Genomic DNA, 72,089 nt, shown 5'->3' on the forward strand with positions numbered 1-72,089 from the left:
TAATGAGCACTGGGTGTTATATACAACTGAAGAATAACTGGACTTTACCTCTGAGACGAATAATATACTATATATTAACAGAATTTAAATGAAATAAAATAAATAAATAAAAGTAAAAAAAATAACTACAGTGACAGTGCAGACACTGAGGTACAGCTAAATGAGCCTGTCCAAGAGAAATAATTTCCTGACTCATGAGTTCAGAAAAAAAGCACTATTTTAACAATACATTATTTTATTTAATTTGTTATGTTAAATGTGTGTGTGAAATTATAAAAGTACAGTATTATAAGTAGACAATCTGATTACTTAATCTACAGGGCTACAAGTTTATTATTTAGATAGGCTCCAATCTGTGGGAGACAGAATTTTCTCTTTGGAATACTAAGGAGTTGCTTTACATTTGGGCATATGAAGTAAGGAAACATCTTGGTATATTAAGGGGAAGATATAAAGGAACACAGGACACTAGTTGAAATGAGCAGTTATTCAAGGCCTGAGTATTCTAGAAAAACAAAGACAGCATAATGTGAGGTCAAGAGCATGGACTTCAGGACAGGCTTGGTTGGACTGGAATCTCTGCTTTGTCACTTACCAGCTCTATGAGGTTGGGTATCTTACTTAATTTCTTCATGCCTCAATGTCCTCACCTGTAAAATAATAATAATAATAATAATAATAATAATAGTGTTTATCTCAAATGTTGTTGTAAGAGGGCCTGGTATATTGTAAGAACCTATGTATGTAGATAGATCAGTAGATAAATTGAGAGATAAAGCCTGTGTCTTTCCTTGATACAACTGGCCTCACCCAGGAAGAATTTGTGCTTCTGTTACCTCGTCTCTGTGTTAAAGGATATCTGTGTTTCTTTGTTGGCTTATTTGGTTCTTTGCTTTAGGACAAAAGTAACTTCTTTCGCAATAGAGAAGATTGCAGATGTGTATGCTGCTGATAACTTCGTGCAAGATGGGGCATGGGGGATAAGGAGGGGAATTGTGTTTCTGGAGTCAGACTTGAGCCCTCACAGTTCCAGTGTGCTCTCTTTAAAGGAAGCGATCTCTCAGCCATCTAGAGGCTGTGTTGCAAATCTCTGTTAGCCTCTGCTCTAGACATGCTCTTCTTTATCAGTGTGTTGTCAGAGGGTTGTCCTGTGGAAAATACTGAAAGCTGGCAAAAGTGTGGGCTGGCTGGAACACTCATATACTGCTGGGGGGAGGGTCAAATGGTACAATCACTGTAAACCTGTCTGGTAGTCTCTGCTAAAGCTGAGCAGATGCCCCTCCTGTAGGCCAGCAATCCCACTCATGGGTGTCTATGCTTCCGACAGAAATGTGTACATGGGGTCACTAAAAGTCATGAACTTGAATGTTCATGACAATACCGTTCATTATACCCAGATGCCTGGGAACTGGGAAGTGGATAAATGCCTTTTATAATATTCATACAAGGGAATACCATAGAGTGATGAGAATAAACTACAACTCGGCACCACAATATCTGCAACAAACATTATGTTGAGCAAAAGAAGCCAGACACACAAGAATACATCTGCATTATTCTGTTTAGATGAAGTATAAAAACAGGCAAGCGAATCTATCATGCTGTTAGTCAGGATAAAGGTTACCCTCAGAGGAGACTAGTGACTGACAGGAACAAAAGGAAGGGCTTCCAGAATGCTAGTAATATCCTTGTCCTTGACCTAGGTGTTGGTTCCTGGGGTGTGTTCAATTTGTGAAAATTCTTGGAGCAATATGCACACGATATGTGTACTTTTCTTTATGTATATTAGACTTCGACAAACGTTTTATTTTTTTTAAAGATTTTATTTATTCATTTGACAGACAGAGATCACAAGTAGGCAGAGGAGGCAGGCAGAGAGAGGGGGGAGCAGGCTCCCTGCTGAGCAGAGAGCCCGATGCGGGGCTCGATCCCAGGACCCTTAGATCATGACCTGAGCCGAAGGCAGAGGCTTTAACCCACTGAACCACCCAGGTGCCCTTGACAAACGTTTTAAATAAGAAACATAGGTAACTTTTCACATTCAGCAAACTGGACATTGAGTGTGTGGAATAATTAATGCAGCCACAATCTAAGCCTTATATTCTACCTTCTAAATGGGTTTAATTTTATGTGCTTATGTCTTGTTTCTCTAATTAAATTTTAAGGTCTTTGATAGGGATGACTGTGTCCCATTTTTCTCTGTATTCCTGCAGCGGAGGAATAGTGTGCATACTTATTAAATATTTGTTCACATATCAAGAGGAAACGCAGTCTTGCCTAGCTACCTCATGGAAGGGTCTGGTTTTCATGTCCAATGGTAGCAGAATCTTTTAATAATTTTGTTCCTTAATTTAAGATAGTCTTGGAATAGGGTGGCTATTTTGAGCTCTTAACCTTGTGTTTTAGACAGTCTGATGTGCCAAATGCTTTGACTAAATTCTCCTGAGGTAAAGTGCCAGTTTTGGAACAGATTTTCTGAGAAGCCAACTTTGAGCACTGGCAGAATGGAGTGGCCGACCGCCAGCTGGGAGTGGGAAAACTTGCTCTGAACTTTGGTTGACGACCTTGTTAACTTACTGTGCTATGGGTGAATTCTCCCTGGTTCTCCAGGGCTAGGAGAGAAAGGAAGACAGAGAGAGAAGGGGCAGCTTATTTGGGGATTAAGTCACTGTTGGTGAAATGAGTCAGCATGTCAGCTCAGCCATAGGACAAAGTCTCCATAAGTGAGCTATAATTGGAGAGAAAATTTACATTAAACTGAAAGCAAGCACTCATCCTCCCCCTTAAAGTAAAAACAGATCTTGGTGGAAAAATTTTATACCATAAATAATGCACATGAAGTTTTTCTTGTTAAACTGTGGGGAATCTATAGGTAGGAATTTTTTTAAAAAATTGTTATTTCCTTTTTTTTTTTCTTCAGATTTTGCTCTGAAAATAAAATGGCTGGTTCTTTTTAAAATGACATGTAGAAGAATCTTTCCAGACCCTAGGTTACTAAATATTTATGCTGAAAAAAAAATGCAGACAAACACGAATTTTTCTGACATCTGTAATTCTTTTAACTGATTCTAATTTGAGATGCTAATGTGATTCTCTAGTATAATATTTCTCCAGTTGGAAACTCAGATCTAACTGCCTGCTTTTGTACTCAGATTGTAGGAACGGCAGAAGGAAAAAGAATGGTGTTCTGAGTGACTCTGTGGAATTCTGCCCTGATTTCTTAGTTTGACTGACATTACTTTTGGGGATATGGAGCTTCCGTCACAATTTACTATTCTTTGTCTCTTTCTTGAAAACACACACACACACCCCTTGAAGGCAGAATTAGTTTCATCAAAAATTCAGTTGAAGTTAGATTTCCTTTTCTGGGATCTGGGATAAATTTGTAGAGTGCCAAAATCTTGAACTAACTTCTAGGAGCCTGGAAAGTTCCGGAAGCCATTAGAGAAGGCAGAGGAGCTCTGCAAGTGTACTGTCAATTTGCAAGTGCGCATGCCTTCTCTTTTCCTTCCAGTTCTTCCACACCCAGAAAGCTCGACCTCGATAGTTCTTAGGTCAAGGACTCAACACTGATGGAAGGCAACCGTTCCTCCATTCAGAAAAGGAAACCTGCTGCTGATTTGAAAACACTTATTAAACTCACATTTATTTATTTATTCATTTTAGGTAAAGTAGGAGAGACTTCAATTATTTTTGACTCTTTCCTGAAATTTCCAAAGCTTACCAGACTTGTGCCCCAAAATATAGCTTTGGATTTTGTTGTTAGTCACAAGCCTATATTTAAGGAGCTATAATTTTGTAAGTTGTCTTTCAAGACAGCCTATTGTCACCTCTGTAGTCCCAAATGCTAATGAATGAGGTGATTGTGTGTTCCGGAGAATACTTACTGAATACTTATAAAGCAAGAATCTGACAAATGCACCAATTTAGACAGTTCAGGGCTCTGAATGTTCACCAGTTAGTAACGAACTTCTGGTTTTGTGGGTTTCATAGTAGGTGAAAAACCTGAGGTGGTATGTGGGGGACCCAGTGTTCCTAAAATTATCAGGGTAAGGAATTGGGAGCAACAAGATATCTACACAAAGTGCACCTTACACAAAGGCCTGTAAGGAACAATCTAGAGTCTACTGGTGTCATGTTTGCCTTTAAGTCCCTACCCTGTGATGTCAGAAGGAACCCAGCCCCAGGTCCCTGGAATGCTCTCACTGTTTTTGTTTCCTGCCGTGCCTCTCTTCTACAGCCCTCTGTCTTTTTTCTCTTTAGTCCTAGTCTCTTCTCAAACTTCCTTCACCCACATTCTCTTAATAGAGTATGCAAGTATCAAGCAGCGTCAGAATCATTTAGATAGTTTCATGATCTAGGTTCCTTAATTATGAAATCAGATGCCACAGAAATGTTTCCCAAAATAATTACCAGATTAGATGGAGTTTCCGTGCTACCTTTCAGATTTAGATGAGATTGACACCCATTCCCTGCCATGAGCATGTCCTAGGAGTCCTCACATGTCCTCACAGTCCTAGGAGTTTCAGGATTGCTATGGACCGGTAAATGCCATGTATTTGTCATTCTTCCTCTTTCTGAATGAGAATGTCTATTATGGTGATCCTGTCTCATTCCACCAGTTAGGGTGTTAATTCCTACATAGTCAGAGATCAGCAAACTTTTCTGCAAAAGGTCAGATAGTGAATATTGAAGTTTTGTGGGCTGTGTGGTTTCTGTAGCAACTACTCAATATGCCATGATAGCATGAAAGCAACCATAGACCACATGTAATGTGTGTGGCTATTTGCCAATAAAACTTTATTTTATTTTATTTTATTTTTTAAAAGATTTTATTTATTTATTTGTCAGAGAGAGTGAGCACAGGCAGACAGAGAGGCAGGCAGAGGCAGAGGGAGAAGCAGGCTCCCTGCTGAGCAAGGAGCCCGATGCGGGACTTGATCCCAGGACGCTGGGATCATGACCTGAGCTGAAGGCAGCCGCTTAACCAACTGAGCCACCCAGGCGTCCCAAAACTTTATTTTAAAAACTGGCTCAATTTTTCCTGCAAGCTGTAGTTTGCTGCCTCCACACACATTTTGCTTTCCATCCTGAGACTCCTGTTATCAGGATTCTGTCGCTTTAAGTCTCAATATCACTTGACTTTTATTTCACAATTTCTTTTTCCTTGTCCTTTCCTGTTGTTTTATGGCAAAGTACTCTAATCTGATTTCTAGCTTAGTAATTTGGTCTTTGGCTGGGTCCATCCTGTTACATATCCTAGCTATTAAGATCTTTATTGCTATGATTATGTTTTTGACACTTAACATTTTCACTTGGTTCTTTTTAAAGTCTTCTTTTATTGCTTCATAATTCAAATAACCTTCCTTATCTATTCGAAGATATTTAATAAGCTGTCTGTTCCAGTAGTCCTGGTTCATGTGGTATACATTGTTTAATTTGCTCTTTCTTTTGTAAATGTTGTATTACTCAGAGATAAAATTATTTTGACCAATGTGCTCATGTTCCTTTGGTACCAGCTACTGTGTCTAGTAATGTATATTTGGAATAGATGAAGCCCAGGCTCGAGTTGCTTATGTCCCTTATGATCACCACAAAGAGAGAAAAGTAGATGAGCCCAAGTCTGGAAAACCTCAGAAACCACAGAACTAATGCTGATCACCTCCATTTGCTACCACTCGACAAGGCAACTCTTTTAATCCTCCTAAATCCTTTAAGAAATACTTAAGGAAGCCACACTAGGAGGTGATGGTCTCCTAAACTACCGGGCCTGGGAATTTAGGGCGGAAGAGGAGAGGAGTAACTGCCTGTGTGGCCCTGGCCAATCCATACCTGTTTATCAACTCCTGATTGCAAGAATGCTTTTGGGCTACCTCATTGACATTGGCATTCTAGGCTGTTTCTACCTTTTCTGTGTAAAGGGACATGATCATATTGGGAAAATGTGGAAAAAGGTTAGGATAATTTAAAGGCTCTTCCTCAATCTAATTCCTGCTGTCCACTGACCTAGGTTGCCACCACTCCTGAGGCACAGATTCACGACTGTTTCTAGCCTCCCAAAGCAGTCCAAAGAGGATTTTGTTGTTGTTAAGTCCTTAGTTCCATCCTTTCCTATTGTTTGTGAGGTTTCTCAGTGGTTGACTCTCAGGGCATGGGGCCAGCAGCCTGTTAGCTGTTCACCTTGTCAATGACCAAAACCTCTCTGAAGCTAACTTTTATACCCACTTAAAGACCTGCTTGGCTAAATAATTAATTAAGGGATGTGTAATAGCTACATTAGTCCCTCCTCCAGAAGAAAACTTGACCTATCATTGGTAACTGGGAAGGAAAAAATGGGGAAAAGGAAAGAAAGGTTGTAGAGGGATAACATAAGATATGATAGCAGAAGTAAGTCTTAATACAAGAGTAATTGTAATCAATGTCAATGTTCTACAGTCACTATTAAAAGCTAAAGAACATTGTTTTTTTCAAAACAACATTTTCATTTTTTTTTCCCAGAAAGAATGAGATCTTGCCATTTGCAAAACGTGGATGGAGCTGGAGGATATTATGCTAAGTGAAATAAGCAAAGAAAGACAAATTCCATATGATTTCACTTACATGTGGAATCTAAAACAAAACAAAACGAAACAAATCAGAAACAGACTCATAAATCCAGAGAACAAACTGGTGGTTGACAGAGGGGAGGGGGTAGGGGATGGGCAAAATAGATGAAGGGGATTAAGAGTTACAAACTTTCAGTTACAAAATAATAAGTCACAGAGATGAAAACTGTAGTCAATAATATTGTAATAACATTGTATTGACAGATGGTGACTACACTTACCATGGTGAGTGCTGAGACATGTAGGGATTTGTTGAATCACTCTGTTGTACACCTGAAACTAATGTAACACTGAGTGTCAACTATACTTCAATTAAAAAAACCCAGGGAACTAAATTGAATTTAAAAATAAGATTAAACAATACAGGACCTACCTAAAACAAATAGAACAAAAGGGTACAGAAAGACTGAAAATTTAAAAAATGGGAAGATATACCAAGTAGCTATGAGCCAACAGAATCTGGGACAGCATTCTCAATATCTTATAAAACAGAATTAAGCAAAAAGTCTAAGGGATAAAAAGTCTTTGTATAGATGCAAAAATTAAAACAGAATCAGAAGGAAAAAGGAATCATGAATATATTTGTATCTAAGAACATAGCCACAAACTACTCATAACATTATGGTGGAAAATAACTTATTCAGCAATAATTTGTTTAAATACACCCCTTTCTAAAATTTACAGACCAAGCAATAAAAACAACCTGAGACATGGGAGGTCTAAATATACAAACTAATAATCTTCAGCCATTAGATATTAATTAAATTCAACTCGACACATTCTTTTTAGCACATTTTCAAAAACTGACATTGTAATAGGCCACAAAATAAGCTTCAATAAATTTCAAAGTATCAATATTAAAAACCTATGTTCACCTACAATAATATAATAAAATGAGAATATAAAATAAAATAATTGCTTAAAATTCCTGTGAGACTAGAAACTGAATAGCATACTAAAACCCCCTTGGTTAATAAGTAAAGGATTGAAATGAAATTCAAATGAATTACAATGAAAACACTACTTGTCAAATTTTGTGGGACACAGAGCAATGTCCTTACTTAGAGGGAAATTTATAACTTTCAAAGCATTTATCAAGAAACAAGAAATGTTGAAATGAAATGAGCTACACTGTTAAGTCAAGAAGGTTTAAAACTATGGATAAAATAGAGGCTAAAAATAAAAAAGCATAATGAATAACTCTTAGCAATTAAATTTGAAAACCTAAATGACTAGATTATTTTCTGAAAAAAAATTTTAAAATGCTAAAATTCACCTAAGAGATTGGTGAAAAAGAACAGGAAGCATTAAAAAACCTTATGGTAGGGGCACCTGGGTGGCTCAGAGGGTTAAGCTTCTGCCTTCTGCTCAGGTCATGATCTCAGGGTCCTGGGATCGAGCCCCACATTGGGCTCTCTCCTTGGTGGGGAGCCTGCTTCTCCCTCTCTCTGCCTGCTTCTCTGTCTACTTGTGATCTCTGTCAAACAAATAAATAAAATCTTAAAAAAAAAACTTATGGCAATTAAAAACTCCCTATACCTTTCCAGGACTATATGTTTTTATAGGTAATTTCTGCCAAAGTCTTAAAGGAATAGTTCATTTTTATTTAGATAAGTTGTTCTCGAAGGTAAAAAATATGTCCATTTTATATTATGAGGCTAATGAACCTTGGTTTCCAAAACTGGACATGGGCAGCACAGGAAAATAAAAATTGTTTACAGGCTCACTTATGAATGTCGATGCCAACATTCTAATGGAGGAAAATAATACTCTTTTCTCAATTGATGCAGAAAATGCATTTGATAATTCAGAAATCTTTTACAAGTCCCCACAAACCAGGAATAAAAAAGAATTTTCCCTATCATGGGAAAGGTTATATGCCAAATCCCTAAAGCAAATACTATATTTAATTGAGAAGTCTTGGAGAAACCTTAAAAATCAGGAACAAGGCAAAGATGCCTCCATCCAACAATTTTGGACTGACAAAGTTGTAAGAAAGAAAAAATCAGTTTATCAGAATTGGAAGGTAAGCCATGAAGCTACCAGTATCTGCAGATGATATAAACATCTACCTAGAAAATCCAATAGAATCAGGAAACAAGCTTGCTAAACACAAGGTCAACTTGCGAAATCAATAGTGTTTCTCTACAGTAGCAATAACTGTCTCAAAATAACTTTCATAAAAAGATACCACTTAGAACAGCAAAACCAAAGCAAACTCAAAAACAAAATACCAAAAATGCACAACACAACAAAACAAGAACCCAAAAAATATCTCTAAAGCTGGGGATGACAAACTATGGCTTATGGGCTACTCCAGCCAACCACCTGTTTTTATAAATAAAATTTTATTAGAACAGGGACACACACATTAAATATTCTCTATGGTTGCTTTCATGCAACGGTGGGAGAGTTGTGTGGTTTTCAACAGAACTATATGGCCCACAAAGCCTGAAGTATTTGCTATCTGGCCCTTTACAAATTTGCTGACCCCTGCTTCAGTGTATCCAGGAATTAAAATAACCAAAGGTATACAACACCTGTATGGGAAAAAAGTTTAAGCTCTATTAAAGGTCAGAAAAGATCATAATAAACAGAGAAACATTCTGTGCTCTTAAAATAGATGACTAAATTTTATTAAAATGTCATTACCTCTAAGTTAGTTTAAATCAATCATTTAATTGATGTGAGACAATTATTTAAAATAATTACAAAATGTAACCCAAGTCCAAAATCAATTTGGATTTCTTTTTGATTATTTTTATTTTTATTATATTATGTTAGTCACCATACAGTATGTCATTAGTTTTTGATGCAGTGTTCCAAGATTCATTGTTTACCTGTAACACCCACTGCTCCATGCAATTCTTGCCCCCCCTTAATACCCATCACCTGGCTCACCCATCCCCCCAGGCCCCTCCTCTCTGAAACCCTCAATTTGTTTCTCAGAGTCCACAGTCTCTCATGGTTCATCTCCACCTCTGATTTCCCTCCCTTCTTTTTTCCCTTCCTTCTTATAATGTCCTCCATGCTATTCCTTATGTTTCACAAATAAGTGAAACCATATGATGATTGACTTTCTCTGCTACCTTACACCAGTTAGAATGGCAAAAAAACAAGGCAAGAAACAACAAATGTTGGAGAGGATGTGGAGAAAGGGGAACCCTCTTGCACTGTTGGTGGGAATGCAGGTTGGTGTAGCCACCTTGGAAAACAGTGTGGAGGTTCCTCAGAAAGTTGAAAATAGAACTACCCTATGACCCAGGAATTGTACTACTGGGTATTTACCCTAAAGATACAGATGTAGGGAAAAGAAAGGCCTTATGTATCCCAATGTTCATAGCAGCAATGTCCACAATCGCCAAACTGTGGAAAGAGCCAAGATGGCTTTCAACAGATGAATGGATAAAGATGTGTCCATATATACAATTTGGATTTTTTGAGATACTCAATAATTTTACTCTAAAATTAATAAGGAAGAAATTTCTGCAAATATCTAAATTTTGAGAAGGAGGAACAAAGAGGAGAGTTACCCATTTAGATAATAAGGCAGATTACAAAGTCATTGCAAGAAAAATATATGTGATACTGGTGTAAGAACAAATCAATGGAATGGAACAGAGAATTCAGGGACAGACATTGTGTATAAGGGAATTTAATACATGATCATAGTGGCCCCAGAAATCAATGGGAAAAGGAGACGGTACTGGGAAAACAAACTCACTGTATGGAGAAAAAGAGAACCCTACATAGTACCATGTTCAAAAGTGGACTGCAGGTACATAAAATAACTAAAGGTGAAAGATAAATCTATAAAATTAAACTACGATAATGTTGGAGATTTGTGTCCACAGGGAATGGGACTTCTTAAATAAATCTCCAAATCAAAAACAAAAGCAGAAGGGGAGAAAAGGTGGGGGGGGGAGAGAGAGAAATTTGATTTTATAAAAGTTAAGGATTTCTGTCCAATGAAGAAAATATGGACAAAGTAAACCGTCAGATGACAAACCGGGAGAAAATATTTGCAGTGTCAAACTACAAGAAACTCCTGCAAATAAGAAAATGATACTCGAGTAGAAACAAAAAAAAGTTGGGGGGGGGTGGTGTGGAGAACTAGCAATTCACAGAAAAAAGCAAATGAGTATAAGGGATATGAACATATGTTCTAAATCATTAGTAATTAGAGAAATGCATATTAAAACAAGAACTATCATTTTGCACCTCTCAGTTTGGCAAACATCAGAAGAGTGGATAACAGCCTATGGGAAAATAAGAACCATTATACATCGCTGGAGGGAGTATGGGGTATAGATTGCCGCAGCTCTTCTAGGGAGAAATATGGCAGCTCTTAACCAAATTAGAAATCTGTATACCTTACAACCAGAAGTTCCGCTTTTTTGGCTTCATGTCCCAGAGGGTTCTCATAGAGGTCTGTAAGATGGTTGCATTGAGACGTGCTCATCACAGTGTTATTTGTGGGAGTGGGGAGTCAGGCGTCATCCAGATGCACACCACTGGAAAGCCCTTAATCACACGTCAAAGGTGCAGCTCATGGAACGCCGTGCAGTAATCAGAAGCATCTGACCAGTTGTACACAGGCACACGGATAACTTAAAAACATAGCGCTGAGTGAGGAAAAACACTGAGGGCATGTAAATGAGAATGAGGGACGGGACTGAAAGACTCAATCAATAAAATACAACAAGAGCAAGACCTTGCATGGACCAATGAAGACAACGTGTCACAAAGAGGATAATTAACTCAATCTTCTGCCACCCAGCGTCCTTTGCTGAATGCCCACTGCCATCTTCTCTCAGCCTCACTGACGTTGCAATGCTGAGCTTTTGCTGGGTAAAGTCTCTTTGAAATGTCCTTGCTTTTGCCTGTATTGTGAAAGGGTAGGATTTCCTTCACTTCTCAGCTCTTTTGGGTGTCACTATCAGGCTGATCCGATTGAATTTATAGCTACCAGATATTTCTTTCTTTTCTGGTCTATTGCTGACACTGATCACAGACTCCCAATAGACTGTGGAATGATTATTTTTACACATTTTCTTCAATGGTTTTTGTAAGAAGGAGAGGTAAATGTCTGTGTTCACTCAATTATTTTGAATCATAAGTCTGAAAGATTTATTATTTACTTTTTAATTTTGTGCTTCACCACTCCTAATCTAAATTTCAAACCCACGGTTGTTGGAATAGCTATCTTAAATATTTTAAGTTGGGCTTCTGAGAAAATTGCTTTAAACTCAGAACCCCAACAAGTTTAGACAGATCTACTGTTTGTGGGTTTTTAATATGCCCTCACGCTCAACATCCTGAGTACAAATCTGAGAACACTAAGCTATCTTTAAATTGCTTTAGTACTTGAAGTGAAATTAAATTCATAAATCAATAAAGAAAAGAAAGCAAAAATGCATAAAAGTGGTGATTTATTTATGCATTAACTGCTAATATTGACACATCTACTTTTCTAAATTCTGAGAATTTTCTAAACTTGTTGATTATTTTAATGTTATTGCTACTGTGCTTATAAATGTAGTTTTTTAGAATTAATTTTTAATGAAAGTATAACATTTTTAAAAGTGCACAATTCATAAGCACACAGCTTGATGAATTTTCAGAGTAAGTAGATCCATGAGTAATCACCCAGTAGATCATGAAATAGGCTTTACTAACACCATAAAAGGGCCCCCCACATGACAACACCCACCCCCCCCACCCCCCGTTCACTTAGTCCTCTTGTCAAGGTGGCCAGTATCCCAACCAACTTTTTAAACCTTGGATTCGTTTTGCCTATTTCTGAACTTCAAATAAATGGGACCAAATAATATAGACTCTTCTTTTCTGTCTGGTTTCTTTCATTAGACGTTATGTTTGTGAGATTTATCTATGTCACTTGGGTAGATGTAGTTCACTAATTTCCTATTACTGTATTGGATTCCACTGTATGAGCACAGTACAGTTTATCCTTCTAATGTTGATGAATATTTGGGTTATTTCCAATTTTTGGTGATTAAAAAACAGTGTTATTGTAAATATTCTTGAGATGTCTTTTGATGCACATACATGCACACTTCCGTTGGTTATATACCTAAAGGTGAGAGCTCTGGGTTATAGGAATACATATGCTTAGCAACAGTAGATACCAAATAGTTTCCCAAAGTCGCTGTACCAATTGATATTTTTGCCAGCAATGTATGAGAGTTTCAGTTACTCACATTTTTGCCAATACTTGATATTGTTAGTCTTTTAAACTTCAGCCCTTTTATTAGGCATGTAGCTGTATCCCACTGGGGTTTTAACTTATATTTTCCTGGTGACCAGTACAACTGAGTACATTTTTATGTTTATTGCCTATTTGAATATCTACTTCTTAGAAATGCTAATTTAAATCTTGTGGCCCATTTTTCATTGGATCATTTTTCTCTATTTCTCTTTCTTTCTTTCTCCCCTCCACCCTTCCTTGGAGTTTCTTCTTCCTTTAACAATATACTCTGGGTATAAATCCTTCCCGTTTATACATGTTGAAAATATTTTCTCCTGTTATGTGGGATTTCTCTTCTCTTTTTTAATGCCATACAAGCTCTTCATTGTAACGGAGCCCAATTTATGCAGAGTGTAGTATATAGTTTCTTTTCTCTAGTTTCCAGTTTTCTGCCCAAATTTTCCATTTGTAATTTGATTTCTTAAACATATTATCTGGGCCATTTCAAAATCTGTGTCTTAGAACTCTGGATTCCCTGTGGGTCTTTTTCTGTCTTTGTTAAAAATCATGGTTTTCAGTTATATCTTATCTCCTTAAATGTCTGATTATTTTTTTCAAATTTTCTTTTTTTAATGATTTTATTTATTTATTTGAGAAAGAACAAGAGTGAGAGGGATCACAGAGGGAGAGGGAGAAGCAGACTCCCTGCCAAGGAGAGAACCCAACACGGGGCTCGATCCCAGGACCCCGGGATCATGACCTGAGCCAAAGGCAGACACGCAATGGACAGAGCCACCTAGACACCCCTGTCCGATTATTTCTGACTGAGAGCCACATATCTGCACTAAAAATGTTCTAGATGTTTTGATGCTGTACATCATACAAACTCGCTCCAGAGAGGATTTATTTTCACATTTGTTAGGTAACTAGGTTTGAGGATGATCACTTTTCCCAGTTAGGAATCAAAGTGACTTAAAGCGGTGTTTTAATCTTTTCGAGCACTGTTTTATTTCCAGCTTATCCTTCCTCCTACAGTGTAGGCCTTTGTGGTCCTGACTGACAGTTGAGATATTTGCTGGGCCCCTTTTTCTGGGCCAAATTCTGCCCCCTTCTGCTCTGGTATGCTTGGCGTTTCAGCTTCTCGGTTGCTGCTTTCAGGATTGTAATTGGCAATCGCCTGGGGTGGGGGTGGGGGACGTATTCCCAAAGGCCCTTCTCAAGTCTCTTGGCTTCCACCATCTTCTGGATCCTGACTCTGCAGATCCTCACTGCCTTCGTAGTCCTTTTGACTCGTTCAAGCTTAGGTTGGTTTGTTCGTCTGTTTGTTTTTCAAATCATTCCCCACCGCCCACCCGCCAAGCTTTTCTAATTGTTTTCAGCGGGATTGTTGGTGCGAAACGATCTAGTCAGCTATTGCTCCAGAGGAAACTTTAAAGAGTAGAAGCCTGATTGTACCTTGTCTCTCCCCAGAAACCTTTATTATATCCTAATCTCTACCCACTCCCCACTCCTACCTTTATTTTCGCTTTTTCTCCCTGAACCTGTCTTGTGCTTCCATGAGTTTCCTATATTTGGCCCCGTGCCTGCTGTTCTCTTCTGCCTCCTTCGCCACCCTCCCACCTCAAAAACAGTCTCTTTCCTTCATAACCTGAGTTCTATTTTATCTCCTTCCTCAGACTCTCTTTGTGTTTGTTTGGCCTCTTATTTCATACACAGTATTTTAACTGTAACTCTCATGCAACCTTATAATTATTTGTTCCTATGTCTGTTTGCTTTGCTAGAATGCAAGACTTTTTTGGGCCCAGACCGTGTATCATTCATCTTTTTTATTTCCAGGTGCCTACTGCAGTATTTAGCACCAAAGAGGCATCAGAGAAATGTTTCTTGGGCCAAAATGAGTTGGGGCTATAAGAACAAGGGTGACTGAAAGTCTGATTTGCTGCTGAGGTTCCTGTCTGGTCTGTCTCAGCTCAGGAGACTCAGTGAGGCCCTTATGTATGAATGGCCACTTGAAATGTCTCAGGTTTCTGTGTGTTTGGTTGCCTCCTTTTATACAACTGGCTAATAACTATCCCTCACTGTCAGTCGTGTAATGACATTACAGACTGGTCAGTGCCTCCTACCCGACCTGATGTTGAAACTCTGGAGATCTCTCAGCTCCTGGCTGAATTGCTCAAAGTCCAAACTTTAAGGGACAGAATCCTTGATTTTGTTTCAAGCATTTGTTCTTATTAGATCTCCATGGTTCTCCCCAAATATTTGTCAACCTATCCTGCTTTGCAGCAGAAAATGGACATCTTCTGGGTTGAGTGTTATCTGAAAAAGTCTTTCAGAAGTAGAAGTCATTTTCTCCGTGCTTAGCCCCAGGATTTTGAACAGCAAATGGTCCCCTCTGCAGGTGTGTAGGGGTTTGCTAGTTCATCGTTGCACAGCATTTGGCAAGCATGTCTCCTGAAACCCCTGGATGTTCATCAGGACAGTAATAAATACTAAAGGTAGAATGTGGCTCAACGTATTATTTATGGATTCATGTTCATTCTTCCAAGTTTCAAAACTGCTTTGAGGCAGGGCAGGTGATATTATAAAACAAGGACCACAAAAAACAAATAATTTTCAAATGGAGAAACACTCAAGCCAGAGCTCCTTGCTCTAAGAAGCCACAGATTCTACCTACTTGGTGGCTAGTGGGGGGAAACAAGATTGAGAGAAACTGGACAGTCTTTGTAACTTGCATTTTCTTAAGTTATAATCGACTCCGCTTCTCTAGAGAAACTAACAACATCTTTATGAGGACACCCTAGAGAAACTGTTGACTGAGTTCTTTGTGTTAGGGGTTTTTAGTAACATTGGAAACATTTGTTTAAGTGCTTTACCAGAAAAAGTACTAGGATTTCTGGGGTTCTCTCTTCTCGGCCCTCAGTGAAAGACAATGTTTAGTGTTAAAATACTGTTTGGTAAAGACAGTTCTCGAGTGAGGGGAAAGTAGGCTAAGCCCGTAGGTTTTCTGATGAGTTAGCTTAACCGAAGGACGGAACTGGAAGAGCTTGAGAAAGGCCTGTTAACATCTTGGAATCTATCAGTTTCTAATCCCAGCTAAATCATCTGACTTTTGAAGAATAAAAGATGTTACAAATCTCCAGTTTATTTAGAAATATTTACATAGGTGATTAAAGAAAACAGCTTAATTGATTCGAGTAATAATAGTTCAATTCCTTCTTTTGTCATGAAAATGAATGATGTCAGATATGGTTTGAATTACTGTTATGCTTTCTGTGGGATTTAAATTATCATTAATAACCACTACAAACAACAGGCACTGTGACGGACGCTGAAGATGTGGAAGCGAACATAACACGTACCATACTTAAACATATCAGCATATGTAGATGTTTAAAGGGTGTACAATATATCAGCTCTGTATTGCTGCTGTAAAAAGTTACTACAGATTTGACGGCTTCAAACACACAGTTCTGGATGTCAGAAGTCTAGAATGGGTCTCAGTGAATAATATTAAGTTGTTGGCAGGGTTGCATTCTTTCTGGAAGCTCTAGGGGAGAATCTGTTTCCTTGCCTTTTCCAGATTCTAGATGTTTCCTGCCTTCTTTGGCTGTGGCCCCCTTTTGGCCATTATATCACTGCAATCTTTCCTCCCATCATCACATCTCTTACTCTGATGGTCTTCCCTGCCTCTCTCTTATATAAGGCCCTTGGGATTATACTGGACTCACTTGGATAGTCTAGAATATTCTTTAATCAGTCACATCTGGAAAGTCTCTTTTACCATTTAAGCAACACATTCAGAGGTTCCAGGGATTAAGATGTGGGCATTTTAAGGGGGTCATTATTCTGCCTGCCACATATTATAAGCACACAACAATTGCCATGGTCTTTATTTTTACTTATTTGTCTATCTATCGCTTGCCATGGCCCTTACAAACATGGTCAAGTTAAAGTCTAATTCACAAACTTTCCATTTCTAAAATGGGACAGTCTCTCACTGGGATGATGGTTATGAAGATTAACTAATGAGTGAGTGTGCAAGCATTTACCACTCTACCTGGCACATAGTAGGTACTTCATAAATGTCAGCTGAATGAAAATTTATAGTGTGTCAACTTGGATTGATCAATTTTAACTTTAACCAGTATACCTTGCTCATGCAACATGTTAACAATAGGGGAAACAGGGAGGAGGGCCATGTTGGGGTGGAAGGAAGAAGTACTTGGGAACTCCATCCTATTTGCTCTTCACTTTCTATGTAAACCTAAAACTTCTCTAAAAAATAAATCTGGTATTAAAGAAAACTTAAATCTAATATCTGAAACCTGTACACTGAAGAGAGCTTGAATCCAATGTGTCAGACTCTGGACAAAAGGAAATTAAAAAAAAATTAACATATAATGCATTATTTGTTTCAGGGGTACAGGTCTGTGACTCATCAGTCTTACACAATTCACAGCACTCACCATAGCACATACCCTCCCCAATGCCCATCACCCAGCCACCCCATCCCTCCCACCCCCTCCCATCCAGCAACCCTCAGTTTGTTTCCTGAGATTAAGAGTCTCTTATGGTTTGTCTCCTTCTCTGGTTTTGTCTTGTTTCATTTTCCCCTCCCTTCCCCTATGATCCTCTCTTGTTTCTCAAATTCCAGAGGGTAAGTTTTTAATTCTTCTTTTAGGCTGGTGCATATTTTTAAGAGAAAATAGGAAATGTGGCTTCAGCTAATACTAGCTTTGTGTCCCTTATTTGAGAACTAATCATATGGTGAAATATCACATGCTTTGGCATTATCTTCGGTAAAACATAAGGGTGAAGACTTAAAAATAGAAAAATAGAAAATCTCAACAATAATTCTGGTAGAAACGACTTGTAACTATTTAACACCTTATTTTTATTTCTGGAACACTTTCCATTTGAAAAGCTCAAATTACTTGGGACATGTTAGCTAATTCTTAATGGTAGCAGATGTATCTGGCATGGTGAGGGAATAGGTAGTAGCAAGGAAGGGAAAAGGGGGAAATGGGGCAGGTGTGACAAGCTAAGGTTTGTGTTTGGAAGCAGTTCTTGGCAAAGGTGAAAATATTTTTAGGTAATCTTTTTTTCCCTGTGAAAGTCTGTAATACTCTAAAATTTGCTCTATTCTTACAGCTTAGAAATAGAAACCTGGAAATAGAATGACTGTACTTTGGTAGTTATTGTGGGCTGGAAAGTGAAAGCCAAGAGTGGTGGTTCTGAAACTTTTACTTTGTGATTTCCATGCCTCACCCCCTCTGGCTTCCTTGAGCCCCAGAGGCACATAACAACAATTTTCTGCTTCCTTCCACTTCCCCTCCCAGATCCCCTCCCCACACCAAAACAGTTGTATTTAAACTTTTATTTGCATCACCACTGCATAACAGCGATTTAGAATTCTATTGTGCTATTTTCCCTGATCAAATCTCAGCAGATTTCAAACCTTGGTCAGAAGATGGTACTGGTGGAAGATTCAGGTGGCAAAGGAGACACATTTCTTCCTTTAAATCATTCATTTAACAATTTTTTTTAACTGAGGACCATTTCAGTAAGCTATTGGTGCTAGACATTAAAGATAGAGCAATGAACAACCAAGATATAGCTTCTGCCTTCTGAATCTTATGGTTTAGTGAAAGAGACAAATAATAAATAAGGAAACTAATATGTAAATTAGATAATTAAGTTAACTATAAGTACTAAGAATGAAATAAACAGGATACCAAGGCAGAATGTAATAAGAGCTAGTTTAGAAGAGGTGGGGACTTGGTGTGGTTGAGGAATACAAGAAGGCTAGTGTGACAGGAACATGGCAAGGTGGGGCAGGGTTTTATTAAATGAGTTTACGGAGGTAGACACTTTTCAGTGATACTTAGGACTTTAGATTTTAAGAACAATGGGAAATCATGAGAGGGTTTTTAATGATGGCAATACATTATTTGATTTATGGTTTAAAGATTACTCTGACTTCTGAATTTTTAGAAGAGGCCCAGAATGTTAGAAGGGAGATCTTTTAGGAAATGTTCATCGTGAGAGGTGATGATGGCATGGACCATGGGGAACAATGCTGACGGACAGATTTGGGATGTTTTAGAGGTAGGGTTGGAAGGAGATGTTGTCAGATTGGCTGGGGGGTTGAAGGAGAGAAAAGAAACTTAGGTGATCCTAAGGTTTGGCTTGACCAGCGGCGTGACTGATGGTGCCATCTACCAAAATGAGAAAGACAGATGGAGAAATGGATTTTGTAGAGGGAGAATAATAGGGATTTTTGGTCTAAGTCAGTAATTTAGAGGACCTTTTAGAGCAGCCTATCTGATTTCCAAGGGGATATGTCATGTTAGCAGGAGATACACTTTAGGAGTATTAGAATATCAATGGTATTTAAAGCTATTGGACCGAATGAGCCCACTGATGTAAGACAGAGAAGAGGATTCTGGGGCTTATAAACTTCCAGAGATCAGTTGGTGAAGGAGGAACCAGTTAGGTCACCGAAACCACAAAAAAATTATTCAAAAAGGAGGGAGTGATCAACTGTGTTGAGTGCAGCTGGGAGGACATTAGATTTGAGGACAGAGAGGGGACCATTGGCTCTGGTAAGATGGAGCTGGTTGGTGAATTTGGCTGGTGATGTGGTGGGGAGAGAAACCACTTTGTAAAAGAGTGAATGGGAGAGGAAGAAATGAAGTAAACAGATAGAGACACCAGTTTTGGCTTTTGCAGCCTTAGTGTCTTTATCTACTTGAAGTTTGTTGGATTGCCTTGGAGCAGTCCTGAGGATGGGCAACAGTATGGAGGAATGGAAGAATCTGTATTCTCCATTTGAGCAGTATTTTTCATAAAACACTAATTCAAGTGTCTTAGTCAATATATTTGTATTAGGTGGTCTCTTGACTTTGTTTTTAGGGTGACAGGTGAATCTTGTCTTTAACCCTTGTCTCCCTTCTCTCCTAATTTTTCCCACTTCTCCCTCGAATGAAATATTTGTTTGCATGTTCACTCTGTATGTGCTCCATACACATCTAGCATATTGCCTTTTAGTTCTTCCATTTTCCTCTCCTTTCATAAACCTAAATGACATTCTCTTTCTTGTAGTTATATCCCATGTGCCCATTACTTTTTCTTTTCCTGCCTTTTTTTCTCTTGGGTTTTGTGCATAGTTACTTTGGCTAGGTAATTTTTGTATGTCCATTATATTGCTAAAATGGTAACATTTTCCCCAAATGAGAACACAGTCCTGGAAGAAGGTAGATATTCATGGAACAGATTGTAGGTGGTTGCTAACTCTAGAGTGAGTATTATGTTTGATTGGTTTCCTTTCAGTTAACTCTTATTATTATGGTCAGTGATAAATGACATCTAAGACTAGACCAGACTGTAAGAAGTGAATAGAGCATTCTGTGGGACATGGAGGAAAGTCCAGTTTGCATAATGCAGTTGAGATTGCCACGCCTTCTCATCTTCCCAGGAACACTTCTGGATTACATAACTAAATCTCCCTTCCAGCTGTATGTGGCCATGGCATTGAATTTAGGCCAGCAGAATAAGAGTCGAAGTGATGAACGGATAAAGAAGATGTCTCTCTCTCTCTCTCTCACACACACACACACACACACACACACACACACACACACACTGGAATATTACTTAGCCATAAAAAAGAATGAAATCTTGCCATTTGCATGGATGGAACTAGAGAGTATTATCCTAAGCAAAATAAGTCAGTCAGAGAAAGGCAAATACCATAAGATTTCACTTATATGTGGAATTTAGGAAATAAAGCAAATTATCAAAGGGGAAAAAAAGAGAGGCAAACCAAGAAACAGACTCTTAACCCTAGAGAACAAACTGACGGTTACCAGAGGGGAGGGGTAGGGGATGGGTTAAATAGATGATGGGGATTAAGGAGGACACTTATGAGGAGTGGGTGTTGTATGGCAATGTTGAAGTACCAAATTATACACCTGAAACTAATATTACACTGTCTGTTACCTAACTAGAATTAAAATAAAAACTTAAAAAAAGGGGTGCCTGGGTGGCTCAGTGGGTTAAGCCTCTGCTTTCAGCTCAGGTCATGATCTCAGGGTCCTGGGATCGAGCCCCACATTGGGCTCTCTGCTCAGCGGGGAGCCTGCTTCTCCCCTCCCCCCGCCTGCCTCTGCCTACTTGTGATCTCTGTCAAGTAAATAAATAAAATCTTTAAAAAAAAAAAACTTAAAAAAAATAGAAGTCAAATGAGCAACTTCCAGGCTTGACCTCTAAAAACTTCTAGAATGCTTCTCTATGTTCTCTTTTTCCTTGCATTCCAGAAAGGTGCTCAGGATCCAATAGTACCTGCCAAGATTTTGGAGCTGGTACACCCATGAGATGAAAGGAGTCTGGGTTTCTGAAGAAAATGTGGAAGGAAATCTTATTCCTAAAAATGCATTCTTTGGACTTCACATGAGCAAGAAATCAACTTAATAAGCCACTGAGCTTTTGGGGTCTGTTTGTTACAGTTGCTGATGTTACTGACTCTAACTAATACATATTTATTGTGTGATTTTTCATTCTGCCTCACTCACTCTCTTGGAGTGTCCTCTTCTCACTTTATCAAGTTTGACAGGTACTTTGATGACCTGTTTTCTATTTTTTTCTGACCATCTGAGCTTGAGGCAATCTCTGTCTCCAAATTTCTGAAGTGACTATTAGCTTTATGGTCTACTGGGTGAATAATGAAAAGACCCTAAGCTCTTAATACCCGTGTTACTTTGGATAGATTACTTAGCCTCCCTGAGGTCACTTTGCTTTTCCCGAAAAAAGGGCATAACAATAGCCTATGCCTCATAAAACTGTCGTGAGATTTAGATGGAACAAGAAATGCAGAGGACTTAGAACTTTATCTGGCATATAGTGAACACTTAGTAGGGTCAGTCTCCTACCAGTTTGGCTTAATTCTGTACACTGAATTCCTAACTGTGTCAAGCACTGGGCTAGTGCAGTAGGTATCACAGGGAAGGATATGCTATTCTCACAGTTTCCTTAAAGGTAACATTTGTTAATGCATGCATGCATTAACAAGTTGCATGAATGCAGCTTGTCTTCAGTGGCATTTATTGAGCATCTAATGTATACCACAGATTTGGCAATTTACTTTTGGGTATGTGAATATGCCCCCAAAGAAGTCAATTACTTTCCATGCCCCTATAAGTCAGCAGATCAAATCATTTAACACCAGTTTGAAGAATTGTTTAAGAATGTGTTGGTTTCTTCTCTAAGGCTGAATTCCCATAAGTTTCAAGGGTTAAAAAAATCCCTTACCTCACAGGGCTACTGTGCAGATCAAATGCAGCATGTAGAATTGGTAGGTACATTTGAAAGTATAGAGCAAATGTTCATGAAGATGTCAACTTTCAAATCTCAAAGTTCTTAAATGAAGTTTTTAAGTTTGTATGATTTTCTCTTCTCTCCAAATTGAGTATAAGGTTTTTGTAGCTGAGGTGTGCGTTATTTACCATAAACTTTTATGGTTTAAATTTTTGCATGATGTTTACCATGAAAACTGTTGACCCTTTCCCTCTCTGCTGTTTTTCTGCAAAGTAGTAACCATATATGCCGTGGGGGATTTGGCTACTTTGGTTTCAAGAGGAGAAACCTGTTTAAGGCATATTGCTAAGTGTAACATATACTTTAAAAACATATACTTAATTATCTGAGCAAAACTATCTTAAATTTTAAGCACCAGTTTTCAATGAAGAATCTGACAGGCAGGGAATGATTACTGAGCTCTTGGTCTGCTCTGTGCATCTGTACACACAGTGTTGAATAAGCTGTTAATCCTTCCATTTTTACATGATATTTTAGGGATGCTCATGGTGAGGTCATACATATCCATTTCTGTAGTGTTCTCCCACTCTACCCACTCACCATGTGTTCTGGTGCTGTGATATTTTTGTCCACTCTCATAGTACTCTCTCCTTCTTACCTTATCTCCCTCCCCCAAACCCTCAAAAAAGAAAGTCGATTCTTCATTTTTTTTTTCACAAATTGAAAATGTGACTGAGATTAGGAAGGAGGGCATTGCTATTTTTTCTTCTCCACTTCAGGTTGGTGTCAAAATGACTCAGAGTAAACAGCCTGATATTCTGTAAAAATAATTCCTCAATTGAAGAAAAAACTTTATCAATGATAAGAAACAATGTTTGTTTTTCTGGAAGAGATTTTTTTTTTTATTCCCAACTTTCACTTTCTGCTGTTACTGGCTTTTATGCAATTTAGATCTGTAGGATTTTCTACAGGAAAAAAATGATCAATTCATGCTTTTCACAATGATGTAAGGTGTGATTTAAACTAAGATATATTTGGGGCGCCTGGGTGGCTCAGTTGGTTGAGCGACTGCCTTCGGCTCAGGTCATGATCCCAGACTTCCAGGATCGAGTCCCCTGCATCGGGCTCCCAGCTCCTTGGGGAGTCTGCTTCTCCCTCTGACCTTCTCCTCTCTCATGCTCTCTTTCACTCATTCTCTCTCAAATAAATAAAATCTTTAAAAAAAACCCCAAAAAACCCTAAGATATATTTGTATTGGATTGAAATAAAGTTTTCTTTATTGTTAATTTAGCACCATGGACAGAGAAATACTTCTTTCTCTCTCTCTCCCCACTTTCTCAATTAGCTAGCAGTGGCACATTCACCTGTAAATAACAGTTTCTTAAGCCCACAGTTCATCTTACCCTTATGTTAAATAATTTCATGTCAGGTCTTACCCTGGGACTACTGTCTCTTTGTATTTACTCTTTAAAAAAAATATTCTAGGTATCATTTCTTTTTCAGCTATAGGTAGTTTGAGATGATGTAGATTTCCATTTCATGAATTAACTATTTCTCAAACTCTATTCTCTAAATTAAAAAAATTTGAAATTTTTATAGATTCACAGGAGTTGCAAAAGTGGTGCAGAGAAATCCTGCATATCCTTTACCCAGTTTCCCCCAATGTTGGTAGGGTTGCAAGATAAATAAACAGGATGTCCAGTTACATTGGAAATTCAGAAAAACAATGATTATTTATATTAGTATAAGTATTTTTAGTGTATGTATGTCCAATCCAATATTTGGGACAGACTTATACTACAAATGATATGTTGCTTATCTGAAATTTGAATTTAACTAGGTTTTTTTGGGGGGGCCATTAAATTCTATCTAGCTAGGGATGTAGAATCAGATTATTGTGCCTTAAATTTACTTGAAATTGTTCTTTTTTGTTCAGTTACAATACCAATTGGGTACATAGTTATGTTCATTTTACTTTTGAAAATTTTAGGAATTGCTTTTAAATTTAATTTTGTTTTATAGAATATATACATGGTTCTAAAGTCAAACTTTTTAAAAAAGATTTTATTTATTTATTTGTTAGAGAGAGAGAGCACAAACAGGGGGAATGACAGGCAGAGGGAGAAGCATACTCTCTGCTGAGCAAGGAGCCTGATGTGGGAGTTGATCCCAGGACCCTGGGACCATGACCTGAGCCAAAGGCAGATGTTTAACTGACTGAGCCACCTAGGTGTCCCCCTAAAGTCAAACTTAAGCGAATATAATTTCAATGCATTTGTTCTCCAAACTAATTGAAATGAGTTTGCTCATTCCATATTTTTAAAAACAGATGCAATATTGTTTCCCTAGATACCACCCTTTTATGATTATTTTATAAAATATCTTTTGGAAATAGAATGAAAGAAATATAGGACAGAATGTCTGATAAAGACAGCCTGCATAATACTGGATGACCTTCTTTTGAATTGTTTTAGAACAAGTCACCTTGTGTTCAACCTAGAGACAAACTGGAATTTCATGCTAATGACCCTCCTAGTTCTTTTCATTTTGTACATGACTAAAAATATTTTCACAAAGTTCTTAAATGGAAAACTAACAAGGGAGTTTTGCAAATGTAAACCTAATTAAGGTGTCTGGATTTTATTTTATTCTTTTCCATACAGGTGTTTTAAAATTAAAATCTTACGAGACCCTGGCTGCTGCTGAGATGACAGGAGAATCTCCCTGGTGACTTTGGCAAAAGCCAGAAAAACAACATGGGCAGATCTGAGGAGCAGCTTCTCAAGCACATCCTACTGGGCTGCTGTTATCTTCAACAACTTTATGTAGTTTTTATGTTTTAGAATTGTGAAAACAATCAGTGAATTGATATTTATTAAAAACAACTATTGGGGTGGTGGGAATGAACTGTTTTTTCACTGTTAATTCAATTAAAATTTAAACATGAGTTGTTAACACAAGTCCTTTAGATATTCATGAATTTTTGAATTTTAATAAGACAAAGAGGACAGTTTAGGTCTAGCCAGTACTTATTATTATTATTTCAGGGGTACTTTTGTGTCTGTCTATCCTCTTGCCTTCCATATGTGTCACTCTATCCTTTCTGAAAAGATAAACCTTAACTTTTGAAATGCAAGTATCATTAAAATAATATATGCTCACTGTAGATTGTTCTTTACAGGAATTATCGAACTGTGACAGGGACGGTTCTTTACACAATTTATATAGAAAGGAAGTGAGGGAAGCAGGCTAGGAAAAAGGGGAAAAAACAACTAAGCAAGGATTGAGTGTGTATATATATTCTGTCTTCACAGACATTTTCATGGGAGCCTAGAGAATGCTGTCTCTAGAGAGGATTGTTAGCTAGTTGTCATTTTTAAAAATGGGTAGCTCAAATAGCTCTTAAAATAATTTTAATTTATTATTAAAGCACATAAAAGAATGAATTCTGGCAGGTAGGCAGAAATGGCTGTAAAATTATATTCTTTTGACTTATCACAAACAAATCTTCAAGGAGCTTAATTCACCACAGAATAATTGTGGTTAAATTGCTTGGACCTGGGTTCACCTGAAGCTTTTGTAGGACTGTAACAAAATATTTTGGAAGTATGGTCTAAAAAGTCTATGATTATATAATAACACCAAAAGGTGGGGAGTATATGAACATTATTTTGCTGTACCTTTACTCAGACTTTTAATTGACAGCACCTTGTAGCTTGAGTCATTCTTACACGGTCCCTATCCTGGCTTGTTCTTCAGTTTTTTGCAATTGCTGTGGGCATGGCTGTGCAGGTAGCCAATATGGATTTATTGAAAACCTATAGGGTAGTCAATACTGTGCATAGAGGCTGACCAAAACAGGAAGTGTAAGCTTTTTGAAGGTGATGATTTGCCAGAAATATAACCCCATAATTCCTGTGTGGACATGTGACAGAATGTTTCCAGTTTGGGTGCCTCCCATGGTTCTATTCCTATCATTTATTTAGTCATACCACTAAGTTAACTGCATGGTTGTCAGGAATGAGGCTGCCAAAAATAATTATAAATATGTATTCATTTACTAGGGCTGCTATAACAATGTACCACAAACTGGGTGGCTTCAACAACAGGAATTTATTGTCTGGAGACTGGAAGTCTAAGATCAAGGTGTTGGCAAAGCCATGCTCCCTGTGACAGTGCTAGGGAAGGATTTGTTCTAGGGCTTCTCTCCTAGCTTCTGGTAGTTCCTTAGCTTCTGGCAGCATAACTCTAATTTTTTTGAGGTATAATTGCCACGTAACAGGGAAGATGACAGAGTAGGATCACCCTAAGTTTGCCTCATCCCATAGATACAACTAGATAACACTCATACCAGCATAAATAAACCAAGAATGGTCCCAAAACTGGCAGAACAAACTTCACAACTAAAGACAGGGAAGAGGCCACACTGAAGAAGGTAGGAAGGGTGAAGATGGAGCCTGGGAGCAGAACAGACTATGGCTATCCATGGTGGGGTGGGAGACTGTGGTGTAGAAAAGGTGGAAAACAGAATTTCATACTGGGTAGCCCATGAATGAGGAGGATGATTCTCTATAATATTTGCCTTTGAAAGTGAGAGGGGCTGATTCCATGAGTTCTTAAAACCAGGAGGACTAAAAACCTGGAATTTTAAAAATCAGTTGGCTCTGCTCTGGGAGAGCCTGGAAGGCCTTAGGAAGCAGAGTCCATACCCTTAAGAGACAACATGAAAAACAGCCCATGTAGATACAGTGTAGAACTAGTAGTTTGGAAAACACCAGGGGGCAGACAGGAGGGAGAGTGATTTGCTCATCCCAGAACCTGGCCAGGAGAGTCAGGGATCATGGGAAGACTCCTCCAGGAACAAAGGAGCTGACAGGCACCATTTCCCTCCCTGTTTAAGCGTAAGAAAAGGCCACCTGTGGGAACCAGTAGGGCAGCCACACTCCTTTCTTAACTTGCTTATACCAAGCCCTGTCCCTGTGATTCGGTGAATCTGCCCTTCCTAGTCATGCTGTCCTGAGTCTCAGCTCTTTGGGTCCCTTCCCCAGAAGGCTGGTGCAAACCTTGCCAACACCACATCTCCTGACTTGTGCATTTTGTGAGACCTCAGTTCCAAAAGCGATGGGGGCAGGTCTCCATTCACAAGCTGACCACCCTACACCTTGCTGCCCACAATAGGCAAAGAGAGACTCTGCAAACAACCGAACTGAAGGACAAAGAGGCCAAGACTCAACAGTAGAGCACATGCAACACACTCTCTAGAAGACACTCCCTGAAGCAACAGATCCTGGGAAATAAGGGACACTGTAATGCGGGGCACTACAGGAGCTCTTCTTCATAAGCCTATTAATCTTAAGAGCAAGAGAAGTAGCTGACTTTTCTAACACACAGAAACAGATATACAAGGTCAGACAAAATGAAGAGACAGAGAAACATTTCCCGAATGAAGGAATAGGACCAAACCACAGCAAGAGACCAAAGCAAAACAGGTATAAGTAATATGTCTGATGGAGAATTTAAAGCAATGATCATAAAGATACTCACTGGACTGGATAAAAGAGTGGAGGACACCAGTGAAACTTTTAAAACAGAGATAAAAAAGAACTAATCAGAGATCAAGAACACAATAAATGAAATAAAAAATACACTTGATGGAATAAATAGTATGCCAGACGAAGAAGAGGAATGAATTAATGACCTGGAAGACAGAGTAATGGAAAGTAACCAAGCTGAGAAAAGGAGAGGAAAGAAAATTATGCAGATTTGGAATAGTCTTAGGGAACTCAGTGACTTCATCAAATATATTAACATCCACATTATAGGGATCTCAGAAGAAGGAGAGATAAACGGGCAAAAAATTTATTTGAAGAAATAATAGCTCAAAATTTCTCTAACCTAGGGAAAGAAACAAATATCTAGATCCAGGAGGCAAAGAGAACCCCCACCCCCCGCCCTGACCAATTCAGCCCAAGGATATCCACACCACGTCACATAATAATTAAAATGGCAAAAAGTAGCAACAAAGAAAATTTCAAAAGTAGCAAAAGTAAATAAGATAGGCACATACAAGGGAAATCCCACTCCCCCATAAGGCTATTAGTTGATTTTTCAGCAGAAACTTTGCAGGCCACAAGAGAATGGCATGACATATTCAAAGTGCTGAGAGGGAAGAATCTACAGGCAAAATTATTCTGTCCAGCAAGGCTATTGTTCATTCAGAATAGGAGGAAAGATAAAAAATTTCTCAGAAATTTAAAAGCTAAAGGAATTCATGGCCATTAAATCAGCCTCAGAAGAAATATTAAAGGGGACTGGAAAGGGAGGCCATAAGGGAGAGTATGAAAAGTAAAAAACACAAAAGCAAAATTAAAGGATCAGAGACAATCTATAGAAACAACCACAAAACAAGTAACAAAATGGGGCGGGGGAGTGCCTGGGTGGCTCAGTTGGTAAAGTGTCTGCCTTCAGCTCTGGTCATGATCCCAGGGTCCTGGGATGGAGTCCCACATCAGGGTCTTTGCTCAGAGGGGAGTCTGCTTCTCCCCTGCCTGCTGTTCCCCCTGCTTGTGTTTGCTTTCTCCCTCTTTCTCTCTCTCTCTCTCTCTCTCTCTCTCTGTGTCAAATAAATAAATAAAATCTTAAAAAAAGGAGACAATGTGGGAATAAATACATACCTATCAATAATTAATTTGAATGTAAGTGGATTAATTGTTTCACTCAAAAGACAAAAGTGACAGAGTGGATAAAAAATAAGACCTATCTATATGCTGCCTACAAGAGGTTTATTTCAGACCAAAAGACACCTACAGATTGAAAGTGAGGGGTTGGAGAAGCATTTATCATGTAAATGGATGCCAAAAGAAAGCCAGGGTAACAATACCATTGAACAAAATGCACCTTAAAACAAAGACTGTAACAAGGGAAAAGAAGGGCACTAAATAATAATAAATGGGACAATCCAACAAGAGGATACAACAGTTGTAAATATTTGTGCACCCTGCATGGGAGCACCCAAATACATAGAACAGTTAATAACAAACATAAATAATCCATAGGAATACAATAATAGTAGGGGACTTTATCACCCCACTTACATTGATGGACAGAGCATCCAAACAGAAAGTCAACAAGGAAACAGTGGCTTTGAATGACACACTGGACCAGATGGATTTAACAGACGTAATCAGAACTTTCCATCCTAAAACAGCAGAACACACATTCCTTTCAAGTGCACATGGAACAATTTCCAGAATAGATCACGTTAGGACACAAAACAAGTCTCAACAAATTAAAAAACCAAAGTCAGGGGCACCTGGGTGGCTCAGTGGGTTAAAGCCTCTGCCTTCGGCTCAGGTCATGATCCCAGGGTTCTGGGATCGAGCCCCGCATCGGGGGGGGGGGGTGTCTCTGCTCAGCAGGGAGCCTGCTTCCTCCTCTCTCTCTGCCTGCCTCTCTGCCTACTTGCAATCTCTATCTGTCAAATAAATAAAATCTTAAAAAAAAAAAAACCAAAGTCATACCATGTGCCTTTTTCTGACCACAACGCTATGAAACTAGGACTTAGCCACAAGAAAAAATCTGGAAAGAGCACAAATACATGGAAGCTAAATAACATGGTATTAAACGATGAATGGGTCAACCAAGAAATTAAAGAAGAAATAAAAAGTTACTTGGAAACAAATGAAAATGAAAACACAACTGTCCAAAATCTTTGGGAAGAAGCAAATGCAGTTCTAAGACAGAAGTTTAGAACAGCACATGCCTACCTCAAGAAACAAGAAAAATTTCAAATAAGCAACTTAACCTTATACCTAAGAAGCTAAAAAAAGAAGAACAAAACCCAAAACCCAAACCTAGCAAAAGGAATGAAATAATAAAGATTAGAACAGAAATAAATGATAGAGAAACTAAAAACCAATGGAACAGATCAATGAAACCTGGAGCTGGTTCTTTGAAAAGCTCAAGAACATTGATAAACCTCTATCAAGACTCATAAAAAAGAAAGAGGGCTCAAACAAAATTACTAATGAAAGAGGAGAAATAACAGCAAATACCGCAGAAATACAAATGATTGTCACAGAATATTATGAAAACCTATATGCCAACAAACTGGACAACCTAGAAGAAATGGATAAATTCCTAGAACCATATAACCTACCAAAATTAAAGCAGGAAGAGACAGAGAAGTTGAACAGACCAATCACTAGCAATGAAATTGAATCAGTAAATAAAAATTCCTAGAAAACAAAAGTCCAAGACCAGATGGTTTCACAAGTGAATTCTACCAGACATTTGAAGAAGAGTTAATACATAGTCTTCTCAAAGGATTCCAAAAATTAGAAGAGGAAGGAAAACTTCCAAATTCATTCTGTGAGGCCAGTATAACCTTGAGACCAAAAGCAGATAAAGATACGACAACAAAAAAAAGAACTACAGGCCAATATCTCTCATGAATATAGATGCACTGTTGGTGGGAATGCAAACTGGTACAGCCCACTGTGGAAAACAGTATAGAGGTCCCTCAATAAGTTAAAAATAGAGCTACCCTACGATACGGCAATCTTACTACTGAGTATTTATCCAAAGGATACAAAAACACTTATTCAAAGGGATACGTGCTCTGCTATGTTTACTGCAGCATTATTGATAATAGTCCAACTATGGAAGCAGCCCTAGTGTCCATCAATAGGTGAATGGATGAATAAGAAGTGGCTTATATACAATTAGAGTATTATTCAGCCATAAAAAAGAAGGAAATCTTGCCATTTGCAACAACTTGGATAGAGGTAAGGAATATAATGCTGTGTGAAATAAGTCAGTCATAAGTAGACAAATACCACAGGGTCTCATTTACATGAGGAATTTAAGAAACAAAACAAATGAGCAAAGAAAAAAAAAGAGACAAACTGAAAGAGAGATTCTTAACTGTAGAAAACAAACTGAGGATGGGTATTAAAAAGTACACTTACGGGTGCCTGGGTGGCTCAGTGGGTTAAAGACTCTGCCTTCAGCTCAGAGCATAATCCCAGAGTCCTGGGATCAAGCCCCGCATCAGGCTCTCTGCTCAGTAGGGAGCCTGCTTCCTCCTCTCTCTCTGCCTGCCTCTCTGGCTACTTGTGATCTCTGTCTGTCAAATAAATATATAAAATCTTCAAAAAAAAAGAGTGAATACATTTTAAAAAAAGTACACTTACCATGATGAAAAAATTAAATATAAAAAATTTTCATACATTTTATTAGTTTCAGGAATACAATGTAATGATTTGATATTTGTGTACACTGTGAAATGATCACTACAATAAATCTAGTTACCATCCCTTACCATACAATTTTTTTCCTGTGATGAGATCTTTAAAGATTTACTCTCTTGGCAAGTCTGAACATGCACAACGATATTATTGACAGTAGTCACCTTGCGGTATATTACATCCCCATTACTTAGGTATTTTATGATGGGAACTTTGCACCTCTTAACCCCTTTGCCCACTTAGCTCACCCCTCAATAACCCTCCCCTCTGGCAACTATTGTTCTATTCTCTGTATCCATGAGTTTCATTTTGTTTGTTTATTCATTTTGTTTTTTTAGATCCCAGATATAAGGAAAATCATATGTTATTTGTCTTTCTCTGCCTATTTCTCTAAGCGTAATGCCCTCTAGGTCCATCCATGTTGTCACAAAAGGAAAGATTTCTTTTTTATGGCTGACTGTGTGTGTGTGTGTATTATATATATTTCTAGAAGGGAAGAAACAGGGGATTTCTGGGTAGAGCCAATAAGACAGTTTTTTGTCTCTATCTACTGAAGGGGCATGAAGCAATAATGTGCAGGGACACAGGTTCATGTCATACCCATGTGGCTGCTCAAGGAAAAGCACTTTAATTTTTAATTGTGAATTTAATTAACATACTTATGAGGCCAATATTTTATGGGAAGAAAGAGAAGAGAGGGAGGGAGAGGAAGAGGGAGGAAGGGAGGGAGGGAGGGGGTGGAGAAAGAGAGACCTTGAAACAGGCCCTGCTTCTTAACCTACATATCCCTAGTCAGCAGCTTTTAAAACTGACTATCAGAGACAACTGGGGAGCTTTTTTTTTTTTTAAAGATTTTATTTATTTACTTGACAGACAGCAATCACAAGTAGGCAGAGAGGCAGGCGGAGAGAGAGGGGGAAGCAGGCTCCCCGTGGAGCAGAGAGCCCGATGTGGGGCTGGATCCTAGGACCTGGGAGAATGACCTAAGTCAAAGGCAGAGGCTTTAACCCACTGAGCCACCCAGGCCCCCCAATTGGGGAGCTTTTTAAAACACAAGGTGGAGGCATGGCTCCATGGCTCCATGGCTCCATGGTTCCATTCCCAAAGGCTGCTTTAATTAGTTTAGGGTGGGGCCTAGATAGCTACACGTTTGAGAACCTCCCTAGGTAATTCAAATGCACCGCTGGAAGTGATATTCACTGTTCTAGATCTGTGTTTCTTTCTTCCTTCCTTTCTTTTTTTTTTTTTTTTTTTTTTAGATCTGTGTTTCTTAAACATCCATGAGCATATGAATCACCTAGGGACTTTGGTAAAATGCAGATTCTGATTCAGCGGGTAGGGCCTAGAGTGTACATTGCTAATGAGCTCCCTAGGGATGCCCACGCTAATATAAAATGATTGCATTATTGTGTTGCTATAAAAATTCATAGTAACTGCTGAGTACCTAGGTGATGGGGCTAGTCAGAAGTATTGCTTTCTCAGATATGTTTAAATTGATGGGTTATCAGTGGTAGCTCCAGTGTGGTGTCTACTCCCCCTTGGATTCTTCCATACACAAAGCTGATTTTGCTCTTGATCCTTGTGAAACTCACCGCCCACGCTGCTGGGATTCAGTACGCTGGCCTCCTGTTTGACTAATTGTCTCAGAGGCAGTCTTTTCCTCTTGGCTATTACTGAGATACTTAAGAACCTGGAATGAATTGTGTTAACTATCCTGTGATGGGATCTTGGGTATAACAATTGGTATACTTGGCCCAGAAGGAGGCCTCTGCAGAAGACCAAACGGGGTGTATCCAGTTGTTTAGACATCTCCTTCCCAGCTCCTGGTTCTGTAGAGGACTTTGGCTACCCCTTGCTCCTTTATGGGGTCTTTTAGACAAAAGCTACTGGGGGGTGATTCAGAGCAGTCCTCTTCATTTTCACCCCTCACCAGTCCATATGGGTAATGGGCTGTAATTCTGAATGAGTCCAAACAGAGAGGGAGTGAATGGGACTGCATTATAATGGAGGTGCAGCTTAGACGTTTGGGAACCCTTCAACTCTGACTGCTCAGCCCGAAACAAAGGAATTACATTAAATAATGTTTAATCATTATTTAAGTAAGGTCACTACCATTTTCTGCTTTGGTTCTTGTTTTAGCATCCTTTGTAGTATTTAGTGTTAGAAGCGTTTGCTGGGGCACCTGGGTGGCTCAGTGGGTTAAAGCCTCTGCCTGCGGCTCAGGTCATGATCCCAGGGTCCTGGGATCGAGCCCCACATCAGGCTCTCCGCTCAGTAGGGAGCCTGCTTCCCTTCCTCTCTCTCTGCCTGCCTCTCTGCCTGCTTGTGATCTCTGTCTGTCAAATAAATAAATAAAATCTTTAAAAAAAGAAAAAAAAAAGAAGCGATTGCTAACTTGCCCACTGATACACATAAAATTTCAAATTTGGGTTAATTTCCATCTCTATAATGCTATTTCTTTGTGTCACACCCCCTACCAACTCCTCGCACTCATACTCTTTGCTTTCCATGGGGCACAGGGCCCATTCTCCTCAAATCTTTCTTTCTTTCTTTTTAAAATAACAGTGCTCCTGGATAACTTTCATATCAGTTCCAGTTCCTGAACTCTGCCAGCCATTTCCAGGAAGCACACAGACCAGCGACAACCCTCCACAGTGTCTATTTTCCCCTTGGCTGATTCATAGCCAGATGTATATCTGCAGCTGACATTTAATAATACCAGAATGTTCTTATGAGGAGGAGGAGTAGGTATCTGCTTCTGGGGACATGACTCAGAGGACTGGGGAAACCCTCCTTTCACCAAAATGCTTTTCTACCTTTTGTCTGATGCCTGAAATTCTTGCAGGAGAATTCTTTTGGTTAAGAGTCTAGTTTCTTGTGAAATGCTCTGGGAGGGGGTAACACTCCAAACCAGAGCTTCTCAAACTTTAACATGTGCATGAATTACCTGGGATCTTGTGAAACTGCAGATTTGGTTTCAAGAGGCCTAGGGTGGGGCCCATGTGTCTGAATTCTTTAAAATTTTTTTTTTAGTAGAGGGAGAGAGAGAGAGAAAGAGCAAGCTTGAGCAGGGGAAGGAGCAGAGGGAGAGGGACAAGCATGGAGCCCAATGCAGGGCTGGATCCTACAACCCTGAGACCATGACCTGAGCCAAAATCAAGAGTCAGAGGCTCAGCTGACCGAGCCACCCAGGCACCCCAACATGGGCCAACATTCTAGTTAGATTCCAGGTAGAGTGGCTGGTCGGTAGTCCACACTTAGAGTGGCAAGGCCAGATCAGTGGTTCTCAAACTTGGCTGCACATTAGATCTCCTGGAGAGTTTTTGTTTTGTTTTGTTTTGTTTTACCAATCCAGAAGTCCATACCATGCCCAAGACCAGTTAAATAAGAGTCTCTGGGGGTGGGACCCAGATACAGCTTTTAACCCTTCCCAGGTGATTCCAATGTACAGCCACATTTGAGAACACCTGTTTCAAACCAGTGGTTCTGGACCCTAGCTGCTGATTAGAGTCATCAAGGGAATTTAAAAAATATACCAATGCCTGGGGGCACCTGGGTGGCTCAGTGGGTTAAGCCTCTGCCTTCAGCTCAGGTCATGATCTCAGAGTCCTGGGATTGAGCCCCACATCGGGCTCTCTGCTCAGCGGGGAACCTGCTTCCTCCTCTCTCTCTGCCTGCCTCTCTGCCTACTTGTGATCTCTTTCTGTCAAATAAATAAATAAAATCTTTAAAAAAAAATACCAATGCCTGGATCTGCCCAAGATCAATTAAATCTGTATTTTACTTGGTAGGATTCAGGCATTAGTGCTTTCAAAAAACACCCTGAATGTTTTTAACCTGTGGTGAGGTTTGAGAACCACTGCTCTGTTAATCAGTCTTTGTAACTTCATGTGGATGAAATCTCTTGTGGGCAAGATTGGTGGTAGCAGGGGGCAAGGAAGCAGCAGGTGGAAGGCTCAGAGAGCTGGGGGCCACTTGAAGGGCAGCAATGTGAGGAAAGCTATAAAATGGGGATGGTGGGGAGGCTGAATATTTTATACACCATACCGTTTTTTCCAGGGCTACCCTGGATGGTGTTGGCATTAGAGGACTGAGGAAGTCTTATCATGGTATTGTCTTTTTGGATAGTTGGCCTGAGTAGTGGGGAGAGTATGATGTGAAAGTTGTGCCTACTAACTGTGATTGTTCTCTGACTTAGATGCCTCAGCTAAGGTGACCAACTATCCTGGTTTACCCGGAACTGTCCAGTTTTAGCACTAAAAGGCCTGCATTCCAGGAAAGTGCTCATGCCTGGGCAGACTGGAGTGGTTAGTCACCCTAGCCTCACCAATGCAGCCATGATTCAGATATTGGTGTGTGTGGTCACGACACAGGAGCTGGCTATTTCTTCTGGCTGGTCAGTTGGAAGATAATTTGCCTCATTGACTTCTTAAGTGTATTTCATTCATTGTTGATGATGAGGGCTGGGCACTGTGAAGATGGTAGGGAATTCGGAGCAATTTGAGCCTGAATGCATGCCTTAACGACAGTTTGGATAGTTTATCTTCATTCTTTTTCTTTCCTTTTTTAAGACTTGTAGTGCCAACACACACACACACCACTGTTTGGTTGGCATAGCATTGACCTACATATAGGCAGGAAGACCAAATAAATTCCAAGGAGATGAGACAAAATCATGGTCTGTGCCCATGAGCTCTAGCCTGACAGATGGATGTAACCTACTCAGAGAGATTTTCAAAGCATGTGGCTTGCATGAAGAATAATGCCATGCAAAACAGATATGCAAATCTTAAAAGGAGATCAAGTAAGAGTAAAATGTCACATCAAAGCAGAATGGGGTTAATCAGGAAAGACCTTTTTGAAGATGTGAATGTCACTTTATGAAATGAGAATAATGTCACTTTTCTAAAATACAAAAAAAGGCCCCAAAAAACAGCAAAACTCAAAACAAAACAACTTGAAGTGCTTGCTAAAGGGAGTAGGTAAAAAGTGGATGACTCAATGTCCATGTTCTAGTTCACAGACTTTAATATATAATCTCGGAGATAATCTACCCTCTCCACAATGGAAGTCTGGTTTTGTATGATCAAGCTGCTGGTACCTGTTTTCCTTGACTTAGAAGTTATGGAATTCCTAACTGGAATTAGGATTTGGGGGTAGACTCTAAAGCAGTGGTTCTCACACTTGAGTGTGTCTTAGAATCATCTGGAAGACTTGTTAAAGAGAGGCTGAGCCTCACTGCCAGAGCTTCCAAATTTGTAGGTCTGGGGTGGGACCTGCGGATCTCCCTCCAGGTGATGCTGATGCTGCTGGTCCAGATACCACAGTTGGAGAAAGAATGAACTAGAAGACCATTGTCCTCCAGTAATTTTATAGATGCAGTAATGAAGCTCTTCCCAGACAACTTGCCATTTAGAACATCTCGACTAAACCTGAAGATTGTGAAAGGGATGAAAACTGGAAGTTGACAAAAGTAGATGTTTTCTGGGGAAACAAACTGAAAGCATCCTTATTTTTGTTGTGGCTACAACTATAGCTATCCCCTAAAAACATGGTGTTTCTGGATTTTACATAGGTGCAATTTAAGTGAACCTACCACTGTGGCTCAAAAATAAAGAACAACCTACTGTTTAGAATGAGTAAATAAATCTTTTCTCTTGAGGGATGGCAGGGTCACTGAATTCCATTCTGAACATATAAAATAGAATATTTCATAAAGTCCACTCTCTTCCTTGACAGCGTCCTCTCACCGGGTAATGATTGGGACAAATGAATTCCCTTACAGTTTTATGCCAATGAGGTAATTTAATCAGTTGCTCAGGCAACACTGGAAGATGCATGTCAATTAAAACTGTATTTTGAATTAATGCAAGATGGTTCTGTTTGCTTTCTTATGATAGCTCAACTATAATGCCTAAAGTAAATGCTTCTAACACCTGCAGGAGAAATTTAAGTAAGGCTTAGTGGGTTCTGTTGGTGATGGATCCATCATCTATTTTCTCTTTTCTTCCTCCCCAGTAGCATTCCAATTTTGTTCAGGTATCTGTGAATCATTTATTTAGAAGGCAATTTCAGAAAACAGTGTTAGAGAGTGGAGAAATTAGAAGAGGGAAGGAAGCCAATCAAGAGAACATTATCAAGCTCCACTATGGAGCTCAGTCCTGCTGGGGAAGTGTGATGATCTAGAGCATGCTGTTGGGAGACAATTCTCCATGATTTTCTACACATCTTGTAACAACTTTTGTCCTGTTCTAGGTCTTCAAGGATGCTTGCATTGCAAACAGCCTTGGAATATAGAGATAATGGCTTAGTCCAGGGATACAGGACACTTTTTTTTCCTGATTGGATAACAAAGAAAATGTATTTCTCTTGGACAAAGTTGGGCAGGCTTGCTAGCAACCCCTTACAAGATTGGGGGTTCCTAAGCTTGGGGTCCTTCAGCTACAACACAGACCCATTTTGTGCATAGCATCTACCTGGACCACTCCACATCACCCCCATGGGATTTGGGTATCAAGGGAAACCAATGAAAACATGAAGCTCAAGCTGCCTGCTGTGTTGTCATAAAGTCATTTGTCTCTGGCCCAACAGACTCACATCTTCTGTTAGCATCCAGGAATCTGTGGCAGGCTAACCTGCTAGCTTGCGGGCAGGGTAAAATCTCAGACCCTTCATAGTCCTTGACAAATGTCTCAGACTAGTTGCTACTAAGGGATGATGAAGCTGGGGTATTTAACAACCTTCAGTCACTGGTTAAAGACTGCTCCAAGGAGGCAATAAATCTTCATTTCCAGCTTTTTGCATGAATGGACTGAGTGACCTGCAGCTTTGGAGAGAGTACCCAAAGAGAGGTAGACACTGCCTTTTAGAATTGGCTAGTGTACACTAAAGTAGTAAGGTCTGAAGGATATAGGTAGGCAACAAAAATGGCCTATTATATCTCCCCTGGTGTATGTGTACCTTCCTTTGGAGACCACTGGTAAAGAGTAAAAAAGGGACTTGTTATAAGATAAAGCCATCAGATATAAGAGGCACCATATCATGAAAGGTCTTTGGAGCCATGCTAATTAATTTGAGTGCAATGGGGAGCCATGGTTTTGTTCAAGCAGGGAAGCTACTATTTATTGAGCATCTACTATGTTTTAGGCATCATGCCAGAAACTTTAAATATGTTAACATAAATATTAATCTTAATAGATTTTACATATAAAAAATTTAAAGACAATATAAAGAAACTTGCTCAAAATTAAATACAAGATTAATTTGTCCATTTATTTAACAAATGAACATGCCAGCCCTCAAGTCCAGCTATGTTTGCTCTGAAGCCAATGATCTTTTCACTATGCCACAGCTACCACTTTTCTTCAAACATTCTCTACATATGAAAAAATAAGATATAATTTACCCAATGTGAAATGATTCACCTTATGTACTGGATTGGTTTGTGACTTTTCATTTTATTTTTGAATAAAAGGAGACTTATATCTTTATCAAACTGGTATATATAATGTGATGATAAAACAGGAATTTATTCCTTATTTAATATAAACATTCTTAAGCTAAAGCCAAAATCAGTTTGTAGTTGATCAATAAGTTCCTTTCATTCAAGTACAAATATTTAGCTATTATATTTTTGAGAATCATTCTAATCCAAGTTACCTTCTTATATTAAAAGTCTAGGGGCGCCTGGGTGGCTCACTGGGTTAAGCCTCTGCCTTCGGCTCAGGTCATGATCCCAGCCAGGGTCCTGGGATTGAGCCCTGCATTGGGCTCTCTGCTCTGTGAGAAGCCTGCTTCCCCCCCCCCTCTCTGCCTGCCTCTCTGCCTACTTGTGCTCTCTCTCTGTGTCAAATAAATAAATAAAATCTTTAATAAATAAATAAATAAATAAATAAATGTCTAGAAATTAATGTAATGTATACTTGTATAGAAAAACTCCAAATATGTTGAAGTTTTCATGTTTATCTAAGTGAATCCTGTGTAGATGATTGTATCCCAAGAGCAATCTCCATTTATGTTGATAATGATTCATAAATAAGTCTCCTCACCACTTCTAAATGCCAGAAGAACCCTTTGAGATTAAATCTGCCTTGATTTATCTTAGCTCCTATGTGAGAGTATTGAGAAATGTTGGCAAAAAATAATCCAGTTATTTTAGAGCTAAGTATGGAGATGAAAGTAAATAATGTCTACCATTTGAAAGCTAGCTAGGTGTTGAATTTTTAAAAATATTTTCTCTAGATGTTTAAAAACAATGTAGAAATTCAAATGGAAAAATTCTTTATATAAATATGCTTAGTGAGAGGATTTTGGATTTTTAAATGAAAGCCTTCTACATTACAAAGCATTTCTTAGAGTATTTTTCCCTTTATGCTTTTCTTTGGTCGACTAAATGTTAGTGCTACACTGAAAAGGAGCATTAAGGATAAAACTCAAGATATACAGTGAAACCATTATTGAACTTATCTAGTCACCTACATACTTTTGCAAACTCACATTTTTATTCTGTCTAAGAAATGATAATGTGTCTGGACTCTATTAGTTTAGGAAAATTGATCAATTTCATACATAAGTGTAACAGCATCAATTTATGACAGGTTCCAGAAGTCTTTTGATGAATATATTTAGAGTAAGCAGGCACTAAAGCTTGCCTTAAAAATCCATTCTCAAAATGTCTGTGTTTGGTTTATAATTTCTTATTCTGTTGAGGTAGGGGCCTGGAGGTGATAGACCGGACAGGAATTAACCGTATTAGTATGCTACTTCATTTGAAAATGACTTGAAATGTCTATGGAATTTGGTTGAAATCTACATCTGTGAACAAATGTTAATAACCCGTTGTGAACTGAAGGAAGTTGGTAAAAGTCAAAGCTTCCTCAGGAAACTGAAAGGTCATGGTCAGCCTCCAAGAGTACCATTTTCCTTAGAGTCCCTAGGTCCTAGAAAGGAAACAGCTTAGGTACTTGGGAGATGGAGGTTAATGCTCCAGACAGTGGAATTATCATACCCCTCACTTGAAGAAGGGAAACTAAAGTTGCCTCCCTCTGTTGCGCTAGGTGTGAAAATTCACCTGAGCGGGGCGAGAGTTGAAAAATAAATGTGTGACTCCATGACCCAAGCTTGTGTTTGGGGAAGGAGGGTCATCAACTAAGGAGACAAGCTGGGCCACATGAATAGCATTTCAGGTGACATCTTAAGACCCTTGGCTTGAAGTCCTGACAGAGAGAGAGAGAGAGAGAAATCCAGAAGAGGTGGAATCACCTAGGGCCTGCTGGCCAGAGCAGCCCTGCTTTCAGAGGAGGTGTCTTTCTACTCGAGGCATAAGGCATTATGAGCGTGGGTAAAAACTGACAGAATAGGGGCTGAGCAACAGAGACTGCCTCATCTAGGAGCAGAGAATAGATTTGGCCAGCAGCGCCTAGACAGGGCTCACTTAAGTGACTGCAGCTGTGGAGATTCCCAGATCTGTCTGGGCCTCATGCCGATGCTCCACATCCATATATATGAATGCCTAATCTCTCAGAATTCTGAAATTCAACATTTCCAGAAATGAACTTGTTGCCCAAATTAACTTTTCTTTCTGTATTCTCCAGCTCTGTCGGAGGCTAGCTCAGCCATCTGCCCAGTCAACCTGTCTATCAATTCTTGCATCCAGTCGGACCAACTCCTTAATCTTTCCATTCCCCATACTCCATGTCTGCTACTGCTGCCTAGGGTCAGGCCCTTTTCTTTCTCTGAAGTCTACAGAGCTATACAAATCTGACTATATTACTCAACCCTTAAAGAGTCAGTGGCCTCCCTGTTACTGCCTGTGGAGTAAAAAGCAGTCTCCTTTGCATAGTAAAGTAGTGTGTTGGTAAACCAGTTCTATTTAAAAACAAACAAACAAACAAACAAAAACACCCTGGTACCTCGATGGCTCAGTCAGTTAAGCATCTGCCTCTTGATTTTGGCTCAGGGTCATGAGCTCAAGCCCTGCGTTGAGCTCTGTGGTGGGTGTGGAGCCTGATTAAGATTCTTTCTCTCCCTCTTGCTCCCCCCTTCCTCCTCTAAAATAAATAAATAAACAAATAAATAAACAAGCCATGATTCATAGTGATTGCAATTTCTCTAGTGTGAATACTCTTTTCATGGACACTTTCAAGTTATCAGAGTTTAACACCCTGATCAGAAAATTTGTGAATATTTGACAAGTGGTTGCTAGTTGGCTCACCACCCCAAGGGCATCAGACCCTTGAATATGTGACGCTTGCCCACTTGCTACTGCCCTGTTCTTTGCTAAAACTTTATGCTCTGGGTTGTGGTTGTAGTTCCCTGTGTCTTCCAGGCTGTTTTCCATGTGCATTCTTTCATTCATGTTGTCTTCAAAGTCTTTCCATGGCGCCACCTTTTTATCCTCTCTTGGGGTGAAACTCTTATCTCTTTCATTTTGCTAAATTCTTCCATTCCTTCAGGACCTGGTTTACATGGACCCTCAAGGAGGACTTCTCTACTCTTTCTGTCTTAATCTAGGTATCCCAGTTTTAGGCCAAGAGATGAAGTGTCATGATCATTTATTAGTAGGTTCCCAGGAAAAACTAATATAGGGATAGGGAAGGGGGACTGGGAAGGGAAGGAGGACAAACAAGTCTGCAAAATCACCATGGAGATTAACTTTGGCTCCATCCCACAGGGGACTTTTGGAGACAAGTTAGGGTACACATCAGAGTTATCTTGATCAGGCACAAGGGGCTGGTATACTTGTATCCCCACTCCTGCTGGTCACAGGGCTGCCTCTGGGGAATTAAATTCCCAGACAGTTCAGCTCTCTGTGCATGCACACAGGCAATATGGGCTCCTACAGCCCGAGAACTGTCCTTCAACAAAGAGACACAGTGCTGGCTGCTGGGAGTGAAAGCAGCCTGAAACTGATGTGCACAAAAATGGCAAAGGTGTTCCAGGAGATATGGGTGGGGGCACTGGCAGTGCCTGTCATCTCCCCCACAGTGCAGAACACACATACACATATATAAGGGGATACATGCATGTGCGTGTGCGCATATACATATGCACAAACACATCACAAAACACACATCCCTCATGCTGGTTTGGGTTCCCCTCTTCAGATTTCTATATGGGCTTTATCACCATCAGTGCTGTTACCCCAGGTTTTAGAATCATTTCTTCACATATCAGTGTCCTTCCTTTTGCTGTGATCACCTTGAGGATAGGAATCATTTGTCCTTGCAGTACAGTTCCAGGCACACAACAGATGCTCAATAAATATGTATAGGTTAAAAGCTTAAGAGAGGAGACGGGTGAGGGTGACACAAAGGGAAGTAGTTGGGATTGGGAAGGGGAGTGGCTGAAACGGAGTCTCAGAAAGGCTGGATGGAAAGCTGAGGTGCATGGATTTTTGAGGATAGCTTAGGTTTTGTCTAAGTTTTGTCTAACTGCACACCCCCCACCCCGCCATGTTTGGTGTGGCCTGCACAGACACCAGTAACATAAAATAAACTTGGCAATACTGGAAAATGGTTTTCCAGACCTCCTGTGGATTAGCTTTCTGCTATTTTTCTTTCAAAGAAGCATTCTAAACTATCAGGGGCAATTAGAAATTATGGGTAAAATGTTGGCATTATAAAAGCACCTATGTCTGGCATCCAAGCTGGAGGCTAGAGGAGGCTTGAATGCATGGTTCGTAGGGATTCCCTGAAGTCTGATTAGCATCTAAGTACACTTCAAACTACAACTCAGCTGCTTGCAATATGTAATTATGGATGTTACTAGCATGTTTAATTTGACAACTAACGTAGAGGGCACACATGAAACGGGAGTTGTACAATTTGGCCAATACGTCCCCTGCTGCAGAGTTCAGTTTCGCACTGCCACCAAGACCATCTGTGTGTGCCAAACAAAACCTTATGAAGATGACAGATTTTCAGAAAATAATGAGAGTGTAGTATTTCTCGCCTCCTCCCATCAAATTAATAGTTCGGTATAATTGGTTAAAGTACAGCATCCACAAGGAGAATGGAATTCTAATTACCATTGTTTAAAAAAAACAACCTTCACCCTCTGATCTCAAATATTGGGGATGTCTGTTTCTGGCCAATTCTGTTGTCTTGGAATTCAAGGCATTTGAACCAACTGCGGGTAACTGGTGGGCATCTGAATGGCATGAATTTCAAGGAGAATGAAAGGAGGTGTGATAATTATCCGGGAAAATTATAAATATCTTAATAAGGAAAGACTAAGACGTTTGAAAGAGAAATAGACTAGACCTAAAATAAATTAAAATATTATTTAAGAATTTTGATAAAACAACACTACATTTAATAAAAATCCATTATCTCCTTTGCCCCCAGTCTATTAGTGACCTTGTCCATTTCTCAAGAACTCAGGGTTGAAATTTTGAAGTTATCCATCTCTTTTAGACCCTCTATCTAGTTATGGAGGTCCTCTTTCTTATTCCTTCAAAATGTCATGTACACAGATCTGGCCTTTGGACAGATATCTATTAACATGGCTTTAAGGAGTTCAGGGGACAGAATTTTGGGTTTGGGAGGTGGTTTGATCTTCACTAATGCACAATTCAATCTCCTTGAAAGAGGATGCCAAATCTATTGCTTGACACCTCCAGGCTTAAAGGGATTGCTTGGACAGATACTAAAACAGAAGTTCGAATGTAGGTTGGTGGAGGGAACAGGAAGAAGAAAGGTAGGAGAAGAGATAGGATATTGGTAGCAAAATATCTATTTCACTATTTTGATGAGGTCTAGTTCTTTGTGTAACCTTCCACCCTGACTTGTCCTTTTCAAGATCACATCCTTCTATCCTTTCAAATAAGTCCATCAACCTGTCTAGAGACGTTGGACTGGTTTATCTCCATACTTCTTTCAAACCTTTTCATCAGTTCATTCCCATGTTAAATGTGATGCTCCCCCCGGTTCTTTAGCTGGGCCCACCTATATGGCACTGGCTAATGAAAACAATAATAGTGGCTTTAATCTAGAGCAGACACCCCCCCACCCCACTCTTAGATTCTTTTTTTTTTTAAGATTTTATTTATTCATTTCACAGACAGAGATCACAAGTAGGCAGAGAGGCAGGCAGAGAGAGAGAGAGAGGAGGAAGCAGGCTCCCTGCTGAGCAGAGAGCCTGATGCGGGGCTTGATCCCAGGACCCTGGGATCATGACCCAAGCCGAAGGCAGAGGCTTTAACCCACTGAGCCACCCAGGCGCCCCTGACTCTTAGATTCTTATCAAGTCCCCACCACTTCTTGCCTCTCTGGTCCCAGATAGCTGGCAATGCATCACTGTCCTCCCCCTCTTATAGTTTCGTGCCTTTGTGTTCCCAGTGGCATTGATTTCCTGCACCCCTTTTCCAGTTTCAGTTTTGCTTACTATTGCCCTCCAAAGTGCTTCCTGTTGCCTGCTCTAGCCCCCAACTCTGCATCTCGAAGGAAAGAAAGGAGAAGATGTTCTTGTCTAGTTCCCACTGCAAATCTGGGAGCTAATTCTGCCAAAAGAGCCATGTGGCATTTTAGTGAAAGATTGGCAGCATGAGAGGAAGGGGGTAGTGTGTATGACTGGCCATGTTGAAATACCCAGCTTCATAATTCGAGCCACTCTCCTGTAACACCTGCCTTTTGACCTCTCAGCGCAGGGTCGATTAGCTTTTATAAACTGGCATTGCTGGCTTGCTTTCAATATTGGCTAAAAACTTTTTTTTGCCTTGTTAGTATTTGTAGCTCTGCTGAACATTTACTTCTCAACCTGTTTCCTATTAGGACCTGGTGAATATTACCTCAAGAGAGAACCTTGAGTAGTGCTTCTCACATTTAGCAACCCACATAGAGCTCCTGAGGGTGTTGTTAAAATGCAGATTCTGGGCACCTGGGTGGCTCAGTGGGTTAAGCCTCTGCCTTCAGCTCAGGTCATGATCCCAGGGTCCTGGGATCGAGTCCCACATCGGACTCTGCTTAGCAGGGAGCCTGCTTTCTCCTCTCTGTCTCTCTGCCTGCGTCTCTGCCTACTTGTGATCTCTGTCAAATAAATAAATAAATAATTTAAAAAAAATGCAGATTCTGATTTAGTAGGTCTGGGGTGGGGCCCGAGATGGCATTTCCATTTAGACCCTGGATGCTGCTGCTGCTGGTTCAGGAACCAGGGTCTACGTATCTTTTGATGTCAGACTTTGCCGCCATAATTAATGAACAATAATTCAGTTTACAATGGTTGCATTTAACACCCAGCATTTTCCACAAGCGCGGATACCCTACATACCTCATTTCGGAAGGTATCTGGTAGATCTTTGGATCTGCAAGCAGATAATGGTCAAGTGGCAAATTTCCTTGCGTATCTTCTCAGAGATCTCTTCTGATGACTTTGAGAATGAGGAAAGATGGTCACAATCTTGATCCAGAACTATTTTTGTCTGCACGGGCACTTTAGGTTGATGTTGCCTGGAGAGTTAGAGCTGAACTAGCAGCTTTCTCACGGGAGGCATTCAGGTGTTCTGGATCTGAGACCCTGTGAGATACAGAAGTAATTAATACCAGTTGAAACTTCTGAAATGCAGCATTCTTTCAAACCATAAAAGTGCCTGTGTAATTAACACTGGTGGCAAACAAGGCAGTGACTATTTCTCATCTCCTATTTTTGATCACTCATTTCCCCCCACCTGGAGATACTTCTTTTGATTTCAGCTGTTTTTGCTGTATCACAGATATTTTCAAAGTCACAGCAGAGAACCTAGTAAATCCTACCTTTTTCTAGCAGGAAAATTAGCCTTAGGCGTAACTGTCTTTGCAACCCTCTACCTGCTGAATATCCAGGATAAAGCAATGGAAATATCAGGAGAAGGCAGGAAATGACCCAGAGATGGCCACAGGGCCCATCTGTCATGACGTTGTATTATAAGCAATTGTCTCAACATTGATCTGCCTCCTCCCACTTTCCTCATTCCGTTCCCAACTTCCAGAAACATTTCTCTTTCATCTTGAGCCTTAGAAGATAGCTTTTCCTCCCAACTCACTGATGAAGGAGACTAGGATGTTCTGAAGTGAAAGTGTATTTTGCAGCCCCAAAGTGGAACGTCCTCCCTGTTTTTTCTGCATTATCTACTCCTGTTAAGAGGTGCCTTGGAATGGTGTAAACATTTTTGTTCTCATATTTAGATTCATACCTATCATTTAATGAACTAGTGCTCCCTGCTGAAGCTTGAACTCACAGAAAGCAATAGGTACACGGAATGAAGAGAGAAAAATCTCTCTAGGTTGTGGAAAGCTAAAGCACAAGTTCAGAAACTTGGAGTTTCAGGGAGTTTTGCTGACCCAGCTTTCAAAATCCTAGGGGTGATTTAATTCTTTACCTTCTCTCCCTCCAGGCTGCTTTCTGTTTTTCTTTTTCTCCCCATGCTTTAAGCAGGAGACTGGGGCAATCTGGACACACAAACATTTGGTTTATTATTTTCTATCACCATGGTTAAGCCAGTGGGAGGTACCACAGGACTGCAGTACCCAATAAATTCCCAAGTGAGCAGACCCAGCTCAAGCCCAGTTCTTCTCCTCATGAGCTCATCTTTTATCTGATGCATGAAACTAATGCTGGGATCACTGTTCCCTGCCTAGTTGCTGTTTAATTCATTTTCATGTGGCAATTCTATTATAATATCAGTACCATGAAGATTAACTCCCAGGGCAATCAGGAGTGGTTCAGTCTTTGATAAGGTCTCAGGTTTACTTGCTTAATCTCCAGTGAAGTTCTTGGCTCATCTTATTGTAAAAGCCGTAAGAGTGCAATCTTTCTGTTGCTTTTTCTAGATCCCTCTGACCTACACATTCCCCACCCCTCCCCCATGGCTACTTTACTTACACCAATTAACCTTGATTCGTTTTTCTCCTTGAATACATTAAAACTCCTACTCAGATCTGCATTCAATAACATACATTTGGAATCCATCTTGGACTTTGGGGAGAAACGCCACTTTCTACAAGAGGGTCCAGCCCTGATGTCTATTGTGGGGCCACCCAGCTGCATATCTCTGCGACTCAGAAAGAAAATTCATGAGTCAGACTACTGAGTTTGTGAGCTTCCCAAAGAAAGGGCCTGTATTCTCCTCAATTTCTCTCCTTTGCTATGTTAGCACTGTGAATCCTTGTTTTTGTTCCCCCAAATGAAAATGGCTTTATTATTTATGTCAGTATAAAAATAATTCATGCTTAGTGTAAAACATTCAAATAATACAGATTAGTATACTGAAGGAAAAGAGTACCTTGAATTCTACCATTTGGAGATTAATATAGTTCACAATTTTCCAGACCTTTTTCTACATATGGACACAATTTTATGCAACTAGAATGTGCTCTTTTGGCCAGATAATACATTGTTATCATTTCAAAAAGTACCGATATTGAAATAGGTATTTATTTGCATTGGATTGAATTGCAATATGAACAGAAGCTAAAGGCTATTTGTAATTCCTTTACTTTCACCTTATTTTTCAAGGCACTCTCCCCTATTTCTTTCCTCTTCATTCCTCTCCTTCCTCTCTAACCAGGCCTCCCAGCAGCCCCTGGGGGGCAGCTTTGGCTGGGGCAGTTGCCAGGGAGAGGAAGAGAAGGAAGGAGGTGCAGGTGGTCAGGCAGCAGGAGACGCGTTCCATGCTGTCACTTCCAGGAGAATTGGCCCTCTCTACTCCTGCCAGGTGGGAGTTGAAATGACGTCAATTTCCCTTTTTATACCATCTCCTTATTTTCTATACTCTCTCCACCCTTTGCCTCCTTCCTAGGCAGCAGAAGGGAGGTATTTGCAGAGAGGTATCTGCACAATCATCAAGCTCCTCAGGCCATTCTGATTTAGGGGGTGCACAGCTCCTCTTTGAGACATGCTGCTCTACTCATTGCAGACCAGGTGCAGCTTATGGCTGAATAGGAATCACCTGGGGAGATGGTTAATAATACAAACTCCTGTACCTCATTCCCAGAGATTCTGATTTTGTAGAGCCGGATGTGGCCCAAGACTTTGGGTTTGTTTTATGTTTTTAAACAAGATCCCTAAATGAGCCTGAGGAGCAACCAGCTTAGCCCATGCTCTACTTCCTGGATACTCAACGTGTGGTTCATGGACCAGCATCAGTATCATCATCATTGCTTAAAAATACAGAATCTCAGGCCTCACTCTGGATGTACTGAATCAGAACCTGCATTTTTAGCAAGATCCCTGGATGAGTTATATTGCACATTATAGTTTGAGAAGCACTGCTCAACTCCAGTGCCGTAGAATGGGAAAATTCTTTGTGGAGTTAAAGTGAAAACACTGACTTACTTGATTCCCACTGAGTGATTGGCTGGTGGGATTTCAAAAAAGAGACCTACAACTTTCACCACTGTTTTCCTAAAAGAGCTGTAGTAAATAGTACAGATAATTCCAAGTTAAAGGAAACTGTCCAACATTTTGAACCTTGGCTTGTCTTTAATTTTATGGATGAAATCCTCATGAAAGTAGTCAAGATTGCTTGAGTATTTTAGGTTAAAGATTAAAACTGGACCATATTCTTCTCTTTAGAGTGATTTGATGTCTTAGCTCTTAAATAACAAAGCTCTTGGCAAAAAATTTAAGTGGTCCGAGGTAAAGTTTCTACCAACTTATGCACTGCCAATATCCAGCCAATAACAACTGCATTTCAGGAGAAGAAAAATAGCAATACAACATCATTTTTATTAGTGAACTCATTCCTTGCACCAGTTCGTGTGGAGACACCATTCAGGGAAAATTTTGACCTTCTATGTTGTTTATGAAAGCCCCTTGACTAGAATTGTGATTCACCTTAATTTGTCCCAGAAAACTCATTCTTAAGCATAAGCATGTTGAGCATTCAGGTTATTGTTTCATAAAGATACTATAAAGAAATACTTTCTTTTCTCCCACTAATAGAAGATCATGGAATTATCTCTCCATTTAGTTTTGTTGCAGGGTAAAACCCAAGTTTTTCATGATAAGGTGATCTTCAGGGCTCTATACATTCCACTTCCATGGTTTTCTCCTTCAAGGACACCTTTTCAGTTTTTAGAGCTGAAAACTTCTCTGTGCCTTCTTGCTTATTTCAAAACTCGCTCCCTGGGGTGCCTGGGTGGCTCAGTGGGTTAAAGCCTCTGCCTTCAGCTCAGGTCATGGTCCCAGGGTCCTTGGATCGAGTCCCGCATTGGGCTCTCTGCTCAGCGGCGAGCCTGCTTCCCTTCCTCTCTCTCTGCCTGCCTCTCTGCCTACCTGTGATCTCTGTCAAATTAAATAAAATCTTTTAAAAAAATTAAAAAAAAAGAAAAACTCACTCCCTGTATGATTTCCTAAACCTTTGTAACATTGCATCCATTAGAGAAAGAAACCTATCTCTAGAGCCATAACCCAAAAGGGTGCCCCCCATCTGGGATGGGGTAGGTTGACTACAGCACCAGTATGGTGGCTTTGTAATGCCCTCAACAAATAAGGCTCCTATCTTCTTCCTCTGCCATTTGTAATGTATAGATCTTGTATTTGGGTTTACAATATGGCTGCTGTGCCTCCACTAATTGTGTTTATCTTTTATGAAGGAAGAATGGAAAAGGGAAAGAGCCAGTTTTTAAATAAGTCTTCCTTTTTTAGCAAGTTATGTGGGTGGCCCCTCCCAGTGATTTCCACTTATAACTCAGAAACCAGGGATGGGTCACATGACCACCCCTAGATGAAATGGAATGTGGGCACACTGCTACCCCTGACCTCCAAATTGGAATTCTGTAACTAGGAAAGAAGGGGAAAATGGATATTAGGTGGGCAGTTAGCAGGGCCTACTACTATCACTGAGTTGTAAGTAACTCATAAGATATCTGCATTTTAAAAAGGAACAAAGCCTTAAGTCAAAAAAAATAAACCTTGGATAGGAGAATTTCAGGTCTTAGATACTGTGTACTTAGTCCCTGTGTCTAGGGATGAGAAATTCTATTGCCTCTTAGCTCTCGCTATATAGAATACATGCCTGCTCTGTCTGTGTTTAAGTTGGAGCCTGCTTAGATAAGAAACCACACACTCCCAATGTGAAGCTTAAATCCACCTGGCTCAGCCCCAGCTGTGCTTGGGAAAGTGATGTTCCTAATCAGAGTCTCTGAAACAGAAAGATCCTCCCAAATCCTTGCTTTTATTTTGGGAAAGTGTTAGAATAGTTATCTTGAATTGTGTTTTCTATGGCCAATTAATTGTTTTGATCTGATCGAGATTCTAGTGCAATCCATACACACTTCATTTCAAAAAATGACTTGTATTTAATGTAAGGGCTTAATAAAATCAAAATTTTACTAACCTCAGTAATTACTAAGGATGGTCTGCTTTTATTCTCTGGACAAACCCTTGCTCTGGCACTTATGCTTTCTTTAGGGAAGAAGACCCTAGAGGAGAGAAGATGGATGCCTTCCTGGCCTCGTGCTGAGTGTTGAGAGAATGGGAGGCAGACCTCCAAGGTGAGTAGGCTTAGATGTATGTAGAAAATAGTGATTTCAAATGAAGTAGGGTTGGTAATCTGGTCTTGAGACTGACAGCAAGAGAAACTAGGGGGGATACCCTGCTTTAAAGGACACAGAAGGAGAAATGTGAAGAACATAGAAGTCTCAGTCCTAGGAAGGGTCAGAGGGAAAGAAGATGCTTTCTGTGACCAAGACAAAGTACCAGGTAGAAAAAGACACTAGAAAAGTCTAAGAAGGAGTGAGGGAGAAATTGCTGGGCCAGAGTTTTAGAAACAAAACCCAGATCAGAGTTCGGCTGCAAACCTTGCTTTCTGTTCCCCAATAGCTTAGAGGGATCTGGGTGGCAGTCATGGCTTTTCCATGAGTTTGTGAGACTCTACGGGGTTGTGTGTCATTATAAGGACACTGAATATTTAAAGTTTGGGGAAATGTTTCTGTTACAGTTAGTATTGCGGCTTAACAAACCATCCCAAATTAGTGGTGTAAATAACAACCACTATTTTATTATGCTCACAGCTTCTGGGGTTCAGGAATTCCAACAAGGCACGGGAGGGATGGCTTGTCTCTGATACATGATGTGTGGGTCCTCAGCTAGTTTGGGGTAACTTGAGTGGCTGGGGGCTGGAATCATCTGGAAGTTTCTTCCCTTATATGTCTGGGATTTGGGCTAGGGCGACTCAATGACTCAGTTCAGCGGGATTGTTGACCAGAGGACCAACACATGGCTCTCCATGTGGCTTGGGCTTCTCACAATATAATAGCTGAGTCCTGAGAGGGAAAGTCCCAAGAGGGAGCCTCTGAATGATACAAGTGCTCCCAGAGAGCCAGGGCAAGCTGCATTTATGATCTAGCCTCAGAAATAATAACACAACATCATTTTCCTCTTTCTCCTATGGTCAAAGCAATTATAAATCTGCCTTGATTCAAGGCAAGGAGTTTTAGAGCAGCCCCCTCTTGATGGAAGGAGTGTAAAAGAACTTAAGGTCTTAACAAACAAATGAACACTCACTCTCTGAACTTGCAGTTGAAATCTTGGCTGTACATTTTCTAGCTATGTGACCTTGAGTAAAAGACTAAACTTCTCTGACCTCTAATATTCTCATCTACCAAACAGTAGGTTTAGGTGAGGGCTAAACGTGATAAACTTATACTGAAGCATCTAGCACATTGCCTAGAACATGATATGTTCAATATTGCTTGAATCTAAATCTGAAGAAATCTTGGAGAATACCAAGTCTAAAGTAAGGGTTATTTTCTCAGATGTAGAATCAGGGATAATATTGTACTTTTAACAAATACACACCTGTTAAATATCTACTTCATGCCAGATATTTCCCCCTAACCAGGAACGTTCCTTATTCAAGATTTAGACTTGCATCTAAAAATATCAGACATGATATTTTAGATGGTTATGGACACAAATATTTTCTAAGCATCTTCTCCTTCCTCCAACCATAAATACTGTCCAGAAATGAACTTTTGAAGATTTCTTTGTGCATTCTTGAGTTCTCCCTCTCTCTGCACCTTTTGCAGGTATTTTATTTTTTCCATTTTTGCATCTATTAAGCTTCTTGTATCCTTAAAATATGGGATTGATTTAGTTAAAATTTTCTGGAAAAGTTATGAACTCTCTATGCTCAGGTGACGTCCTCATTTGGAGATGTTTTTCTCTGAGCAAGTAACAGTGGTTTCTGGATACCGTACCATTTTGGTGGGTTGGTGCAACACTTTTAATTAATAAAAGAGAAGGATGAGTCTTCTGAGGAGGCTCTCAAGAGACTCAGATATGACAGAAAACACTTCATGGTGTAATATCACACATATCTTGCCCCAAGGAACAACAACCCTGGGTAATATCTTTACATATATACTGAAGATTACCAGGAGGAAGAGACAGTGTGGATGAAGGAGAATTCTCACAATTCAACAAGTGACATTGCTGATGAAAATGTGGATTGAGAACTGCGAACTTTCTGTCCATGGAATGACTGTATTCTTTTTAGTTATGGGTTCTGTGTGGCATATTGTAGATCACATCCTTCTAGCAAAGTTCATTTTACATAATGAAAAGTGAAAAGTTAGTAATATAATATGTAGAGATAATTTGACCTTGAAATACTAAAGCTGTTCTTAAAACCAAATGTAGTTGATGCTTTTGTGTTCCCAAACCCATTCCCTCTGCCTTCCTGTGATTTCAGCAGTAGCAGTCGTGGCCATTTCCTGTGGATGTTGAAGGATTATCTCAAGTTACTGTTAAATTTTGCTCAGTCCACACATATGGCAACCTGAGATAATGGCACAGAGTGGGGCATGGAAGTTAACATCTCTGGATGTTACTCTGAAACAAAGAGGTACAGGAGTGGACCCATAAATACTTCTTGTCTAATGGAGGAATAATTCCAAGGCACATTCTATACTGGTTCCCAGTGGGACTTAGGCAGGAGTCAATTCCAGTGCCTACAGTAGTAATCAGTTCAGTAATATACCCTTCATTAGCTTCCCTTCTTCTCTGTCTTAATCTCCCTGCTCCTTCATTCCTGATCCCTGGGATCACCTCCCAAGTGAGGCCATATCTTTTTTTTTCAGGTTCTGCTTTGAGGGAGCCCCAAATTAAAACACCAAGTGTCCTGGCTGAGTTAAACCTGAAATTCACATGTCCTCCAGGGAAGGAGTCCGCTCATTCCAACCCTAGTATCTATTGCCTTGCATTAGTTGTCATGGGAGGTGAGGACCCACCTGAACAAAGAATCAAATTGTGTCCTCAAGGTAGGATGGTCTTACTGCAATGACACCTGATGGACTGGAATAGGGAATAAGGCTTCTGAGAGAAAATTTACCTTAAAAGAAGGAGTCTGGTCTAATTAATTTATTTATTCAGCGGATATTTGTTGAGAGTCTTTTATTTTGCAGGTACAGTTCTTTATGCTAGGGATACATCAATAAATAAAAGGAATAGGACTATTTGCACCCATAAATTTATACTCTAGTAGGAAAAGATAGACAATAAACAAATAAAATAATAAAAAGTGAATTTTAGATTATTTTAGGAGCTCTTAAGGGCTAAGGTAGAATAAATAAGAGAGATAAACAGTATAAGCAAACGGTGATGGTGTTAACATATGGGTGGGGTGGTAGCTTGGTCTGCTTGGGCTGCCATAACAAAATACCACACACTGGGTGGCTTAAACAACAGATATTTATTTTCTCACAGTTATGGAAGCCAAAAATCCATGATCAAGGTGCTGGAACATTTGGTTTCTAATGAGAACTCTTTTCCTGTTGAATAAATGGCTATCTTTTTGCTATGTCCTCATATGACTTTTCCTCTTTGCACATGGGTGGTGAGAGAGAGAGGAGAGAGCACGAGCAAGAGCACATGAGTGAGCTGTGCTCTCTTCCTCTTTTTTTTTTTAAAGATTTTATTTATTTATTTGACAGATAGATCACAAGTAGGCAGAGAGAGAGAGAGAGAGAGAGGGGAGGAAGCAGGCTCCCTGCTGAGCAGAGAGCCCGATGTGGGGCTTGATCCCAGGACCCTGAGATCATGACCTGAGCTGAAGGCAGAGGCTTAACCCACTGAGCCACCCAGGCACCTCTCTCTTCCTTTTCTTGTAAGGAACACAAGCCTTATCACATTAAAGTCCCACCCTTATGACCTCCTTTAACCTTTATTACTTTCTTATAGTCCCTATCTCCAAATATAGTCACATTGGGGGTTAAGGCTTCAACAGATGAATTTAGGTGCTCATAATTCAGTCCATAACAGGTAGTTTGAGTGTACATCTTTTATAAGGTGACATGTCAGCAAAAATATGAAGGAAGTGAGCAAGTTATCTATGTGGATAACTGAGGGAAGACAATTCCAGGGGGAAGGAACAACTACGACAAATGTCCTGACAGGACCTGACTGCCCTGACAGGAGCACTGAAGAAATAGTGAGGACGTCAGTGTGAGTGAAGTGGGGATTGTCAAGGGAGCTGTAGGAAATGAGATTAAATAGAAAAAGGTGGGCCAGGTCATGTATGGCCTTCTAGGCCTCTTTTGGCATTGTAAGAACATTGCTTTCTACAACAAGAGACATGGAAAATCAGACTCTACAACATCTAAAGTTTGGGTGAGGAGCAGTGAGTTTAGGTATAGATGGCATGGTAGCCCTTACTTGACAATGTCCTGATCCAAGTATCCTTGTGGTCTTTTGTTGAATGAATGAATATAGTCTATTCTAGAAAGAACAGAGGACTGTGATAATTGGCCAAAACAAAAACAGAAACAGTCTTTAAACTATAATTTATAGTGGCTCAAGTAACCTGTCTGTGAGTGCCATGTAACAGAGCACAAATCATAGAGAGAGAAATCATTTTTTTTTTCTTCACTTCAGGGAAGACTGGAAGTGTCAGAGGGGACTGCAGGGACACTGCTCAGCTGAGGAGAGGCCCCGTGTTGGTAGAGGACCAGCCCAGTAAATGCATGGATTTTGTTGCATAAAGAATCAGATAACCCTGGGGCACCTGGGTGCCTCAGTGGGCTAAGTGTCTGCCTTCGGCTCAGGTCATGGTCTCAGGGTCTTGGGATTGAGCCCCACGTTGGGCTCTCTGCTCAGCAGGGAGCCTGCTTCCCCCTCTCCCTCTGCCTGCCTCTCTGCCTACTTGTGATCTCTCTCTCTCTCTCTCTCAAATAAATAAATAAAATCTTTTTTTTTTTTTTAAATAATCAGATAACCCAGGGGAGAAATCAGAGTGGAGAAACAGACTGCTGTGTTTATAGGAATTGGAATATATGAGAAAAATGGCATCTCAAATTTGCGTGAAAGAAGAAATAATTAAATGATGCTAAGATACTTGGTTAATGATGTGGAAAAATTCATTTGGAGCTCTATTTAAATCTAGATAGATTAAATATTTGAATATTTGAAGTAAAAAGTATTGGAGAAACTATAGGTACATGTCTTAGGCTAGAAAGGACTTTCTAAGCATTACCTCAGGAGAAACCAGAAGGAAAAAGACTAAAAAAATTTGACCATAAAGAGGGCTAGAAGTTTTCTATGGCAAAAGGACTGTAAAGATATCTGTGAAATTGGAAAAATATATTTGTAATATCCACGGTGGAGAAAAGATTAATATTCTTAGCATTTAAAGAGCTTTCTTATAAAAAAATAAGAAAAATAATAATAAAAATGGATTAAGGTTGTGAATCGTAAACTTACTAATGAAGAGACAGATGAAACATTAAAACATGTGAAACAAATAAATGCAAATTAAAATAATAATGAGATATCCTTTCTTAGAATAGCAAGGATAAAAAGATTGCAGACACATGGTCTTGACTGAGATGTGGGAAAGCAGGCACTTTTTCACATACTGAAGGTTGTTACTGGTAGAACTATCCTGCTGAGAAATTTGGCCATATACGTCATATCCATGTATATATTATTTAGCTCAAAAATTCCACTTCTAATCATTACCCCAAGGCAATGATTCAATATACATGTAAAGATGGGTAGACAAGAATGTTATTTTTATACTGTTTATGCTGAATAGAAACAGGGAATAATCTAAATGTCTAGCAATAAAATGACACAAAAATTAAGGTGCCTCTAAAATGGTATACTATGCAGCAATTAAGAATATGATGAAGCTGTATATTATATGAAAAGTTTTCTTTATATAATGTGAGTAGAAGATACAACTCACAAATCTCCAATTTGTGGAGTGGGATTGTGGAGCGGATTGCAGTACAATCCCATGTGTTCGCGTGTATATACTTGCATAGAAAAAGTGATAAAATGGGAACAATATTCTTCCTGAGTTATGTAACTATGTATGATTTTTTAAAAAAAGACTTTATTTATTTCAGAGGGAAGGAGAGAGAGAGAGTACACATGAGCAGGGGGAGGGGCAAAGGGAGAAGCAGACTCCGCACTGAGCAGGGAGCCCGACATGGGGCTGATCCCAGGACCGAGAGATCACGATGTGAGCTGAAGGCAGATGCTTAACCAACTGAGCCACCCAGGCGCCCCTTAAAAAGTTTTCTTTTTGTTTATCTGTATTACCTATTTAGTGTACAATGAAGTTGTGTAACTTGAATAATAAAGGAATATTTTCAAAAATTTTAAGTTATATGTTTCAATTACTAAGTTCTTATATATCTAATGTTGAAATGCTTGTGGTATTTCTCAAGTTGAGGTTTTTCTCAAGTCCAGCTGATTTGATTTTTTAAAATTGACATAAATATTGTGTCAAGAAAGTCTTATGTTTTACATAGACTTAGTATTTCCTCTGGCTGTCAGTTTTACCTCTATCTCATTCTTATGACCAATATATTTATCTCTCTGACATTTGACATTTTAATAATATTGGAAGGAACAAGAGTAGCAATTAGAACAGAGGTCAGGATTTACTTCCTCAGAGGCTGACTGAAGCTGAAAAAGTCATCTGTGGGAACATGCACTCTTTTTTTTGTAATAACTTAATTGAGATGTAATTCACATACCATGCAATTCACCCATTTAAAGCAAATAATTCAAGATATCTTAGTATAGCCAGAGAATTGTACAACCACCACCATAATCAATTTTAGAACATTTTAATCACTTTAAATATAAACCCCATACTCTTAACAATCAACCTCCATTTCCCCCAATTCTTCCACCTCTATGTCAACACTCTATAGATTTGCCTATTCTGGAAATATCATATGAATGGAACCATAAAATATGTGGTCCTTTGTGACTGGCTTCTTTCATTTAGCATAATGTTTTCAAGGCTCATCTATGATGTAGAATGTATGAGGGCTACAGGCACTTTTATTGCTGAATATCATTATTCATTTTATTCACTAGTATATTAATATTAATACTGCTGAATAATATTACACTGAATAGATATCCACATTTTATTTATCCATTCACTGTTTCATGGACATTTGTATTGTTTGTACTTTTGGCTATTATGAATAATGTTGCTATGAAAATTTGTGTATAAGTTCTTGTGTGGAATGTAGGTAGTATTTTGATTACTAACTCAATCTCTTTTCTTGTTATATGTCTGTTCAGATTTTCTTTCCTGAGTTTTTATAGGAGTTTGTCTATTTTATTTATCTAATTTCTGGGAACATAGACTTCTGGAAAATATCTGGAGTATAAAGGGGAGGGCAGGTGAATAGTGGAAGATTGTGTAGCAGCCCTGAGATTCCTTCTTATAATTCCTGAAGTCTTTAATAAGTCTTTAATAAGGTGACTGAACTCACAAAATCTTGAGTGTGACCTGATTTTTGGGGGGAATAGGAATAACAACAATAACCAAAAGCAGAAAAAAGGCAACAACAAAACAGGCATCAAAGTAATTTTAACTTGAGCTGAATTAATTAACAAGAATGACTGCCATATAGTCGGGATTCAAGCAGCTGGGTCTGTTTGCTCAGTTGTTTGACCAAAATTTGTTCTTAACAGCAGCCTATATGAATTGAAGTTGGGATGCCAGACATACCTAGGCATAATGTGAAGTAAGGAATTCAAAGGCTTAGAGAAATAAGAACGTTGGAGAGGATTTATCATGTGTGACTGGCTTACCCAACTCACAAGTATGTCCTCTGAGGAGGCCTAGAAAATATTCTGTTCATCATGGCAATAAAAAATAAATTGGTGAAGGTGAAAATAGCATCCTTGAAAAGCACTGTATTACTTTTCTGTAGGTTCTCTATAGGCAGGGGACAAAGACAGGAGATACAACCATTGAAATGGAGTGGTTGAGGCAGAGTGGTGAGTGATAATAGCACTTTGCTGCTAGATGCCACTGGGTGTGGCTACCAAAATAGGCAACAAACCCAATGCTTGTCAGAATGGCTTAACCCACAGAGATCTTTGGTGGAGGATAATTGATGATGGTGTCTCTGGGACTGAAATAAACAACAGTTCACTAAAATTGTTCCTGATCTATATCATCTGGAATCTTTTTTGTCTGGTGAACAGAGACTGAGTCACAATGTTAGAGAGTATGGGATTCTCTTTCAATTCCTAGCCTTTAAACAATTCACACATCTAGAGGCTCTTTAACACTGTAGTTGGAATGGTCCATTTGAAATCGAGCCTGGGCTCTGATTGGTGGATGAAGGTATTTAAGAGAAAACACTCTTCATCTAGTGCTGGAAACTCCAGCATAGGAATAGGCAGTAAAAAGGAATTTGTGGACCACGGTTACTGCAGGGTCCTGAAGACATGCCAATCCCACTGGATTATAGGCAGTTTATAATAGCCTGCCAGTGGGGGTGTTGAATCTGCTCTGATGGGTAAAGCTTGCCTCTAAGATAGCTCGTGCTTATAATGACCATAGATTAGTACATCTGCAGTTTTCCCTGGTTGTTCTGATTGACCTGACACAATCTGTAAACTAATGGTAGAGACAGTTTTAAGTTAGTTGGTCTTTGGAGACTTATCTGTTACAAGTTTATGATTTTAAGATCCTTTCAATTAGCCCACCTCAACATTTGACACATGGCAGGTGATAAATAACCGCTTGTTAATTTATTATCTCTTTAAGACAGGACCATGTTTTAATCTTCTTAGACAACAAAGAACTTGTCCGAGTTTCAAAGAAATATGCATTTTTTTCTTATAACAAAAGGTACACATTCTTATTGTTGAGAATTTGGGAAATAAGAGGACAACTAAAGAAGAAAATAATAATGGTTTTAATATATACTTCCTTTTAGTCTCTGTTACTTGCCTCACCCAAATACAAAACCAGACAGATCACACTGTTTATTTAGGTCTATATCCATGATTTCTGACAACAGGGATCAGGTTCTATGAAATGATAGTTCATTACATGGATATACTTTAATTTCTCAACTATATCATTCTATTGTTTATTAGACATTTGTCCTGATTTTTAAAAAATTATAGATAAATGTCTTTAGGTAAAAATCTTGTTCATAGTTTTAATCTTTTCTGGAGGGTAAAACTCTAGAAGGAGAATCAAAGAAAATATACATACAGATTCCAATTTATGCTCCAGTATTATATTTTGCTAACTGTTCCTTCATTAGTAATTAGTGTCTCCCTTTTACTTTTAATTCTTTGCTAATTTGGTAGATAAAAATGAATACTTGTTTTATCAGTAAACTACTCCAAAGTATAGTAAGTTAAAACAATGACTTATTTTGTCTTTTGATTCTATGGGCCAGCAATCCAAGGCTATGTGTTTCTTCTCCTCGTCTTAGATCATTTATGCATCTGCAGTTCTGTGACAGCTCAACTTGGGCTGAAGAGGCTAGGACGGCTTTACTTAAATATGTGGAAGTTATTTCTAGCTGTTGGCTGAATCACCTTTTTTCTTCCCATCATGGTTTCTAGTTCTAAAATACATGTTAGATTGAGCTTCTTCACAGTCTCAGCACTCCAAATCAATGGCAAGATAGAGAAGCAAGGCCCCATAAGGCCTAAGCTCCAGAACTAGCACCGAGTAATTTCTATCAGATTCCTTTGGTCTAAGCAAACCACAAGGCCATCCCAGCTTCAAGGGATAGAGACGTAGATTTCATTTCTTCATGAAAAGAGTATCAAAACCACATTGCAAAGGGGGGCATTTGTGATTCATTGGGGGGGCCATTATTATTACTCTCTATCATAGTTGTTATTCAATTTGATTATTTTCAATTGTGAACAAGGTTATTTTTCTAGCCATTTGCATTTCTTCTTTTTTAGATTGTCCTTTGGACATTTTTATATCATGCTTAGAGTTATCCTACCAATTTTAAGAACTTATATCTTACACCATACACAAAGATAAACTCGAAATGGGTAAAAGACCTCAACATGAGGCAGGAATCCATCAGAATCCTAGAGGAGAACATAGGCAGTAACCTCTTCGATATCAGCCACAGCAACTTCTTTCAAGATATGTCTCCAAAGGCAAAGGAAACAAAAGCGAAAATGAATTTTTGGGACTTCATCAAGATCAAAAGCTTCTGCACAGAAAAGGAAACAGTCAACAAAACAAAGAGGCAACCCACGGAATGGGAGAAGATATTCGCAAATGACAGTACAGGCAAAAGGCTGATATCCAGGATCTATAAAGAATTCCTCAAACTCAACACACACAAAAAAGATAATCATGTCAAAAAATGGGCAGAAGATATGAACAGACAATTCTCCAATGAAGACATACAAATGGCTAACAGACACATGAAAAAAAGTTCATCATCACTAGCCATCAGGGAGATTCAAATCAAAACCACATTGAGATACCACCTTATACCAGTTAGAATGGCCAAATTAACAAGACAGTAAATAATGTGTGTTGAAGAGGATGTGGAGAAAGGGGAACTCTCTTACACTATTGGTGGGAATGCAAGTTGGTACAGCCACTTTGGAAAACAGTGTGGAGATTCCTTAAGAAATTAAAAATAGAGCTTCCCTATGACCCTGCAATTGCACTACTGGGTATTTACCCTAAAGATACAGATGTATTGAAAAGAAGGGCCATCTGTACCCCAATGTTCATAGCAGCAATGGCCATGGTCTCCAAACTGTGGAAAGAACCAAGATGCCCTTCAATGGATGGATGGATAAGGAAGATGTGGTCCATATATACAATGGAGTATTATGCCTCCATCAGAAAGGATGAATACCCAACTTCCGTATCAACATGGACGGGACTGGAAGAGATTATGCTGAGTGACATAAGTCAAGCAGAGAGAGTCAATTATCATATGGTTTCACTTATTTGTGGAGCATAAGAAATAACATAAAGGACATGGGGAGATGGAGAGGAAAAGGGAGTTGGGGAAATTGGAGGGGGAGATGAAACATGAGAGACTATGGACTCTGAAAAACAATCTGAGGGTTTTGAAGGGGTGGGGGGTGGGAGGTTGGGTGAGCCTGGTGGTGGTTATTATGGAGGGCACGTATTGCATGGAGCACTGGGTGTGGTACATAAACAATGAATTCTGGTACACTGAAAAGAAATTAAAAAAATTTAAAAATGCAAAAAGGAAGAACTTATATCTTACAGATATTAATTTTAGTGTATCATATTTGTTGCAAGTATTTTTCTCAATTTGATTTACTTTTCATGTTGTGTATCCTTTTCTTTGTCATTTTAAAAATTATGTTGAAACTTGGGAAACCTTTCTTTACTCAAAAATCAAATGCCTATTCTTCTAGCTTTTATGTGGTTTGATGATTTATGTTTTAACTTTTTAATCAATTAAAGTTTATTTTGGTCCATGATATGGTAATAGTTTAATATCATTTTCTTATGTAGCTGTCAGTTTCAACTCTACGCTTGTTATGGAAAAATCCATTCTTTCCCAACTGATTTGTAATAACTACTCGATCATATGGTAGATATTTATGCATTCCAGAATTTTGTCCTTGAAATATTGCTCTCTCTATAAACCTCTTATTGGTCTCATTATTTCAATTATTTGAGATTTATAAATAGCTTTAATATCTAGAGGAGCAAGGCTACTATAGTTTCTCTTCAAAATTTTTCTTGATTATGTTTTGCCTATTTATAATTCCAGAAGAACTTTAGAAATATATTGTCAAATTAAAATCAGTCCTCATGAGATTATGATCAGCACGGCCTTACCCTTCACTTAGGAAGAATGGATATCTTTACAAGATTAAGTCTGCCCAACCAGGAATATGATAGATATTCAAATCTTCTTTTATTTCTTTTAATAAAAGAAGCTTTTATATATACAGGATCCAAATATTTGTTATAAGTTACTTTTAGGGTGTTTTTAAAGACTGTGTTATTGTGTTTTCATTATATTTCTAGCTGCTTATTACCTAAACTATTGATTTCTTGATAATAACCCTGCATCCAGCCACTTCTTAAAATGTGCTTATTAATTCTAATAGTTTTCCTATTGATTCTCTTGCCTTAACTAGTTGTGCAATCTTAACGTCTGAAAATAATAAGAATTCTTTCTTCTGTTCACCAATAATTGTATCTCTTTTTTTTTGTTTAATGTCTTATTGTATTTGCCAGAAATTCTAGAACAATATTAGATGGGACTAGTCTGGTTTTACAAGCAATAGCAAGGAGGTTTTATAAACAGAAACTCATTCCAATGTTTCAAATTTTATGCTGTAATATGTAAGAAGTATGTAATAGGTAATATGTTGTTTTGCCTTTCCCAAGGCCAATCGTGTTCTTTATGTCGTTTTGCTAACTTTATTATTCCTTTGAGTATATGGTGAAAAATATTCACAAGTTTTCTGTGAAAAAGCCCTACAGTCATATGAAAAGAATTATTAAATATTTCCTCACTTTTCTCTTCTTTTTCCTTTCACTTCTCTGTTTCTTGTTTATTAAAACTTCTCATAGTTGTGATTTTCCCTGGGTCATTTCCAAATTTTCCTATGTGTTTTTAAATTATGGAATGGGTTGTGGACTCCAACTTTTAGAAAGAGGTTGAATGTTGTGAGTAATTGGAAGGACGGGTTCACATTTCTTACTAGTTATAATTTTAGTATTTTGCTTTCTAGTGTGCAGTGCTCAGCCTTTTGTTATGGAAATTAGGTCTCTATCTGACATAAAATCTACAAGTGGTTCAACTGACATTTACTTCCCAGTAGTAAACAGCTCATTACCAAAAAGACCTCCTTAGACATACTGACCCTCTCTTACCCCACTTCTTTATTACTCTTCACAACAAAACTTCTCAAAATTTAGTTTTTACTCTGTCTCCACTTTTTTAGCTCATATGTTCTCTTTAACCCACTTAAGTCTGGGTTAAATCTTTAATCCCCATCATGCTACTGAACCTGTTCTTATCAAGGACCCCATCACCTCCACACTGTAGAACCCAGTGGTCAATTTTCAGCCCTCATCCTACTCATGTTACCCACTGTTTCAGTGGCACTGAAAACTGTGGCCATTCTTTCCTTCTCAGTTGCTTCAAGTGTGCCACACACTCTTCTAGATTTTGTCCTGCCCACTCTCCCTTGCTAGTCCTTCTCAGTTTCTTTAAGATTTTATTTATTTACTTGAGAGAGAGAGTGTGAGTGAGAGAGAGTACAAGCGGGGGTGGGGGGGGACGGGGCAGAAGAAGAGGAACCAGCAGACTCCCAGCAGAGTAGGAAGCCCTATGCAGTGCTCAATCCCAGGACCCTGGGATCATGACCTGAGCTGAAGGCAGACACCCAACCCACTGAGCCACCAGGTGCCCCCCTCTCAGTCTCATTTGTTCTCCTCCACTTCATGACTTTAAAAAAATCATGGTAAAATATATAAAACATAAAATTTACCATTTTAAAGTGTACAATTCAGTGACATTATATATGTTCAGTGTTGTGCAACCATCACCACTATCCATTTCCAGAACATTTTTTATCATTCTAAACAGAAATTTTGTGCTCATTAAGAGCTAACTCCTCATTTCTGCTTCCCCCTACTCCTGGTACCTTCTAATCTACTTTCTGTCCATATGAATTTGCCTATTCTGAGTACCTCATATAAGTGGAATCATACAGTATTTGTCCTCTTGTGTCTGGCTTCTTTCACTTAAGCATAATGTCTTTAAGCTTCATCCATGTTGTAGCATGTATCAAGAGTTTCATTCCTTTTTATGGTCAAATAATATTTCACCACTATATATTTTGTTTATCCATTCATCACATTTTGTTTACTCATTCATCTCTTGATGGACCTTTGCATTTGAGTTGTTCCTACCTTTGGGCTATTATGAAAACCACTGCTATGAATATTGGTGTAAAAATATCTATTTTAGTCTCTGCTTTCAATTTGTTTGAGTATATGCCCAAGAGTCAAATTGTTGGATCATATCATAACACTTTGCATAACTTTTTGAGGAACTGCCCAGTGGTTTTCCACAATGGTTGCACCATTTTACATTTCATTACCAACAGCAATGCATGAGGTTTTCATCTTCTCCACATTATTGCCAACACTTGTTGTTTCCCCACTTTGTAAAATATAGCCATCCTAATAGGTGTAAAGTGGTATCTCATTGTAGTTTCGATTTTTATTCCCCAATGACTAATAACATTGAGAATTTTTCATGTACTTACTGGTTATTTTTATATTTCCTTTGGAGAAATGTCCATTCAAGTCCTTTGCCCATTTTTGAAAATTTGGTTGTTTTTTGGTTATTGAGTTGTAGGAGTTCTTTTTTCCCCCTGGATATTAATCTTATCAGATACATGATTTGTAAATATTTTTTCCTTTCTGTGGGTTGTCTTTTCACTCTCTTGATAGTGTCCTTCAGTGCACAAAAGTTTTTAATTTGATTAAGTCCAATTTTATCTTTTATTGCTTGTGCATTTGGTGTCCTATCCAAGAAATCATTGTCAGAGTCAATGCCATAAAGTTTCCCCCCTATGTTTTCTTCTAAGTGTTTTATTGTTCTACCTCTTAAGTTTAGGTCTTTGATCAATTTTTAAAAGATTTTATTTATTTATTTGACAGACAGAGATCACAAGTAGGCAGAGAGGCAGGCAGAGAGAGAGGAAGGGAAGCAGGCTCCCCGCTGAGCAGAGAGCCCGATGCAGGGCTCGATCCCAGGACCCTGGGATCATGACCTGAGCTGAAGGCAGAGGCTTTAACCCACTGAGCCACCCAGGCGCCCCTAATCAATTTTGAGTTAACTTTGTTTATGGTATAAGTTAAGCATCCTACTTCATTCTTTTACATGTGGGTATTCAGTTTTACCAGCACTTTTTTGATTTTTTAAATATTTTTTATTTAATTTAATATTTTAAAAATATTACAGCATGGATTATTTGATCCACTGTTCCTCTATATCCTTGATATCTAGATGACCTCCCTTGGTGATCTCATTCAGCCTTATGGCTTTAAACGCATCTACATACTGGCATTTCTTGGATTATATCCCCAACCTAGATCTCTTCTCTTGAACTCCAGATTCATACATCTCAGTTGTTACACATATTATGCCCTACAAGTCTAGACTCATATACAAATTCTACACTTCTAGTTTGGGCATAGTAATTCTTAATGTGTTCACTTTCTTACATCATACACAAAAAGAAAATCAAAGTGGATTAAAGACCAAAATGTAAGACCTGAAACCATGATGTTCTTAAAAGAAAACATAGGCAGTAAATTCTTGAACATTGGCTTAGCGGTATTTCTCTGGATATCTTTTTCCCCAGGCAAAGGAGACAAAGGGAAAACAAAACAAAACAAAACAAACAAACAACCAACCTGCTAGCACTACATCAAACTAAAAAGCTTTTGCACAACAAAGGAAACCATCAGCAAAACAAAAAGTAGCCTACTGAATGAGAGAAGATATTTGTAAATGCTATATCCAATAAGGGGTTAATATCCAATATATATCAAGAACTCATAAAACTCAACACTAAAAAAAACCCCAAATTATCTGTTTACAAAATTAGCAGATGACCTGAATAGAAATTTTTCCAAAGAAGACATACAGATGGCCAATAGACACATGAAAATATTCTCAACATCCCTCATCACCAGGGAAATTCAAATCTAAACCATAAGGAGATATCACTTCACACCAGTCAGAATGGCTAATATCAAAAAGATCAGAACTAACAAGTGTTGGTGAGGATGTGGAGAAAAGGGAACCATTGTGCACTTTTGGTGGAAATGTAAATTGGTGTGGCCATGATGGAAAATAGTATAGAGTGTCCTCAAGAAATTAAAAATGGAAATGACATATGACCCAGCAATTCTACTTCTGAGCATTTATCTGAAGAAACCAAAACACTAATTCAAAAAGACATATGTACCCCTATGTTTATTGCAGCATCATTTACAACAGCAAAGATATAGAAGCAACCTGAGTGTCCTTAATAGACGAATGGATAAAGATGTGATATACATACAATATGGAATATTGCTCAGCCATAAAAAATGAAATCTTGCCATTGTTGACAACAAGGATGGACCTAGAAGATAATATGCTAAGTAAGTCAGAGAAAGACAAATACCATATGATTTCACTTATATGTGGAATAAGATAAAACAAAACAAGACAAATGTGCAATAATAAAAACCAAAAGCAGACTCATAGATACAGAGAACAAACTGGTGGTTGCCAGAGGGGAGAGGTATAGAGTGATAGGTGAAATAGATAAAGGGGATTATGAGGTACAAACTTGCAGTTATAAAATAAATGTCATGGAGATGAAAAGTACAGCAAATGGAATATAGTCAATAAGATTGTAGTAACTTTGTATGGTGACAGGTGGTAACTACACTATTATAGTGAGCACTGTCTAATGTATAGAACTGTCAAATCACTATGTTGTACACCTGAAACTAATATGTCAACTATACTTAAATTTTAAAAAGCCTGTTAACATGTCCAAAAATTAACTTATGACTCTACTTCTGTGCCAATATGCCTCTGCCCTAGTCTACCATAATTCTCTCAGTAGCTTGTGCCAAAAACTAAGATGCAGTCCTTACTTCCCTTTTTCACATCCCACATCAGCAAATCCTCTGGGCTTCACTTTCCAAACATAATCTAAATCCAACTATCTCTCACTACTCTGCTGTGATCTCCCTAGTTCAAGACCTCTTCTTCTCTTGCCAGGATTCTTCAGGAACCTCATAATGATATTCCTGCATTCACTCTTACAATCCTATAGCTCATCTTTTACTAATTAGCCAAAATGACTTTTTGAAACTGTAAATCTGATCACATTGTTTCCTTGCTCAAAACTTCAGTGGCTTGCTGTCATAATCAGAATAGAAAACAAATTCTTACTGTGGCCCAAGGGCCTTGGTTTCAGTTACTACTGCTGTATAATAAATCACTTCAAAACTAAGTGATGTAAAACACAACTGTTTTATGATACTTTAGAAACTCGGGGCACGTGTTGACTGGTTGGTTCTCCTGCCTCATGATGGAGTCAACTGAAGTCACTCAGGGGACTCAGCTAGTGGATAGGCTGATCTCCACGGTCTAAGTTTCATTCACATGTATGGCTCCTTGGTGGGATGAAGGGAAATATTGGTTTAGCTGGAACTCTTGACTGTGACCTCCCCAGCATGACAATCTCAGGATAGTTGAAGCAAGTATCCAAGAAACCAAGTGCAATCTGCAAGGTCATTTTAAGACCCTTTCTTGGAAGGTGTTTAGTGTCACAGTTCTCTATTGGTTGAAGCAGTCCAAAGCCTACTAGATCCAAGAGGAGGTAATTTAGAGCCCACTTCTTGATAAGAGGAATGCCAAAGATTTTGTGGCTATTAAAAAAAAAGCTGCCATTGCCATGCATACCCTAGCTCCTATGGTATTACTCACCTCATCTCCAGCTTCTCTCTGCTTTGTTCACTCTGTTTGAGTCACACTGGAACACTCCAATCTTTCTTGTGCCTTAGAGACTTTGCTCTTGCAGTTTTCTCTGTCTTGAATGCTTTTCCTTCAGATCATTGCATACCTTACTCCTTCATTTCATTCAGGTCTCTGGTCAAATGTTCCCTTCTGTTAGAGCCTTCCCTGGCACTCTGAAATAGTGGTCTGAAATAAATAGTACCCTCCCCTCAATGATTTCATCTTCTTACCCTCTTATTTTCTTTACAGACACACCCAACCCTATATCACATTTATTCACTTTTTAAGCTGCCTATCAGTGTCTCACTCATCAGCATATAGGTTTTATAAGGACAAGGACTTGGAGTGATGTGTTCAATTGTGTCTCTAGCACCTTGAATAGAAACCAACACATAAAGCTGCTCCATCATTCCTGTTAAATGAGTGATTGAATTCACTTCCATGTTTTCCATTCCCATTTATAAACCTTCTTTTTCATTTCACTCTGAAGAGAAAATGCATTTCTAGTCTCTTGTCTTTGGGGGTAATTTTCTACCAATGGTGACTCTACCAACTGGCAGTCATTTGATTTTGAAAGACTTTTTTTAAAAAAAGATTTTATTTATTTATTTGACAGAGAGAGATCACAAGTAGGCAGAGATGCAGGTAGAGAGAGAGAAGGGGAAGCAGGCTCTCCGCTGAGCAGAGAGCCCAATGTGGGGCTCGATCCCAGGACCCTGGGATCATGACCTGAGCTGAAGGCAGAGGCTTAACCCACTGAGCCACCCAGGTGCCCCTGATTTTGAAAGACTTTTGATGCAATCATTAAACTTTTGGACAAATACTAGATTTGACGGTTCATTTCTCTGGTCTTTGATTTTTTTTTTTTTTTTGGCGCTCTGTGTGTGTGTGTGTGTGTGCTTATTTATTAAGCCCAGGCTAGATAATAGCTTCCTGTTTTCTATGTGCCAAAGTAAAAACCTGAAAATGACTCTTAAATTTTTCACTAGAAATATATTTACAAAAATGAAACCTTACAGAAATTGCTTACATAAAACTATGTTAGTTTTAGTTAAGTTGCCTTAGGCCCTGTTATAGCAAATGCTTTTTCTTACCTGAAGAATACTAGGAAAGAATGTATACATTTATATCCTACTTCATTCCAGAAAAGGATTTGAAGCAGACTATATTCATAATTGGAGAAAATTAGTAAATTGTGGCAAGGCAAAAATAAGGTTCCAAAAAGTGAAGTAAATATTCCCTCACCCCCATAGAAATATGCCAGTTGTTACATTAAAATGTGAAAAAAGAGAAGTTTGCAATAGGAATCTCTTTTTTTTTAATTGCAAAAGTTACATTTGGGTGTTTTAATCATAGAGAAAGGCAATGACAGAAATATATCTATTTATGCTCTTATACATTAAGCCATGATTGTAGTAGACTGATTTAAAAAAAATGCTTGAGAAATATTGGGTCTTTCAATGGAGTTTTAGGTATTTTTATTTACTTATTTTATATAGATCAATTGTTAATATTTTTATTAGCTTTCTGAGAATTAGCATTCTAAATATTCTAAATATTACCTCTGAATCCAGTATTATTTTAATGCTCTGTACCAACATTTGAAATTCTGTCATATGAATCTTTATTCAGTGCTTGCTTTGCACCTAATTTTTTGCCATTGCTCTACTTATGGACTGAAGCAACACAAAAATCAAAAGAAAATTCAATGAAAAAGCATAACATCAATAGTGTTTGCAGTGTATTCAGTTCAGTCATCATTTCTTGAATACTTACTGTATGTATGAGTCATGAACTTAAGGGCGTCTATAGACCAAGCAGATAAATTAGTGAAGCAGGGCAGGTGTATGGAAAATCAATTGCCAAAAATATAGTTAAAATTTCTTTGTTTTTACTGAAATGTAGTGTGAAGATACAACATAACAAACACAGGTAAACTGATGGAGATCATATTTTACCACATATATGGGTAAATGCAAATTGAAAATAGATATAATAAATTATTAACTATATTCTTTCATGTTTCATACTCTTTTGATTCAGAACTGGAAAACAGATACTTCTACGAGAACATGAAGTGTCAGGTCTTGTATTTCATCGTGTGAGGTACAGGGTAGAATTCATTCTTGAGTCTTCTATCTGATTTTGATATTCAATTGAATTCAGTTTCAAAACAGAAAGAAGCTCTTCATAAATTGATAGTTCATTTTGAACATGGAAATGATCATGGCACAGTGTTTTTATATTTAGGATAAATAAATGTCATTATTTCACTTTTAGTATTATATAACACTGTAGTTCAGTAACTTCTATTTGGAGCTCCCAATTCACACTGCCAGTGATAGACGAGGAAGATGAACTGAATAATGCTAGTTTATTCCCCATAAAGCTGCAGATCAAGAAAATATACTTGGAATTTGGGATTCAATTTCACATTCTTGGAAATATAAAATTGGCTGTGGCTTTCACATCTTTTAATAAAGGAAAGTAGGTGAGATTACTTTCTGACAAATGGAATTTCTAAAGATCCACTTTTTTTGTGATTAATGAATAAAAAATTGCTCTTTGCTAATGTCCTTGATGCAAAATATTCAAAATATTTATAGGGGTCATAATGTTAAGTCTTTGATCCAATTTTCGCTGCTAAGTTGAGATGGGCATTTTTCCTTGAGTAACATGAATCAGAGGATCTCATCATTTAAAAAAATCATTCAACATCCATTCATGATTTAAAAAAAAACCTCCCAGCAAAATAGGAAATTATTAAAGCAATATAGATCTTTTTGTCCCTGCAGTTCCCTAATAACATTTACATAATGCTAGTGACATAATTATATATTAACGATGCATCATTCATCCTGCTGCCTATGACTCAGATGTTGTAACTGTGTTTTGTTGATGATCATCACAAATGCAAGTCTTATTCAGAGTATGCAGAAAAATGTAAATAAGCCACTTTCTGGTCATGTTAAATTAATCACTCAGAATTTTATAGCACAAAGGCAGAACAGCTCATCTCTCAACCATATCTTCTCTTGAACTCATTAGGCCTTCACCACTGCATTCCTAGAATTTGATCTCTCAGTGTTGACTATACCCTTGTTCTGTGCTCACAGCCACCAGTGGGGAGGGGAGTGGAGGATAGATGAGGGGCCCAAGGCTGAGTGAGAAGAGTGGTCCCATTTGCACAAGTAATGTCTGTCCCTGTCCCACATGGCTTGAAACTGATTTGGGAGAGCACAGAATCATCATATCACATCAATCAGAGGCAAGAAGGGATGTGGATATACTGTTGACATTGTTGAGTGATGGCCTCAAAAGCCCTTGAGGACACAAGCATGACCTCCCTTTGAGTGCCACCAGCACCTTTGGAGGCTGTGAGGGGGTAGGGGATAAGCCTGTGTGCCAGCAGGGGAACACCACACATAGTAATAAGTGCTTGCTGCCAAGCAAGAGGTGCCATGTTGTCACCTCTGGATGCTGTAGACCAGGAGCAGTATTGCCCAAGGGTCAGTAATGAACCATTCATAGGTTAGAGATACTTATCTTCTGAATGATATGAGTGAGAGCCATTCCAAATCAGCAAGTCAGCACCAGTCTTATGCATTTCATGAAAGGAATACCATACTGGCTGGCTGGTGGGAACTTTGGGCTCACCAGGCTGGCCTCCTGCAATTAGAACCTCAAGACCAGCCCATAGATATGATTACTGGAGCTCTTTGGGGCATGTGGTTAACCTCATGCAAGGGGTAGGTTAGTGGTTCAAAAAGCAACTGGAATGTACATTGAGGATGGTATGTGATATGGTGAGTGCTGTGAAGTGTGTAAGCCTGACGATTCATAGACCTGTACCCCTGGGGCAAATAATACATTATATGTTAATAAAAATAATTAAAAAAAAAGCATCTGGAGGGAAGAATGACACCAGTGATTG

Source organism: Martes martes (genome assembly GCF_963455335.1).
Source record: "Martes martes genome assembly, chromosome: X".
Classification (NCBI taxonomy): Eukaryota; Metazoa; Chordata; class Mammalia; order Carnivora; family Mustelidae; genus Martes; species Martes martes.